The sequence below is a fragment of the Parasteatoda tepidariorum genome, chromosome 9 (assembly GCF_982258835.1).
Source record: "Parasteatoda tepidariorum strain Cologne lab strain chromosome 9, Ptep-v5.0, whole genome shotgun sequence".
In the NCBI taxonomy this organism is placed as follows: domain Eukaryota; kingdom Metazoa; phylum Arthropoda; class Arachnida; order Araneae; family Theridiidae; genus Parasteatoda; species Parasteatoda tepidariorum.
Window position 1 is genome coordinate 25,499,777 of NC_141763.1, and position 60,948 is coordinate 25,560,724.

Sequence of the window (60,948 nt, forward strand, 5' to 3'; positions counted from 1 at the left end):
CTGCATCAATAAACTTATTGTTCTTGGTCTTAGATTAATTGGAAAAGGTTTCAGTGCTAGACAAAAACTTTTCTTTACACTGGGTTTGCCATGCATATCAAAGTGCTCTTTTCGAATGCAGGAGACTTGGTAAATTGCCTTGAATAGATAGGGTGGCACAAGGTATATCTTTTGATGAAGCCAGGAGTCAATTGGACACGGACATTAAAGAAAGGAGCGAAGAGCCTAGTTAATCGAATCTATAAATCATTAAATAAGACTTTTTCCCTTGAAGAGGAAGTCGTTCTCGATACATTACCTACTCATGCTTCGTAGGATCGATCGGCACCTCATGAACAAATACACTGGTTATCATAAATTAAGGAAAAATCACAAAAATAGCGATAACTCTTTCAAAAGTAAGCCAAACCGTGCAAAATTTGCATATGTTGTCCACTAAGAGTAGCTGAGTAAAATTGCAATATGCAAATTAGTGGCGCTGCACTCGGCTTACGTCATCTGCCTGGAGCATAAAAGTCCAAGTTTGAGAGAAAGCACACAAATTTTACTGTGATTGCGACATTGAAAATCTGAGATAGCCAATTCGTAATAATGACCTCTAGGCATCATTTGCCTGAAGAACTACGATGGAGAGCCATCGGGAGACTAGAGGCAGGGCAGAGTCAATCAGAAGTGGCCAGATGGCTAAATGTGAGTCCATCTGTGGTTCATAGACTTTGGAGGCAATTTCAAACCACAGATTCGGCATCTAGGAGGTTCAGTCAAGGACGGCCAACTGTTACGACCAGTGCCGATGACCGATATTTGACATTAAGTGCACGCAGGAATAGAACCGCTACTCCGACACATCTTAGATCCTCTCTTGCTGCAGCCACCGGAAGGTTGGTGTCAACGTCAACTGTGCGCAGAAGGCTCCACGAAGGTGGTCTGTATGCGAGACGACCAGCCATTTGCGTGCCGCTCACATCACGCCATAGGAGAGACCGTTTGCAGTGGGCCCGACAACATGTCCACTGGACGTCAGATCAATGGAGGCCTGTTCTCTTTACGGATGAGTCCAGGTTTAGTCTAGAAAGTGACAGTAGACGTTATTTGATATGGAGAGAACCTGGGACCCGTTATCATCCATCAAACATCCGTGAAAGAGATGCATACGGAAGAGGCAGTGTCTGTGTTTGGGGAGGCATATCCTTAGGAGGGCGCACATACCTCCATGTCTTTCCAAGGGGAACCGTGAATGCTCAGGTTTATCGAGACAACATCCTTGATGCTTATGTGCGCCCATATGCCGGGGCAATTGGTGATTGCTTCCTGTTACAGGACGATAATGCAAGACCACACAGAGCTCGCATTGTTGATGATTATCTTCAACAGGAAACATTTACTCGCATGGAGTGGCCAGCTCGATCCCCGGACTTGAATCCCATCGAGCACGTTTGGGATGCTCTAGGGAGGCGTGTATCTGCCATCAATCCGCCCCCTCAGACCCTTGCCACGCTTGCAACTGCTTTACAAGAGCAATGGCTCTCACTTCCTATTGAACTGATAGACCGCATAATTGAAAGCATCACACATCGCTGTTTGTGCTGTATTGCTTCTAGAGGCAATCATATTCCATATTAAAGGTACTTTTTCTATTGCAAACCGATACTTCCAATTTGTTTATTTTATACATGTGCTAATTTCTATACTACTATTAATGTCTGATAATTTCTTTTTATGTTGTTTAATACCTTACTATGTGTTGTATATTGTGGGTAAGTTTCATAAAATTCCATGTGTAATTTCTTGAGTTATCGCGATTTTTGTGAATTTTCCTTAATTTATGATAACCAGTGTAATAAACTTGGCCACAAGATTCATAGATAGGGTGGCACAAGGTATATCTTTTGATGAAGCCAGGAGTCAGTTGGACGCAGACATTGAAGAAAGGAGCGAAGAGCCTAGTCCATCGAATCTAGAATCATTAAATAAGACTTTTTCCCATGAAGAGGAAGAAGTCGTTACCTCATGAAGAAATGATAAACTTGGCCACAAGATTCAGATAGGGTGGCACAAGGTATATCTTTTGATGAAGCCAGGAGTCAGTTGGACGCAGACATTGAAGGAGCGAAGAGCCTAGTCCATCGAATCTAGAATCATTAAATAAGACTTTTTCCCATGAAGAGGAAGAAGTCGTTACCTCATGAAGAAATGATAAACTTGGCCACAAGATTCATAGATAGGGTGGCACAAGGTATATCTTTTGATGAAGCCAGCAGTCAGTTGGACACGGACATTGAAGAAAGGAGCGAAGAGCCTAGTCCATTGATCCTAGAATCATTAAAGAGGAAGTCGGTCTTGCCCATTCAGCTACTCATGCCTCCCAGGATCGCTGCCAAACTTCACTGCCACATACGTCAGAGAATGCGCAGTCACTGAACAATATGAAATCTTAGCTGCCATGGAATAGGACATACCCGGACGGGGTGGCAAACATGTGGATAAGAAGTTTCGTGGGTACGAGTTTCTCGTCCCTGCGAATCCTTATCCTACGGACCTCTACAACATGCTGATTTTGCAGGCTTTCTCTTATCATGTCTTCCGCAGAAGTGTTAAGTGATTTATGCGGGGTAACAGTTACCTCAAAAGAGCAGATTTTAGTACATCGTCCGCGAGTCACCCTAAACGAGGTTGACCCTAGCCAACAGATGACAAGCCTAATATTAGCCAGGTTTAAATAATCCACTAACAATGCCAACGATTTGAGAACCCTGACATTTTGAAATTGGAATCTTGCTGAGAACTTCTCAATTTAGAATTTTGTGTCTTTAGCAGTTTTTTAATGTGTTCAGTACCCGTAAAACAATATTTTTAGACATAGTGCACATGTTGCGAATAATTTAACATGTGTGTGCTTAACTAAAAAGACGTTGCAACCAAAAGTTTAGTTTAGTAGTAATATTGGACTACAAGATCAGTGAGAGTAGAGATTTGGTTTTGATCACGTACTAGAACTGGAAAAAATTCTGCCAAATATAATTTAAGCTATGACAACAGTCAAAATGTTTATTTTTAAAATATTTAACTTAAGTAGTTAGGATGTTGAGTTTGAACTTGAAGGCTTCTCAGAAGGAATTATTTTATGTCAATTACAAGCATAATGTTGGTTGGTTGGTGTCGTATCCTCTGTAGAATCATATTTCATGGTGTGCTTGAATAGTTTTTGTTATTTCTATGGCATTAAAAGAATACAAATCCTCTTCTGTGGGGTAGTTTAAGAGGTGAAGGCCTGCAGCGACTGCAGGGCAGTTAAAAACATGATATGGTGTCAGTTCCACATTAAGACAGTTGCCACAGTTTTGATATTTTCTAGTCTTATCTGTAGAAATTTTCATGTTTTTATGATGTTTTGTTCTTAGTCTGATGAGAGTAGTGGCTGTCTTCCTATCGATGTCAAGATTAGTTATTTGATCGTGGGCTTTGATTTTTAAAGGGGTGAATAGTCTTGATTTTGCATAAGCATTTGCATCTGCCAACGTGGTTGGGATTGAGTTTTGATTTAGATCTCTGGCATTTTTAGCCAAGGAATCAGCTATTTCATTAAACTCTAGGTTCACATGGGCGGGAATCCACTGCAAGAAGCAATTTTTCCGGAGGCGCTGAAGTTGTCCAAGTTGTTCTATGATATTCAGGACAAGGCTTGAGGTACCTTTGCTGAGGGCCTGTAAGGCAGACCTGCAGTCGCTGAAGATGGTGATACCACTAAGCTGCTCCGAAGGTTCAAAATTGATGTACGTTTCGATAGCCGTAGAAATGGCTATCAATTCTGCTGTAAAATTAGATGCGATTTTTCCAGCTCCAGTACAAGCATAATGTTATAGACATGTTAAGATATCAAAATTTAAATAACAGTAAGATATGTCTTTGTAACATCAGTCACAAGAATAACTTCTCAGTTTTTTAAATGACACAGTCTTTTCATGAAGTTTTATAAATTATATTAATAACATTATCTTTGTAGTTACGTCAATATGAGACAGCGTTTAGCTCGGGGAACCTCGGGTGCGCCATACCCGTCACACCTAAGTGTGCCCCTGAGGAATACTAGAAATGGTGAAGGACACCACCAATATTTATTGTATAAAAGTATAAGCAAATTTAAGTGGATTTAGCTACTTGCTGATTTCAAAGTAATGCAATAAAAAAATTTAATCAACCTTTCCTAAGAAAATTTTTTCTTTAGCTCTATTTTGAAACACCTTTAATGAAAGTGATTGCCAATGTAACAAATTTTCTGTTAAGTATTTAATAATTTTTATAGTAGAAGTTATTTTGCTTTAAGAAAGATTATACTTTTTTTTTCTTGCACGCTTGAATCCCTCATATACAATACTGTATTCTTTTTACGATGCTAAAACCTTCTTAGTTTATTTAGCTAACAGCTGATGTTCTGTTCACAGTTTAAGTTATAGAAGGTATTAAAAGATTCAATAAATATATAATGCATTACTTATTGATTCAAGTGGTGTATGAATTAATGTTATATTTAATAATGATAATGAGTATTAAAATTCCATTCATTAAAATATATTGTAATATAAAATATTCAAAGTTTCAATAACATATCCATTTTTTATTTGAAGAAATGACTAACTACTGTGCATACGAGCAGGGGTGTCACTCTAAAAAGACTGAACCTATTTATTTTTCCAAATAATACTGTCTAGCATTGTTAACCAAACTTTTAGAAATTTATAGTTCACTGACACCAAAATTTACCTCTCCTTGATAATAGCCTGTAAATCAATCATTTGATTATTTTTCCTAAAATTGTTTTACTTTAGCAAACAAAACGAAAATAACAACCTTGAATATTTTTGTTACAAATATTACTGAACAACCTGAAACCATTCATATCTTCATTTTTCACTTCGTTGTTTAAAAAATAATCTAGATTTAACTTTGGCCAGCATGACAATAGTTTACGGTGGGGGAAGCAAACTAGAGCAGATTTAGATTCAGCAATAGTACAAATTTAATTACACAAGTAGATGAAGTTCAATCAATCCCATTTGTCAAGACTTTAAGAATAAGATTTAGTGAAGCTCAGAAAGAGAAAATAAATAAAAATCCTGACATCTTTACCGTATCATATGTTTTCATTAAGATATATTTTTTTATTTTGACCAAAAATTTTTTTTAAATCCCCAATGAAAAAAAAGGCAGTTTTTACATGCTGCATAGCTTAGGCTTTAAGGTTCCAATAACCAATAACTACTATATTTTCTTATAGTTCAAGAGTACTGTAGCACTAAACATTTTGGATCTAAATTTACGAACCAAATGTAACCTTTTAACACATAACTTGTACAATTTCTAGATATATTTTAGAGTTTTTCCATTGTTGCAATTTTGTACAGATCATTTAGTTAACTAGAAGATTGCAATTTATTTTGTAACATAAATGATACTGAATGACAACAATGTAAATATTTCTATTATTGATGTTAGATTGCTAAAAAAAAATATTGTCATTTTCCCAGTAACCCTAGAAGACAAACCTATAACCCCAAAATAAATAGTCTTGTGTATATAAGGAAACTAAAATACAAGCTAATACTTGTAAATTTATTGTAAATCAAAACAGTGAAAATATACCTATGTATATAAGATAATGGAATTAATAATGTTTAGATTTTTTATGTTTTGTTATTGCGTGTTTTTCTGTTAATGTTATTGCCCTAAAGATTATGATAGATAAAATATTCAAATCGACAGAAGTGTTTCCGCATTTAAAATATATCATTTAAAAGAAAATCACATTCAAAGATAAACCATACAAATAATCTTAGTAGTATTAAGAAACTAAACGATCAGAATAATTAGTATCTTAAGTCTTTGGCAAGAATTTGAATTATAGTCCTGCATTACTTCTTACAGGAATTGAAGTAAAAGACATCAAGGCTCTTCAATTTAATTAATTCTACCAAAAATAAATTTTGTACTTCACTTATTTTCTAGTTTCAGTAAGGCATGCTGAGATGGTATTCAGCAAAAGTAAATATTGAATCCTTCGCTACATAATTCTGTAAAGCAACTTAGGATATTAATATCATGGGTTTTTGCCTGATGTGAGGAACACTTGATATAAAAATGCACAAGTCAGTATAAAATATCCACTTGCGGTAAGTTTGGAAAGAAATAAAATTAAGCCTTAGCAAAATAAACAATCTGCAGTAAAAACTGAAGAGTTGTAATGCAACTGTTCACACATGGTCAAATTTTCTATGACAATACCACAACCAACATGATTATTGAGCTTTGATCCTGATCCGTAAAAAGTTTAAAATCAATATTACGATGCTCATAATTTTTTTTGGATAAAAACACTTAAGCTTGTGTCAGATTTTTGAAATTATTAAAGATATCTAAAATAGGAATTGAAAGATCAACCCAAGGACCACTTGTCTCTGTATAATTATGGTAACACACGACATAGTTGAAATGACTTATCACTAAACTTTCTGGGATAAATTTTTTGCTGAACAGTCTCAGTAATTAACAAGTGTTTCCACTTAAAATTAAGTATGGTAACAGGTAAACCAACTTTTTGATAGTATTTAATCATGTGAAATCATATTTTTAATAATTCATCATTTTCTTTTTAAAGTTGATCACATTTTTAAAAAACTAGGACAATTTGAAATAATTTAAAAGTAATGTAATTTATATTTTTTAGCATCACATATAGGTCGAACATATTAGACTATCATTCTCTGTTTCAAAATTTCAGGGGTACATTTCAAAACTATAAGGTTTTCAAAAAAATATAGAAATACTCTTTAGATTTGGCCCTAATACCTTAAGTGGAACCCTAATAATATATGATTTAAAAAAAATTTATATTTCAATAAAATAATTCTGAAATCTATATTATTAGTTCTTTTAGTATAAATAATGCAATAATATTTTTTTATGTATACTTAGTTTAAAAGAAAACAAATTTAGCGAAAAGCCTTAAATTTTAGTTTAAGTTTATCAACAAAAAAAAAAACTAAGATTTCACCTGATCAACCCTGAATGAAACACATTAATGAATCAATTGTTTTTAAAATTTTACAGTACCTTTGCTCAAATTGATCTAAGATTAATAAAACCTTATATCATATTAATTACATTGAAATTTAACTTCCTTACATGAAATTATCTTTCTGAAGTAACTTTAAAGCAAATAAAATATTTTAATGCTTGATTAATAACAAATAATTGAAAATTACAAAACATAACTCATTTATATTATGGATAACAAAATATACTCTATATTAACATTCAGTTCCTGGCACAATTTTATATTTTACCTATATTGTATATCATTTTGAAAGAGCATGTCAAGAACCAGACACAATGCTGCGAGAAACATTATCTATTTTTGGCTTTATCTTTGCATGCATCATGTAATGTCTAGTTAAAGCACCGGTCTGAGTAAAACCTTTATGGCATATATCACAAATGTGATGCCTTTGTTTAGTGTGAGTTACAAAATGTCGATCAAGTACAGATTTAAATAAAAATCCTTTATCACAGACACTGCAGCGATGAGGACGATCATCCTTATGTATCATAGAATGTTGATAAAGGCGCCACTTGTCTAAAAAGCACTTGCCACACTCCTCACACTTAAATGGCTTTTCTTGTGAGTGAATCAAACTGTGAGTTTTAAGATGAGCTTTCTGAGCAAATGCTCTATCACAAATATTACAAACGTGAGGTTTTTCTTTGGTATGCGTCATTAAATGACGCTGTAAGTTCCTTTTCTCAGGAAAGCTTTTGAAACACTGAGCGCAGACGTACGGATTTTCAGGAAAGGTTGAATCTGGATCATCGACATCTGAACTGTCGCCATTTTGCTTAAACTTTTTCTTTTTATAATGAGTTTGACAGTGTTTCTTGTAATTGGCACTTTGGTTGAATCCCTTGTTACAAATCTGACACACGTAAGGCTTTTCATTCGTGTGAATGCGGTAGTGTCTACGTAAATCACTCTTCACACCAAATGCTTTCTGACATATATCACATACATGACGTTTCTCTTTAGTATGACTCAGCAAATGTCTCCTTAAATTACTTTTGTGACCAAACGTCATACTGCAAAACTGACATTCATAAGGTTTTGTATGTGTTTCGTAATGTCGACGAAGTAATGCAACGTTACCGAAACGACTACCACATTCCTCACACTGGTATATTTGTGGCTCAACATGAGACATAATATGCATCCAAAGGTCTTTAGGAATACACTGTTCACCACAAACATAACACTCATCACGTTCTTCCTTTTTAATAACTTTAGATCGCTCTTCGTAAAACTCATAGCATTCTTCCTGCCCACCTTCCAAACAATTTTCTTCCATAGTTTTTACTTTAAGGTAATATATGATTATTACGGTTTTACAATCGTCCCAAACATTTTTAGCACTTAAAAATTAAGAGTTTTATCTCTTTTTCCGATTTAATCGAAGAAAATTAGAGTGAAATAATAGTAACGAACAAATAACACAAGTCAATAACAAGCAATACGAAGAAGGGGGAAGGAAAAAAAAAAGCTCTAAGCTTCGAGCTTACAATGGAAGTATCAAGGCAAAAAATTACTTATCTCTGCCATGTACGAACAACTAAAGGATCGTTCTTACTGATTGCGATTCACGCACTTCCGTTTTTGTTGAGATGGATTTGCCGCCTGAAAAGTCATGCAAACGAAAACTGATGGCAAATTTTTCACGAAAAAATATTTTCGACATAGTTCTATTTCGCATGCAAAAAAAATCGCATCCATTGTAAATGGTCTAATAGTCGAGGAAAAAAAATAGTACACATTATAAACTGGGATACATCAACTGAGGAATAAATATTAAATTCAGAAAAACATCTTATCTCATTGTAAGTAAAAAATTTCTATACACCATTTCCAATAAATTTTTATTTTAGAATTATGAGTATATTATAGTAGGTCTGTGAGCAACATTTACATTCAGATATGTTCTTGTTTTATCTACAGACACTTGGACAAACCAAGCTCGATGATCATTAAGTCAAGAAGGTACGACTTTCGTTGGATAATAGAGCATAGCTAAGGGGAAAATACATATTACATATGAAACCCACGTACAAATGGCAGCAACAAGGCCTTTCCTCAATTTATCCATCATTACACATGACAACCACTTTAAATTGTGATAAACGAATTATCTTCCTTTTCTATTGAAGAACTTAAAAATTTTCAAGATGGTGATCTATGAAAAAGTTGTATGGGCTATCAAATCATTTAAACCCTACAAGTCACCAGATATGGGTGACATTATGCCAATAATGCTCATTATGATTATCAGGGTAATTTTCCTTCCAAAACCAAGTAAATAAAATTACTTTGAGGCTAAATCATTTAGACCAATAAACCTTACTTCATGTCGGTTGAAAGCTATTGAAAAGTTCATTGACAGATATTTAGACTTTGTACTTATAGATAAGCCACTGTCCTCTACCCAGTATGCTTATCAACCTGGCAAGTCAACGGACTCGGCACTATATAAGTTCTCTTACATGTTTGAGAAAACTACCTCAAAGAGTATGATGGTGGTATTTATTGTTATCTAGGGTGCTTTTGATAAAGTCGTTGTTGAAACTACATTATCAAAGCACTTAATAAAAACAGAGATATAAATTCGATAATCATGAGGTGGTTAGAAAATTTGCTATCCTCCATGTACGTTTGTTCCTCTTTAATGGGTATAAGCATGAAAGTACATGCTACCTAACCTCAGGATGCCCGGATGGAGGGGTTTTCTCCCCTATCCTATGGTATATTATAGACTCTTTGTTAGTTCGGTTAACTGATCAAGGCATCCCCTGTTTTGGGTATGCTGATGACGGAGTAATTGTTGTCAGAAGCAAGCATGGCAAGACAGTCTCTGAACTCATGAATGATCTTGAAGAGACTTCACGACAAATAATGTGATCATGAGGTCTATTCGGCTCAAAGATTTGATCATTTAGGGTAACACTGCATTAAGACCTGGGGACTGATGTTCCTGTAAGATGTCTGGGGAACTTTACTTCAGTCGTAAGGCTTTCTTGCTAATCATGATTTAGGGTTTGGGTACAATAGACCTCTGGTCGGTGTGCCTTGCTCTCTGGAGCCCCAATTTTCTGTTTCAGGCAGCAATGTTAAAAAGCATCTATAATTCTACTTTTACATAAGTTAATGATAATACGTGATTTGAGTCGTGAAAAGTAGAAGCTTATAAATTAGACAAATTTTAATTTATTTTTACTAGTTGTAGCATCAAGTCATAGAGGAGTAAAACCAATTACCAGGGAAAAAAAATCACTGGGGACCTCGGGGTCGTGAAACCCGTGTTTACCTCAGATAAAGGTAAACCCCCTGAGGGCAAAAAAATCTTTAATCATGTTGCATCATTAATTTTACATATTTTGTCTGATATCATTTGGCAATATTGTTTCGAATTGAAATTTTTTATATATTTATTTTAGAACATTTGTGTTAAACTTTCATACTTTAATATAATAGTTTATAATATATAAATATTAAAATAAACCACAATGTATAACTTTAGAGAAATAACCATTATGAGTACCTCATTAGTATATTAAAAAAGTTATATTTTTGAAGTTTATTTTAAGGCTTTTTTTTTCAGAGGTTAATTTTATTAAACATTGTGGTACATACATTCAAATGATTTAAACATTTTAATTAAGTTTATGAAGTTTGTTTAGTCTTAGTTTAAATATGAAAATTCCCTTTTTTTTGTAGTACAAGTATATTTTAAGTATAAGTACATTATTATTAGTATAATAAATATTTATTTTAAAGTTGAATATTAAGAATCCAATAATAAGTGTAGATGATGTAAGAGAAGAATTACTAAATTACATAGAAATACAAATTACATAGAAATTACTAAAGATTAAAATTAACTCCCATGTCAAACACCATGCTATTCGATCTCTTCATGGTTTTTTTCCTTCTTTTTTTTTACATAGAAAAATCAAGGATACAAAATTGTTAGCTCAAAAATTAGGGCCAGGTGGGGCAGAATAAGTTTAATTAAATTTCCGTAAAAAAAACTGTGAAATCACTTCTTAGGATGTCATGTACAAAGCACAAAATAAAATTGATTACCTAAATAATTTTTGTTCTAATAGTCACTTACTTAAAACCAATCTTAATGGTTCAGAAGGTTAACAACAAATAAGCTGATTAATTACTGTTTACTATTAACTGTTACAGAATCAGACATGAGAATGTACTTTTTCTGAATAGATATAACTATTTTCTCAACAGATATGGTTCTTAACACATAAAATAGTAAAGGGTAATCCCAATCTACAAATAGGGTCGAATAATTCTAATTTCCTTTTCTGCACACAATTATAAATTTAGTTGACCCAAAGATAATTCCATGTAAACACAATATTAAATAGTTCATGGCTTAACTGAAACTTTATAACTAAAACTATTCAACAGACATAGCTCAAATTTTGCATTTTATCATTTAACATTACACAGTTTAATACGGTGCAAAAAATTTTATACCTAACAATTCAATATCTTTTGCTAGCTATTAAAGTAGTTTATTGTAATTTAACTTGTTAGACAAAATAATAAAAAAACAGATATTCACATAGACAAATTTTATGATTGTCAAAAATTTCCATATTCGCTTAGAACTTCCCACAACCTGGTTAAATATGCAAAAAAAACAAATTTACATTAAGGTGTCCACCTTTTTGACAGTGCTTCTGGTAAAATTGATACATTTTCCAGATTTTGTTTATCCCCATATTTTTATGGTCAAAAATCTGAATCTATCTAAATAAAGATAAGTTTATTCAGAGACTGTGTGTGCGTACATGTCAGATTTTGTAACTGAATTACTAGTTAACAAAATAACTGAACATAAAATGCATAATTAATTATATTTACAGGTATAATTATGGCTTAAATTTTATTAATTAAGTATAATGGCTAAAACCACTATTTTGTTTAGACTTAAATGTTACTTTTCCCCCTCCATAAAACTGCAAAGGATTTAAAACAAAAAGTTACGTGTATATCTCAGGGAATAAGCAAAAAGAAACAAATTACTTGACGGAATTTTTTTCTTCTTTTTTTTTGAAAATAAAAAACAGCAAAAGCCTAAGCACAAAGAATAACAACATAGACATATTTCATATAACATCTAAATAAGGATAACATATACTTAGTGCTTCATATGAACAAAGCACAATTTAAAAAATTCTATAGTATGTCAATTCCTGTGTTTCATTCAAATCTCATGTAACTTCAGGATAATGTTTCCAATGTTGGTAACTCCAAATACACTTAACATTGTGTAGATTCTTGATCCAATAGAAAGGAAATGACTAATAAGATTAATTATGCTCAATTCTCAGGAAATAAATTTTATACTTAAATCAAGAATGTCAACTGCTCCACTTTCATCAAAAACTCTTCAAGTAGTAGAGTTTAAAAAACTATAAATTGTAGAATTTTGGTTTATTTTGACTTTAAAGAAAGGCTTTTTATACTAGCTTTTAAATTATTCATACACAGAGGTGGGCAAAATAATTTAAATATGATTTACAAAATCATGGAAAGTAATCGTAGACAAAACAGTTTAAAAGCAATGTACCAAATTGCGTAAGCGCTGGGCAAAATCATACATTAAAACATAAACTTTGCTACAACTAGAAAAATTAGTTTATGCACTTTAGTGAGTTTCTTGCATTATACAATCAAAACACCCTTTCAACCACTGCAAAACTGATGCTTTCTTTTTAAGGGATTTAAAACAAGCTTAGCAATCAAATCTGACATGTTACATATGCCTATAGAGTATTTTTAGTATGCTACATAATATCAAACACCCCATTCATACCTTAATGTTCCTGAAATCAATAAGCTAAAATGATTTTCAATATAGAAAAACATTGCCATGCATAATTGAAAGAATGAAAAGTTTCACAATAACTACAACATTTTATTACAATTAAAATTCATATTAATATAATTCATTGCAAACACAAGTTTAACATATAATTCTAATAAAATAACAAAGACTAGACTCAATTATACACCAAACATTCCACATCCTAAAAGTCTCTATACACAATATATATGCTTTTTCCTCATGAAGAAGGCCTACACCCGGAGCCTTGACAGATTTCATAAATAAGGAGTTCTTGATTACTTCAAATAAATTAAATTACAAATTCCACTGAAAAGCTAATTTAAGTAGCTCTCACATATTTAAATGGAATGTTAAATTAAAGAAAATGTTTCTTGAGTATAGTGAGATGAAATAGTTTAACCAACTGCAGCACAATCTTAATCATTGAATTTTCTGTTGGGGTTTGATCCAAATAATGTTTGACGAATTTCTGGCAACAGCTAGAAGAGAAAAGCAGTAACATTAGTTTGTTTATATATAATAATAATAATTTGATGTATAAATTCATAAAAACTTTCTATTAATAAAAAGTATGATTACCTGTTGACTTATCATGTCCAGCCTGCTTTCTAAAGTATTGTTGATTTTAAGCTTCCCATGTTGGGCTGAAATTTCAACTCCGCCAGCACTATAAGACATTACGTAATTAATAAAAATAAAAGCAGAGTAGAGAACAAAATACTGTAATATGATTAAGTAAAAAAATATTTTCACTATGCAAAGGCATTAATTAATATACTTTAATATCACTTGAGAAGATGAGAGCTTTCAAATAAAATAAAACAAAAGAAAATAGGAATATAAAATGAGAATTTGTTTCATCTGCTCAAAATTATAATTTCTACTTTAACCCTCAGAGCAGTAGTCTTGGCCTTTTACAAACAATATGATGCAAAAAATTTCTGTAAATTTTGTTCTCAGGAGCTCCATGCTTTTAAGGTTTAAACAATTATTAATTATACATTGTTGTTGTCGTGTCCAGTGGGGAGAGTTGTTCTCTAACTGCCATTAAAGGAGTAATTATACATTCATATTTATATATTAGTATGCATCATTTAATATTAATTAAAATTAATGTTTTAAATATACCATACAAATTTCACACACAGAACATAGTGACTATCAGTTTAAGTTTTGATTGTTTTAACTTTTTTTAATACTTGCCCTGTCAATAATAACTTTTTGACATATCAAGACATGGCAATTTTCGGCAAAATAGGTCTAGAAAGACTTTTAAAAAAATGAACACCTTTAAGCACTTTTTAAAAACGCTACGTACTTAGTTTATTAAAATAGCACTGGCAAGATAAAATAAATACTGCTTGTTAATGTCTTAATAATATAATGATTGTTCAGATAATAGAGTTTCAATGACTACTAAATAATAGATCCAACGAAACATATTCCAAGTTAAAATTGACTGTTAATTGGTTGCATATTTTTTCCAATTCTCCCTGTTTCTGGAAAGAAAGTGGTAATCCTATTTAAGAAGGAAGGGAAAAAAAACTTACCAATCAGAAGGCAAACAGTTATCTTTATCAATGGTAATTCTTATAGGTTTCTCAACTTGCTGCTGGTAAGCATCTGAAATACTTTTAAGTGAACTTTCAACCACTGGTATATCTTGCTTGCGGCATTTAACGGACACCTCCTTTTCAAGAAGTTGAAAAACAGCCTGGAATTAAAAAAGTTATTTCTCCATGTGAAGAGTATAGACAATTTAAAACATAAATTCCAACCACAGCTGAACTTTACAATGAAGCATTTATAATTCATGAAACAAAATTCACACTAAGCTAATCAAAACTTTTATATATCAGGAATAGATAGAATTTTGCATGCCCAATAGGGTATATAATGTACGTCTTTGTGTAAAATTGAAAAATTAAATGAATAAATAAAAAAATGTATCACAAAATTTTTATTTTAACAAGAAATAATGTGAACTGGATACCCTTTTGAACTGGATACCCTGATACTCTCTGAAATGTTAAAAGAAAAAAAGCTAGAGAAACTCCTTTTTAACCGTAGCTATATAACATTAAGTTACAAACTAATTGAGCCTTTTTCAGAGTACCTTATTACAAGTTTATTCAGATAAATGTGGGAAAAAAAATTCCAAAATAATAAATTATGAGAATAAATTTCTTGGTTTCTATATCCTTGTATGAGTATGTATGTATGTATATATACATATAAATACACACATACACCTATGTCCGTCAAATTTAGAAGATGAAAAATCCAATGTTTGAACACGTTCACGCCAGGTGTTGCGTCTGAAAGCGGAAAGGAAAAGAGAAAATACTGGTAGAAGAAATATTTCAATATTAGATAATATTCGGGAGGAGTTAATCTATTCTCAACAATAACAATTAACTGTAAGGAAATTTATCAAGGCGAAGAAGCAATTCAATATAAAAATTGCATCCGTTAAAAACATTAGTAGTTATGGATTTTTATTATTCCCAGAAAAAACTAAAAAATGAAATTTATTTGTTACCAGTCTTTACTCCGGTGTGCCGCCATATGAGACAATCTAGCGTGACCCACGGGTGGGTCACCACGCCGTGAACGTGTTTAAAAAAAATTCAAACAGCGGTGACAAATACCTCCTTTTTGTTTTGTGGTCAAATATTGTGAACCCACACCTTACATGACTGGCACCAGGAGGAAATAAAATGAGATGGAGCATGCTGATAGGCTGCACCTTGAGCTTGTTTCCACAATTACAAATTAACAAACAGAATTAGCACAATATCTCCTTATATTTTTGATACAACGGCAGCATAACATTAGGTTGTTAAACAGGAAAGAAATATCTACTGCTGAAGTCAAAAACGATTCAGTCAAAACAAAGAAGTCAATTTACTTCACAGAAGGACTAGAAAAACTTATTCAATTTTTTTGGTGGAAGTTTTTGAAAAAAATTTTAATGAATAGTATGAGATAGTATGATTGCACGGTTGGAAACAAATGTTTCTATGCAAAATAAGAAATCCTAAAGGTGTTGCTACATTACCAAGGCTTATTCAAAGCTCTAAATAATTTCTCTGATATCCTCCTCAAAACAAATGTCATTTAAAATAAAAAAATTTCAGAGCCAAAATTACAAAAAAAGAAATCAAAACACATAAATCTATCGTAAGCAATTCTGAGATTTTTTTTTTATTTAAAAAAAGTGACTAAAAATATATTTTAAATAAAATTATGTCTTTTTTAATTAAATAATTTTAAAAAATAAAAGTGAAATTTCCTGACAATAGAAGGTTTTTAGTCCCTTTTTCAACAAATATTGGTGAAAAAAAAAGAGTTAATAAAGACCATAAAACTATGATGGAAAAACCTACAATTTTTCTTTTTAAAATTGCTCTGAAACTAACGACAAATATTTAATAGACGAAAAGAGTTATTTCATAAAATTGTTAAATACATATATTGTTTAACTAATTGTTTTGTTATGAATTTTGTTTCTTTTCATTACAATAATACAATATTTTATTTAAATGCCTGTATCCTAGACTTTAAAATAAACTATAATCTTAACACAGCATGCATATTAATTTATTTATTTAAAAGCACCGTACAAATCAGGCAATACGGAACAATTAATACCGACTTCTGAACTTAATTTTGTGTTAATGTAGGAAGCATTAAAATATATATAAAATAAATTTTTTAAATTTTTTATTATTATTTCCAGTTGAAACGCTTGCACAATTCTTAAAATAGACCCAGTTTCCATCACATGGGTGATCCATCACTGTGCAGAAAACTTCATTTTTAACTATTTATCACCTGACTTAATGACAGTTTTACCTTTAAAATAACTAACAAATGATCAGGCTAAAGAAGATAGTAGAAATATGAAAGGAAAAAAAAAAAAATACAACAACAACAAAAAAACATGAAGATTACCTGAAGAACTAAATTCTTCATAACTTCCTGATAACGAGATTGGTCACGAGTCAATCCATGCAACTGCTTCTTAGCTTCCTCTAACACAGTCTAGAATTTCAAGATTAGTATTATACATTACAATGGAAATATAAAAACATTTTCTTAAAGATATAAGATTACAAGAAAAAATTGAGAAGTTATTAAAAAAGATAAAATATCACTGTAATTTAACTTTTGAAATATATACAGTACATTAACTATGACTATTAGAAAACTAAAAGAGTCATGGAGCATGGGAAAATTGAGCTCCTGTTAAAGTAGAGAAAACTGGTAAGGCTAAGCAAGCCTGTAAGATACGGGGAAACACAGCTAAAGCTCTCTAGTTTCAGTCTTCCAAAACCAATTCAAAAGCAAATCAGTGGATTATCTTTTAAGAATAAAGATAAAATTTTTGTATGTTTGAAAAGTAGCATATCTGAAATTTAGGCACTGATAAAACTACACATGAAAGACCACCAAAGTACATTTTACATAGGGTACCACCTCACCATAAAAACACCTTGACAATTATTTAAATATTTTTAGTTTTCATGCAAATTTCAGTAACTCAACCAAATTATCATTAAAATATTATTAAAAACTCTTAATTTTTTATTAAACTAAAACCTTTCACAAGTGATTAGTTGCTACCAATTAAAAAAGTAAATTTTTTAAAAATACAGGAAAACATTCGCAGTAGTTCAAGGAAAAAAAATCAGGACAACATTATTTAAAAAAAAATTTGGACATAATTTCGGAACACTAAAATTGAAGTATTCCAACCTGATTCACTCGAAAGACCAGTAGAACATTTCAGTGTTTTAATGCAGACTTGTTAATTTAGTAATTTGGACTATTAAAATAATTTTTACGCCTACAAAAGTGTGACTTAACAAACTTTTTTTCCCCATCATTTATACTCTCTATAGTGAAAAAATATTTCAAGTCAAAAACATAGTTAAATATAGGTAAAATTATATTCATTCTAATACAAGTATTAATTTTACTATTCAAATAAAAAAAGCAGTAAAATAAAAATTACGTAACCATGTTTAGGTACCAGAAAAATAAGAAAAAACGGAATGAATAAAGAACAAATACATCTGCTAATAAGTAGGAGATAACACGGTCTTTTGTATTCAATATTGAGTAAACAACAAATTTAAGGTAATAATGCTTATAGACCCATGAATGGTGTTCGCAGACAGGCAGGTGAAAAACAATGCACTAGTGGCTACTTGGCAGAGCGGGCATAGCCGTAACGAGCTCACTTTTTTTCAAAATTTAACATACTTGACCAATAAGTTTTACTTTAAAAGTAAAATAACTTTAAATTGCATCATTTAACCTTCCGTTAGTCGCGCGCACCTCACAGGTGCATCCTTACTGCACTTCCACCTCCTTTGCCGTCAATAGATTTTTCCGGGGGTCGAGCCTAATGTTATGTTCCTAACTTTGGATTACTCAAATGTCCGTGTAAAATCGACCTTAGAACATGTCGATGGAGAGTTGGAACCGCTCAAATCACCCCTCTGGTGCAGCGCGACCATTGGCGCAAGTATTATGGATATAATATTTTTATGAATTAAATATATATATTTTATCTCATTTTCTGTCCTTCTCAACGTAGCAGGTATAAATGGTCAAGTTATATACACAGAAAATGGTTACGGAGTAAAAAACCGCAGAACCTTCTTGCGTCAATTGGTTGAACATCTTGTGATGGAGGAAGAGATCCGACGCGGGACCAAGAAAAATTTATCTTCGGTACTTCGCTAAATAAGTTTTTTGATATTTATCTCTCTAAAGAGTCTTAAATTGGTAACAATTAACTATTTAAACTAGACTAAATTTCATTTGGCTTTCAAAAAATCAGAAACACCTCATAGGTGCAACGCGATTAACCATGTCGGAAACAAGTGCGCGACTAACGGAAGGTTAAAGAAAAACTTCTAAACAATTAAACTTGAAAGCATACTAATGTGCCTTTAATTAGGATAGAAAAGTGATTGAAGTATCTGTTCTTATGAATACATTAGAGATAGGGAAGCCAAAATCTTTTAAATATTTTCAAATTTATATTATATTATCATGTTATCATTAATCAAATTTTCTTATGGCTCCACCTTTTACCTTTTGTAAATTGAGCATTTTTAAATACCTAGGCAGATTTTAGTGATTTAAATTATAATTAGACTTACTTACTTCATTTATGAAAAATTATCAGCGTTAATGCAATAAAATTATTTATGCAACATGAAAAAGTTTAATTTTCTTAATCAAACTCTAAAATATAATTTTTAATATATATTTAAGTGGAACACAAAAAAACTTAATTCATGTTTGCATAAAAATTCAAAGTCTTTCTTTCTATTTTTGGATAGTTAAATGCAGAAATTGAGAATAATGATTTTTTGTTTCATATCAGAATAAAAAATTTAAAAAATGCACAAAGAAGTTTGGGGGGAAGGGAACACTTCAGAAAAACAAATTTTCATATTTCACTGTTAGGTGGAGGCATATATTTGGTTTTGATTTGAGTAAATTAAGTAATTTAAGTATGGTAACATCAACTTAGAATTATTCATTATATATTTTTAAAACTGAGATGAGTTTATTACATACCTGCCAACTCTTCCGGATTTTCCGGAAGGTTTTATTTTCATATTTAAAGTGGTGGCAATACTCAGGTTATTCCAATTAACTTTTTGAATTATAATGATAATTATAAATGAGTTTGACCACCACTACATATAAATAACTACAATAAATATATGAAAACATAATAATCCTTACGTAAGCGAATTTCAACGGGATCAAAATATAAATATATTTTTTAGTCAGATTGTTTTCCGTTTATTGTTTTACAACCACTCTGAAAATCCATTCTCGGAAAGAGTGAAAGTATGCAGGTAATGTTATTATAATTAAGTGATATAAATGAGAAGAAAAAAAAAAAAAAAACTATAATTTGCTTACTCTAATATGATCTTCTCTTGCTTTTAAAACTTTTAGTCTTGCTTGATTTAACATATTCGAACTTTGGCTGAAATGGAAATTTACACATTTTAATGACCAAGCATACAGAGATAATAAAAATGCAAATCAAGAAAATTTTTCTATTTTATACTACAAACACACAATTTCCAAAATCAAAGAACATGAACCAAAGAAGACACATATCTCCCAGTATAGAACTAGTCCTTAGGTAATAGATCAATGCTCGTTTAGTGTAATGAAATAAATTAATTTCCAAATATAATTTAAATATAGAAGAAAAAACTTATAAAACGAGATATTTCAGAAGATTTAACTTCAAATAAAATTATGAAGGAAAAAAAATCTAGAAGTATTTTTAAATTGAACAACTTAAAACAGTTGTATTATGACTTTGCACAGACAATATTTTATGACTGAGGTTTGAGACACTTTTAAATATCGTAAAGGTGCCATAACTAAAAAACAAATGAAAGAGGTCATACAATATAGAAAAACATCAACTACATTTGTAAAATGCATCTTTTAAAGATGGCCTCTAAAAATTTAAATTAACAGTTTATAAAATCCACCGGTAAATGCTAACCGAAAACTAACTATATAAGAGTAAAAGTCACATTTTTTTAATAGATAAATGCCCCATTGGTATACTGAAAAATTATGTGACGAAAAATGATTAAGCATTTCAAAAGTTTCGATAAGTTTTCAAATTTTATTTAAAGCAGCTATACAAAGAAAAATATAATAATAATATTATTATAACAAATTAAATATTATATTATAACAAAATTATATTGTCATTATGTAAAGCTTTTTTCGCATTATGAAAATTAATTATCAAAAAGAAAGATTTAGTAGAAAACGCATCATGAAGATCAATAGCGAGTACTATAAAGATTTCTTACATTTTTCGTTGCAGTTCAACTTGCTTTTCTTTTTTATCATAATATTCCATGATTTTTAGTCGTTGCTCTTGCACCAATCGACCCTTTTCAATATTAAACTCTTCTTCGGCCTAAAGTAATACAAATAATAGTATGTATGTACATATAAATAGAAGGATCAATTGTGATACATATCTCTTTAAAGTCTAACATCACTAATATTAAAATATTACCTTAGCATCAATTTCTTCAACTTTTTCATTGGCTTCTTGCTCAATGAAGGCCATCATGTGGTTGATCTAATAAACATTTAAAATATTATAGAAACTGACTCTTTATAAAATTATTATAAATATCATAAACTTATTATTATACATAATAAACTTATATACAAATACACATATACAATACATACTTTAATAAGTCAAGCTTGAACCAAATAATTTAGTAAATGAGTTATTTCTAATAAAAATAATGAAATTAGCTTTTAGCAACATTGAATCAATTTAAATTAAATGGATTTGAGCATTTACTCACCTGCATTCATATTCTTAACCACATCTGCTTAACTTTGAACAAAAACATTACTTTACCCAACTCTGTCTAATTCCAATAATTTATTGTAGAAGAGTTTTAAAATTAAAGTAAATACTATATCTCTTAGAACTACAAGGCTGTATTTTTTCAGCTGTACTACTTTTAAATTTTTCCTACAAGTCAGACATAGCCAATGATTCTGCTACATACTATAGCACATCAAATATGCCAAAAATCTTAGACAGGACTCCCAATTTCTCACTTTAATTGCAAAATAAATTTTTAAAAAAAATTTAAAAAAACAGAATTAATGAATTTTAATATTGCTGTTGTAGGCTAAATTAAACCAAACTTCTTTTTTTAAAAAATAAATAAAACACTTTTTTTTCCTTTTCCTGTATTAACAGAAGAGAATCAAATTACAGGAACACCTTTTCCAAGTGCAGGTGTTTGATCAATTGCAATTAAGAGCCTTGATTCCTGAAAATTTAACTTCTTTCTTGCTTGAAATATCTTTGTTTTGTCTATCATTAAATAGAAAGTTATATGTGTGCATATTCATAGAAGTCGAAAAATTAATAGCCTGCTCTATATCACAGATCTTTTTCTTCTTCCTTTTTATCTTGGATACTTTTTCTTTTCATCTTTCCTTCTTCTACATTTTAATTTATTTAAAAAAAAAAAACACTTTCAATTTAATAAACATTGTGTGAAGTGAGAGTTATTGGCGATCGAAATGGGCTACAGGTGGCATAGAGGCAACACTTCACATGCTTTCACCATTAGCGTGTGGAGAGTGATAGAAGAAGGGAGTACGCTAGTCTCTGTCCCTATTTTCAAATAGATTAAAATCTTTTATAAGTTAGGATACTATATGCAGGGGTCTATCTAAGTTTTTCGGAGAGGTACCTATTATGTGAAAATTTAGATATAATTTGTGAAAATTAATAAATTAACAAAAAAATATGGATTTATCGTTTATTACGTGATACAAAAATAAAAGTTTAAGAAAAAGTATTTTGTGAAACTACCGTTTCTCCTAAAGTTGAATTTGTGAAGGTACCTAACCGCTAATAAATTTGGCCGGGACAGACCCCTGCTATTTGAAACTGAAAACTACATCAAACATAGTTCTAAAAGAAAGCATCATGAAAATATAAAAAGTTATACATAGTTGATCATTTTTAAATGAACTGATTACATCCAATGTCTCATAAAATATTTCTTTTTATAGTAATAAATTATGTATAATTTATAAGTGAATAAAAATATTTCTAATAAATAATTGATCTAAAAAAATAATTTCACTTTGAATACATGTTGTTGCTGCAATTGAGATTTGAATTTTCTTCTTAAAATATGTTGAAAAGTATTCATATTTTTGTAAAAAATAAATCCTAACAAAAACTTTTATTTTCCAAAACTCTTCATATTTTAGTGATTTGTGCTTGTTAGCAATTGAATTGTTCTTTTCGACCCATTGCTTTTTTACATTTTTTTGTCCAAGAGGAAAATTAAGAAGGAAAAGAAAAAAAGATGTGATATAATGCAGGCAGACTAACAACTTTCCATTCATTGATAAACAAAACAAAGATATTTAAAGCAAGAAGCTATCTTTAGAGAAATCAAACCTTTTAATTACAATTGATTAAACACCTGTACACTACAAAAGGTGCTATTGTAATTTGATTCTCTCCTGCTGTTAATACATGAAAAGGAATTTTTTTTTATTTATTTAAAAAAAAATTTTTTTGGTTTAATTTAGCCTACAACAGCAAAATTAACATACAATTCTCTTTTTATTAGATTATTTACAAAATCATATTAAGATTATTTTTGCATTTGATAGTAACTCTGAACTGTAATAATCTTATTGGAATATATTCGATTAGTTATCTCCAGTTCTCTTTTTCTATTGTATTATTTTAACCTATGTGATATTACATCCATCCCTGTAGTCGCAAATATCTTTAGAGATAAGTTTAAACTATTTTGAGAATAAAATGTACAACATACTTGTTTTTGAACATCGGCATCGCTGAGAGACATCTTTGATCAGTCAATAATTAAACTTAAAATATATAATATTTTAACAATTTAATGTTTGAAAAATTTAGAACAAATTTCTCTACACCCTTCAACTTCGAAGAAAGCTGGAGTCATATGACTATTATTGTGATCATTGCCATACTAAACAACATAAATATAACCTTGAAAACTCAATTTCAAAAATCAACGTAAAAATATTTTTTTGAACATAGCAAGAATGTGAATAAATGTTATTTTGATCCATAAAATATAAAATTTCATTTATTTAATTAAATACTTTATAAAATTGTACAATAAAAGTTCATAAAAGTATTCGGCAACACATTGGAACTTATAGTATAAACAAAAACAAATGGTGACTCATTGTTTATTATTAATTAAATTCTACCGATTCATGTGACTGACTGACTGAAATGGCCACTTGTGATCCTAATAATAAATCAATGGCTAGCAAAAGAGAAGAACGTCGTAAACAGGTGAATATTGCAAATATATGTTCGGTGAGTATGCATAGTTCAAGCCTATGTCATCAATGTGCCTTTTAAATTCTAGGTCTTGCTGGGTGAACTTCCATCGGATTTCTTAAGAGTTACTCCAAATACGATATCATCCCTCACTCAAGAACAGCAAATAGCCTTGGATGAACAAGCAGCAATCGCTCTTCAACATGCATCGACGATATCAGGCCGACTTACTATTAGTGTAATTGAAGTAAGTTGGAATGAGAATTGATGATATTGAAATCATGATATTGTTTATGTTGAGCTATAGAGAAAGGTAGAAGGATAATCGATAAATCAGACATGATGCTAACTTCAGTGTTCTAAAGAATCTTGCCTCATTTCTGTATTGTATTGTCTTTTCAATTTTTATTCTTGTCTTATAAAATTTTGGAATTAAAATTGATGGAATTTCAAATATGATGTTTTTATGTTGAGATATAGAGAAAATGTGTAGGATAATTGATAAATCAGACGTGATGATAACTTCGGTGTTCTATAAAATTGTGCCGTATTGAAAAATAGTATTCCATTTAGTGTCTTTTCATTTTCTATTCTTGTCTAATGTTAAAATGTTGTCTCATTTAAAATTTTCAATTACCTCAGTGTATGTTTTACTTTTTCATGGCAAGCTTTACTGTTTCAATCAGCTAGTAACTAACCATTGACCAAGTGATTTGATATAAGCCATCTTCTAAATTTTAATTGTGAAACTAATTTTTTTTTTTTTTTTCTTAACAAAATGAGGCATTTTTTTTTTTTTTTATAAATTTGAATATGAAAACACTGTGATATGTTATTAATAATTTTTTTTACAGAAGTAGTTTAGAAGATGACTCCATAATTCACTATTTGAAAATTTTATGAAGTGATTGGTGTACTGTTGATTGGAATTGATGATTATTTAACCCTTTCGCGACAGGATGCGCAAACCCGCGCTTATCGCTGAGGCCGACAGTCTCTCTCACGAGTGTTTGTCCAGGGCCGGAGGGTTTTTTGCTGTTAAGCCTAAATCCATGATATTACCGAAATATCAATGCGTTGTTTAATAATGTTCTGTAGAGTATATAAATGACATATGCTTTATATATATTTCTCTAGATACTTTATTTACTTTCGTTATTTCTTGTTTAAATATATATTTTACTAATTTTATTTCCATTGTACTTGCCATTTAATAACTTTTAACATTATATATCTGAAAACTAAATATAGGACTTAAAATTCTTTTTTCATATGAAAAATTTAAAAACTCTAATATTCCACTAAAAACTGGACCGAAAATCGAAATACCCAACGCTGTAGCGGGAAAAAAAAAACCCTGCTTACTGTAGAAGGTCAAATCTACATGTATCTGAAACCATATAGACATACAATGCCATCTTCTGGCAAAAATATAATTTTTTAAAACGTTCCAGGACACTGGCACTAATGGGTGATGGCGGGGGATGAATGAGAAAAAGCTCTTGCATGCCGGCGTGTCGGCTGGGAAGTGAGTTCATTTCTTGCTGGCACGTACAGGTGACAATCAGCGCAAAAGGGTTAAATCAGTTAGAAGATACCAGAAGAAAATTGAGTAACTTAAAAAATTTTAACTTACAAAATCTATTGTAAATAATAAGTAAATGTTTGACCTCTGAATTCATCACCATAAAAATTTCGTAATTTGAAATTATTAAATAAATTTCTTTTTTTTATAAAAAAAGTCTAAAAAATTTTGGAACTATGAATCTTGCCAGTAAGGCTACATATAGCTAAACCATGAATAATCTCTAAATTTGAACTATCAAATTCCAATTTATGACACCTCACAGAGAAAATGTGCCCAATAAATTGAAACGTTATTCAAGATGTCCTCTTCTCTATATGTTTAGATTAAAACTTGTTGATTTAGAAGTATCAATGGAAATTGATTATAATATTTTCACAGTTCTTTATATAATTCAAAAATTAGGTTTTATTATACCTATTTACGTAAAATATTGTAGAACTGCAGATGGTTTAATTCAAAATGTTCTTTAATTAAAAAAATTTTCCAATTATCGCTATTTAGTATTTTAATTAAAAATGATTTATTAAAATAGCTTAGATATTAATACAATCATTTAAAATAGTTTAATAAAGGCTGTTTAAAAAAACTGTTTTAAATTTCTTTTTCAAAAAGTGTTTTTTCCATTTGATTTTGAAGAAACAAATTTCTTCCAATAAATGGATTTTTTCATGTTTTTTCCCACTGCAGAAAAAACTTGCAATCCTTGATTTGTGTATTTCTGATTCTTTCTCTTTTTTATTATTTTTTTTCAGGCTAAGCTAAATAAAAATTATGGCTTGACAAGAATGGATCCATATGTGAGATTAAGGGTCGGGCAAACTATTTATGAAACTAATACTGATTACAATGGTGCCAGAAACCCCCGATGGAATAAGAATTTTAATTGGTAGGTCAATGTATAAAATTAAAGTTCAAGTTCTTATTACTTTGTGCACTGCAGTCTTTTTATATGTAAGAAAAGAATGCTTAACTTTGGTATCTAATTAATAATTTGTATGTAAGTTGACTTTCATATTTTATATTATATTTTATGAATTTGAGTAAGTCACAGTATTAATTCTATTTATTTTTTATTCAATCCACATTAATACATATCCAAAGCAATTGTTTAATTGACATTAGTTACATTTTTCTCAGAAATAAATGCAGTAAAATTAATACAGTCGCACCTGTTTATCTCGAATCTCACAGGAAAGGCAAAAAATTTGAGATAAAGAGGTTTCGAGTTATACAGGTACTTTCAAAAATTAAATTTAACTAAGAAATTGTATTAAAAGTGTGTACTTTTGGTGGATAAACAAGTACATGATACTTGAATAAAAGTGGATACTTGTATTTTTCTACTAATACTTGTGTTTTTAGTAGAAAAATACAAGTATTAATGTAAATTAATTATACCACCTATATCTATTTACATAACATTTTTATAACAAACCTTTAACACTGAAAATTATCTTTTTAAACGTTTTTGACATCTAACCTTCTATGCTTGTTGTGTTGTTTGGGCATTTGCGCTATTGTGTTTGTGTTATTATAGAAACAGGGAATTCGAGAAACAGAGGTTTTGAAAAAAAGTTTCAAGATTTACATCGAAAATACATTGATTTCAGACAGTAAATGTAAGGAATTTTAGAAATTTTGAGATATAGAGGTTTTCAAGATAAAGAGGTTTGAGATAACAGGTTCAACTATTCTATGTTTGCACCACACTTATTTAAAAGTACTCACCTTTTTCTCTTCTCACACTGGTGTGGCATATGATTGTACTGTTCAACAAAAGGAGAAGAAATTATAGTTTTTTTTAATGATTTCCCTATAAGAACAATAAAAGTTTCTTAATTTTGTCTCTTATTGAAATTGTTTTATTTAATTTATTCAGTTTAATAAATTCATTGAGAATTTATTTTTGAATTCAGTCAGTCAGTTTGAGAGTATCTGGCAATACTTATAAGCTTTTAATTATTTTTCTTAGAAGTTTTAGAATCAATTCATAGTGTTTTTTTAATGTCTAAGCTTAAAATTAAGGCAGGGTTCCCACGGTCCTTGAGAGTCCTTGAAAGTCCTTGAATTTTTTTGTTGCTAAATTTAGGTCCTTGAAAGTGCTTGAAAAACGTCTTAGGTCCTTGAAAAACTTGATAGGTCCTTGAATTTGTCCAATACTGCCAACGGCCCTTTTTATAAAACACCCGTTCTTTCTGCTTTGTTCCCGAGCTCTCTCACATGGTTTTTAACGCCACCGTTTCTAACCGGGCCTAGCGTCTTGGTGTCTGCCAAGCGCGCGGAGCACAGCAGACAATACGTTCGGGGCGAGACTCCACTTCATCTTCTGTCGCATACGCTTAGATCTTCTTTTTTCTTATCGAAACTGGAATACTCTCGAATTTCGTAACAATATGTACCTTGTAGTTTTCAATAAATTTGCCGTTTTACCATCCGGACTTGTCCTTACGTTTGCGTCATTTCAAAACTTTATTGTAAAGCGTATTCGCAAAGGCACGGCTTCGTATTTGTGTTATGTAGTTTAGACTAGTTATGCCTGGGAAGTGCTATTTTAATCCCCAATGGATGGATAATCAAGCTTATAAAGAATGGATTTTATCGATGCCCGAAAAGAAGTTCAGAGCCAAGTGCCGATTATGCATGAAGGAGATTGATATCGCGAAAATGGAAGAATCTGCTCTGAAATCACACATGAAAGAAAGGTAAAACAAAAAAGCAGTCTCATGCCCTGAGTTCTCTTTTTCCAAAGACATCAACATCTAATTCATCTGGTGTAAATACTCCTTCAACATCGTGTGCCCCATGTGAAACAGAAGCTTCAGTGACCGAGATAACATTGTCTTCTTATCTGGTCAAAAGGAATGTGCTTGATGCTGAAATTCTCTGAAGTCTGAAGTGCATCACTTGTAATTGTTCATGTAACTCCTGTGAAGGGATTAGTAAATTGTTCTCCAAAATGTTTGCTGATAGCTGTATAGCGAGACAATTTTTTTGTAGTGCCACAAAGTGAGCCTATTTGGGCTCCTTTGGATTGGCACTATACTTCAAAGGGATTCTTATAAATGACCTGAAGAATGTTGATTGCTACACTGTACTCTTTGATGAGACGTTAAATCAGTCTCTACAATCTAAGCAGATGGGCATTATGGTAAGGAATTGATAATAAAGTTTGCACTAAGTATCTTACCTCCCAATTTAAGGGTCATGGAACTGCAGAAAATATTTTGTCCTCTTTTTACAAATGCGTGGATGATGGTTAAAAGCTCTCTAAAATACTTCAATTATCCATGGATGGACCCTATGTCAATTGGAAATTCTATTAGAAGCTTCAGTGTGAATTAAAAGAGAAATATTCCCACCAGGTCATATTCATTGGCAGTTGTGGATTACACATAACGAATAATGCTTTTAAACGTGGTGAAAATGGGATATGTTCCTTCTAATTTTTATTTTCAGAAAGAATTGTTGCTGCATAACATTTAGAGAAGGTTGTGTAAATTATGGATGAATAATTTCAGAAACGATGTTTAATAGAGGAGAGGAGGGGGTTATGGAATAGTCATGGAATATGGAATACCTAAGATTTAGCTCTATCTTTCATGCAGCCTTTACATGGAAATACACAGGATTAAAGGATTTCACCATTAACACCTCATTACCATTAGTTATAGATTGTGCTGAAAATGGTTTTGTGAATTAATATGTAAAACCAGTAGGGTTGTTTTTAAAAAAATATAAATTTTAGTCCATAATACATATACTCTCTTCTTTCTATATAGGCAAAGCATTTAGGTATTATATTTGAAATTAATTATTGCCACAACAAGCATTGTTGCTTCCAGTAAAATAGAAGAGAATAATTTTTAAAATTGGTCTTAGATTAAGGTCCTTGAAAATTTTGTTGAGGTCCTTGGAAAGTCCTTGAATTTCAATCTCATCATAGAGTGGGAACCCTGTAAGGCTGTTGAACTAAAATTGAATTGCTAATTGTTAGATGTAAGTTAAGCAATTTTTGAAGTTTAATTTTATTTGTAATTTTTCAGCAATGCTACATATAAATTAATTTGATTAAATGTGCAGCGTATATTTCAGATATATGCTTTAAAAAGTATTATTTATTCTTAAATTAATTTCTCTTTTTGTACAGTTTTTTCATGTCGCAAGACACCACCATTTACATTGAAATTTTTGATGAGGTAAGAAACTAGCATTTCTTTTGTATTTACTGATTTATTTTCTTAAAACTTTCCTAATTATTGTTACAATTCCAAATTATTTCAATCAGCTGTTATCTATTTTAAGTTTAGTCTGACTGCTATTTAAAATTTAAGCGTAGTAAAGTGAATTAATATAAATCAAAATTAATTATCAAATTATAAATAATTATTGAATTAATATAAGTATCTCTAAAATTTCTGAAAGATCTGAATGTGATAAAAAAACGAGCCTGATATTCAATGATTATTGGCATCATTTAAATCACTTGATTTTTTTTTATGTTCTTGATTTAAATCAAAAATATTTTTCAAAGTTTTATTTCAATTACATGGAAAGTTTTTTTTATGGAAATAATGAAAGGGATTCGTGTTTAAAATATTATTTAATGTTAAAAATTAACTAGTAAATAAAAAAAGACTAAATGTTGGTAAAAGTGACGTGAAACTTCTAAATTATTTTACAAATTAAGTAATTTGTAGTTTAATACTCTTGTTTTAATTATATTTAGTTTTATTTTATATTCAGTTGTATTTTATATTTAGTTTTATTTTAAATTTTTTAACACTTCACTTCAAATTGTTTTAAAATGAATGAAAATTTTTAAATGCACACGTTTTTGAAAGATTATGTGTAGAAATCGTGATAAATTTTTATTTTAAGGCTTGAAAAAAAATTTTTAGTTACCATTGGTATTTGAACATGATATGTTGCATGTTGCTTTTAAATATTTTATTAATAAATCCCCATTTTTTTAAGCAATTAACCTTAAAGCTATTTTTGTTTTTATTTCAGTGTGCATTTTCTTTGGATGAGAGAATAGCTTGGGCTAATTATCAAATCCCCCAGTCTGTTCTTCAAGGTCAAACAGTCAATGAGTGGATTGAGCTGTCTGGCAAATTAGGTGAAGATAAAGAAGGTTTAATTAACCTTATTATTACATACCAGGTAAGAACATTTCAATATGCAATAAAATGCTCTATATATGAACAATTTAAATGGGCACATACAATTATTGTTTAGTTTTAAATGAGATTTTCTATCATTTTTATTAGTAGATTGAATTATTTAGTTGTTTTTTTTTTTCAAATCACATTTTATTTCTCGCATGTTTTTTTTTCTTCCTGCGCTTCTTTTTTTTCCCAATATTTCTTCACTGGTTTATAATGGATTCAACCAAAAATATGTAGCTTAATTTATGCAAATACAATGTATCACATATTTCTGGCAGGAATCACATATCTTAAAAATATGCTTTTGTAGTTCATTGAATGCACATAATGGATTTTAGCAGATTTTCTAATGGATTTCAACAGACTTTCTTATTAATTTTTACTCTTGTCATTTTGAGATATTAAGACACCTTTTAATAAAAACTATTTTCAAAATCATAGATTGCCCTTATCTTTTAACTACACTAACAAGAAACCACTGCATAATATGGGTCAATAAAAAAAATAGAGTAGAACACCCAACAAAAGGCTCCTTAGTAAGCATTGTGGGTACATCAGCTTATATTTATAACACTATAAAGAGACAAAAAGTAATTTTAAAAAATTTACACAGAAAATTAAAAAGTTTTGTTAACTCTACGTAAGCTGCAACTACATTGACCTATATAACATTAAAAAAACTATCTAAAATCACAAATTTATTTTAAAAGCACTTTTAGAAATTAAAAATCCAGTAAATAATTAAAAGATATAACCTCGTTGTCAGCAAAACGATTATACCCGCAAAGAGGAGTGCTTTTTTAATATTATAATAGTATAGTGAAAACAAAAATTATCAATACAATAGTTATTAACAAATAACAAGTAAATATTATAACAAATATAGCAATACAATGCAATAGTTATTGTAAATTTTACTGTAATTAATACAAGAGTTGTTTTAATTTTTAAATACATAAATTTTTTAAAGAAAAGAAAAAAATGTATTATATATATAAATACATATAAAAACCCTCTTTCCCATGGCCCTTACTCTTTAATAAAATTATATTTTTATCTATGTACCTGTATCGATTTATAATAATCATAAAAAAATTCGTAGTAAATAATGAAAAAATATAACCTCGTTGTCAGCAAAACAATTATACCCGCAAAAATGAGTGCTTTTTTAATATTATAATAGTATAGTGAAAACAAAAATTATCAATACAATAGTTATTAACAAATAACAAGTAAATATTATAACAAATATAGCAATACAATGCAATAGTTATTGTAAATTTTACTGTAATTAATACAATAGTTGTTTTAATTTTTAAATACATAAATTTTTTAAAGGAAAGAAAAAATTTTATTACATATAAATAGATATAAAAACCCTCTTTCCCATGGCCCTTACTCTTTAATGAAATTATATTTTTATCTATGTACCTGTATCGATTTTTAATAATCATGAAAAAATTCAAATAGACTTATTTTTTTCACCCATATATATATGCCAAATGTTTATGTTTGTTTAATTGCTTCTTTGAAGGTTATACCGTCAGGCACGCTAATTTATCATCCCCAGTCAAGAGTGAGTGTTGTTCCTTATGGACCTTTTCAAGGCAAAGATGGAACTACAAGTATGCCTTAATTAAGGGATCAAAATTTATTGTTTTTAAATTTTACATTCACTTTTTATGATTGATTTTAATGAAGGCTTTACTAATTTTTTTCAATATAAATTTAATTTTCTTATATATTAAGAAATTTTATAAAAATGGTAAATCTGTTTATTAAAGTATTTGTAATCTACAAAAGTATCTGTTTAGTCAAATTTTACTTATAAATTTAATTTTAAAGATTGTTTTGTAGGTGAATTATTATTATTATTAAAAAATGTAAAAAGGCAACAACATTTTGTTGTTGTTAGAAGTATACTTTTAAAACAAATTCTATGAAGTAAACATATTCTACCATAACATTTAAAAAACTAAATGTTATTGTAAAACAAATTATTATTTTATTTGTACTTAATCTTTTGTAATCTTAGCCTTTGGTAGTTTTGAATCAGCATTTTGATAATAATTTGATTATCTACTGTTGCCAATTATTAATGTCAGCTGAAATATTGTCTGATAATTATGATTATTATAACTAATTATATTTTTAAATTTTGTTTAAGAATCTTGAAATATTTGCACAAACTTACGTAAATATTTCAAATTCATTAAATATCTCAAAATTTCCAAGTGCGTCAAAAACCCTTAAAAAATTTTCCTTACAAGCTTTTTATTTCTTTAACATAATGTTCAAGCAGCACTGATTACATTTCTATGCAGTTTTAAAGAATTTATTTAGAAAAGGTTAACTTAGATATTGTTGAGAATTGTTTCTTATATGTAATTATTTTTTACAACGTTAACAAATTTGAACTAACTTTATTTTAAAATTTAAATTATGTGAAATATTTTTGTTTAAGTTTTCTGTCAAGGTAATTTTGTAAAACTGTATTATGATTGATTCTAATGTGTATTTCTATTTAGTAGACTCTACTGTGCCAAATAGGGATGATGCTGCAGTCTTTGGTCCGTATCCTGATGTACAGTCAGATTGTCCTATCCCAGAAGAGGATTATAAACAAGTAATATGATAACTATTTATGTGTCTAATCTAAAAAAAAAAATAACTACTAATTTCTGTTAGTCTGTCTAATTGGAACTTTAAAAATTTTCAGTAAAGTTTTTTGAGAAAATAAAATTATCATTTTAAAATTCAAAAGAAATTTCTTAAGATATGAGCATTTAAAGTAAATATGAAAACATTTAATACAATTTTTTCATAACTTTGTAGTGAATTGTATTTGGCAACTAATGCAAAAGCTCTAAATGGTAAGGGGTTTCCCACAAATTTATTTTTTCATAAGACAAATTTTATAACAAAAGATAATACCTTAATATTCGCCTTTATACCAAAATTTGATGGTATAAAGAAAGTGAGTGAGGGAACAAAAAAGAAAAACATGCTTTTATAGGGCATGCCAGTGTTATTTTCAATAAATCTTGTTTAATAATACGAAATGAGAAACATAGAAAAACACTTATCACTCAGAGCTTTCTTTTAAAAAGTACTTAAACTACTAAAATTCATGTAGCCTTTTTAAATTTTCACAATATTAGACAAATTTTTTTTATTAGTTACTAAATCCAATTCACTATATAATTATGTAAAAAAATTTACAATGTTTCATGCGCATGTAATGTGTGAAAAAGCTACTTTATATACACAATTTTGTAATGATATTTTTTTCTAACTATAAAATTATATTTTTTTAATTAATTAATTATTGCTTCAAAACCTTTGCTAAATTTTATTAAAATTTCTTAAAGTTGTAATAGTAATGAAGTATTACTATTGATTTTTCTGAAAAAAATTACATCAAGCAATTGTGCACCAATTGTAATTTAATATGTATTATAGATTTGTCTGCTTTTTTTTTTTTTTTTTGATAAGCATCTTTGTTTTTGTATAATCTACATCAAGACAGTTTTTATTATAATCCACGTCAGTTTTTATAGCTTAAAACAATAATAAAAGTACATTTTAAAAAATTTTATAAATCAATAATTGTTTAGTATTAAATTACTTAGCAAAAGTGACTATCCTCATGATTTTATTACATTCTTGTTTTTTTTTTTTTTTATTGAAATCAATTCAAGTTCTAAAGGCTATCAAGCATTATCTATCTGAATCTAATAAAACGAATCTAATTTCTCTGAATCTAATTTTTAAAAAAAGCACAAAAACATTTAAAACAAAAATCAGAAACTTTACCAAATATCTAAAATGGCAGAAAGGATGTTTTTCTAATGGTTTGTCAATTGTTTTAATGATCCAAATTTAGTTTCCTTTATTTTTATGTTTCTCTATATATATTCTCTATTTTTAGGTTATGGACATGTTTCCAAACATAGAGGAATCTGTTGTACGAGATATCATGGAAAGTAACAGGGGGAACAAAGATCTAACCATTAATGTTCTGCTAGAGATGAGTGATGTGACATGATCGTTGCTTCTGAAGCTATGAGTTCTGCTTATCTGGTCATGTATTATAGTTTGTTAGATTAGTTTATTTTTTTGAAGTTTTGTTAATTTAGACTGTGCATCTACTGCGATTTTTTTTGCTACACAAATCATTAAATGCTTTGTTTTAACATTTAAATTTTTTTTTTGCTGCGTTTCTTTTATGTTAGGAAAATTTTTAAAAATGCCTCAAGTTGTGTGTATTTATGTATATATATATATATATATATATATATATTTGCTAATCGCTTTATAGATTATGTTTTAAGTTTTATTCTGTTTTTTCTTTATAGTTTATTTTCTGTTTTTATGTGTTATTTTTACTTATTGTGTTCTATTTTGTTTGTTGTAATTTTTGTAAAAAATTTTTGAGTGCTCCTCACACTATTGTATTGATATATTTTGCTTTGGCTATATTGATACAATATTAGAAAGCACTCATTTTTGCGGATATAATCATGTGGGCTGATAAAAAAGATCATATCTTTTATTTTCCAGATTTTTTAAAAAAATTTCATCCTTTTTTCTTTTTTTTTTTCGGATTTTTAAAAAAAAAAAATTCTCCCAGTTTTTTGTTTTTTTTATTATTATTTCCCCCTTTTTTTTCATTGTCTGTAATTTTCCTTTGTTTTATCTTCATTATATATATATAAAATGAATCTTTTGCATTTTTAGAATGAATGGGAAACAAATAAAAGTCATACATAAAAATATTAAAATTATTAACAAAACCAAAAAATCAATGACCCATTAGTGCTAGAAAAAGCTTAAACATAAGACCCTTGAATAAATTTAATCACACTTTTCGCCAATATTAATCCAAAAAATAGTTAGATTGCCATGGACTTTACTAGAATATTTACTACTCTGTGTTTAAAATCTATAATATATGCATAATATAATATCTGTAATCTAAAGAAATAATTGTATATAACATATATTATATTTGTTATAATATATTAATAATATGACTTTACTATGGTATATAAAAGTCTATGTGAAAAGAATTATATATAAATAGAGTCTATATACAAAGAATTCCATTTCATGCTCTAATTAAAAGTAATTTTTTGCTTCAAAAGTTGTAGATGCACAGTATATTATTTGTGTGATTTTTGCTGTTAATTTTCTTTTGTTTTTAATGTATGAGATTACTTTTTATTGTGCATGCTGCATTTTCTCATATTTGATACCAGTGGCATTTGATGCAAGTGTTCTTCTGACGCATTTTATTTGTGAAACTGGAGTTTTTTTAAGCTTTTTTAACCCAGTGTTTTAGATTTGTTTAAAAATTTTATTAGCATTTATATGACTTTCTTTGTACCAATGATTATTGTGATATATTAATTACCTAGCTAATATTTGATAAAATACTGCAGTTATTGAGATTGCTAATTACCCAGATTGATGTTAGAAACAAGTAATATTTAAAAAAAAATTGAAAGTCGATTTCTACGTAGGTCAATAAAGAAAATTTTTATTTTAATTATATTTATATATAACTAAATCTAGAAAATCACATGGTACGTAATCGATTTCTACGTAGGTCAATAAAGAAAATTTTTATTTTAATTATATTTATATATAACTAAATCTAGAAAATCACTTGGTAGGATCAAGTTTTCCCTCATTAATTTTCTTAATGATTTGGTTGTCATTGGCATAAAATTGATATAAGTCATAAAGTTATTTAATTATATCCTGCTAAATATCTTATATAAGTGAAATTTTTTACTCCCATATAAAACTAAAATTAATTACATAATTAAATTTGTAAACCTAATTACAAAATTAATTGCATAATTAATATTTTAAAAACCTGTATTAACATCAAGTGTCATTCACTAGAAGTTTGAAAAAAATTTACTCGAGTGGATGAATAAAAAGTATATTAATGATTGAAAATTTGAGCAAGATATATAAATATATATAGGGAGAATGTGAACTAATAGTAGGAATTGAAAAATAAATCACACAATAGTTATTCAAGAAGAAAAATTGTTTTAGGAAGAGTATTTGTGAATGAGATTTAAGTGATTGTGTGTGTGCAAATTATCAGCAATCTAAAAAAAAAAACGATTAAAATAAAACCTGATTGCAAAAAAATATGTTAACTTATTCTTCCTGATAACTTTTCTCATTAATTTTGATCTAGGTCCTATCAATCTGGATAATTAGACTCTTATTATATAACATTTTGTTTAAAAATAAAGGTTAAAGTTTTCTTTTTACTTTATATTTTAGTTTTATAACTCCATTTTGTAATACCCTCGCTTTTAATGCTTTTATTTTATCGACAGTTTTACTGATTTTTATCAGTAATTTTTTTAATTTTATTCAAAACTGTTCAACCTAGAAGTAATTTAGCCCAACAGTATTATAGTTTTCTTATTCTTTAAATTTGTTTTTGTATCATACATGTAATATAATTAAATAACTTAAAAACAAAAAATGAGTTATTGTTATAATATTTATTATTAAAAATATTGAAATGAAGGACGATGTTTTATAGTACTTAACTAGAATAGTTAGAAGGTTGTGAAATATTTATAATTATGTTGTGCACCAATCTGTGATTAATTTGTAATGATCTATCCTGTGAAATGTAGATAAATATTTTTTGATTGTATATTTTGTACTAAAATTTTTTTACTTTGTGTGATTTAATATCTATTGCAGAATGAATGTTCTTCATTATAGTGTCTTTTTTTTTTAGTGCTATTGGTTTCATATTTTATATTTCTTTTTTTCTTTTAATTCTTTGTTTACTGTCCTATATTTATTTATTTTTAAGTATTTTAGGATTAATGGTTCAAAATTATACGTTTAGCCATTGTTTTATTTTTTGAAAAATAATTTTAAGGAAACTCCACTTTAGAGATTTATAAATGTTGGCCAAGTTCAGTGATAATGGATGTCAAGAAAATCTTCCCTAACAACATCCCTTACCCCCTTTACATCTGGAGAGTCTTGTAAATGTTCACCTATTTTTGAGCACTTGAAACATGTCGACTGTTCCAATCAGTATTTTTTTTTATGCAGATGAAGTTTTTAGTCAATTAATATCTTACATATTTAACTAATCTCAACTTTAAGAAATGAACAAAGGGAGAATATTTAAATGAACTTTTAATCATTATTTAATTTTCACAGATTAATGATTGTTATTTACTTTACTTAGCAATATTATAAGTTACATTTTAACTTAATATGATAAGTTAAAAAAATGTGAACTTCCCCATGTTTGCAATACCGTTAAATTGTGATAAAAGGAGTATGGATTATTACGAGTAATCCACTAATATGAACATTTTTTAAATCATCGTCAAAAGTTTAATATTAAAGAATCGGAAGTTGTATGTTTATAAAGAGTTAAAAAATACAACTGTTGTAATGTAATAGCCTTCTGCTATTACTACAGTTTTTTTTCTAGGTAAACATGTTTCTTTTATTTAAGTGAGTAATATTGTCTGAAAGTGGTTTAAGTAGAAATTATTTTTTTTATTTCCAGTTTCCATAAAAAAAAACAAGCACTGTTTCCTTTTCACTATTTCAACCACCTCTTATTTAATGCAATGCGTAGGCGACTAAGTAATCTTCCTGACAAAAAAAAAAAAAAAGACCTTTCGCTATATCAAGATATCAAGTTGAGAACTTAAATGCGCTTTATGTTGACTGCATAGCTAATCAAGTCCCCTTACTTTTCCTTTTTGATAACAAACTATTAAAATCTACATTAGCTGTTATAATTAATGTCAAAAGTTATTGCACTTCATGTTATTTTCTTCTTGCAAAAACCTGTTATGATTTTAAAATTTGTTGTTTAAATAGATGTTTTTGTTGTAATGTTTATGCCTTTCTTAAAGTAGGGAGCAACCAAATAGAGTCTACAATCTTTAGGATAAAGCTGTCTACTCTCTATATATATATATTAAAAATCAAAATAGTTGTTCAAAAAAGCGAATGAATTAAGTCTATTTCAATTTTTAGTTGTTCGATTGCTATTTTAACATTGGATATGTGTATTTTTATTACAACGAGCTCGTTATAAAGACTATTTCATCAGCTACTCTGAATTGTTATTACAGATTTTACTGTATTTAGATTACTGAATGAAATCTTTATGTTAATTTTAATTCCAAAAGTACGTTATCTTTTATCCTATATTTGGACACATATGGGCCAGCTGTGGACATATCAATATCAATCTAATAGCGGTTATAAATCTGTGTTAATACCAGCAGAAGCTTACTTTTTTTTAAAAATACCACTAATAATTTTTTTTCTAACAACTATAGGAGCCCTGATATAATATTTATATAGTTACCGATGAAGAAGTCGTAATTTTCTTCACTATTTAAAGTGCTAGTATAATTACAATTAAAGTTAACAAAATTTATTTAATTTAACCATCACTTTAAAGCATCATTGTGCTTATCAGGCCTTGTTTATTTGTTGAAATTGTTTATATGTCGTGGAACTCAATCATTTTAAATCAAATTTATTGTATCAAAAATGAGATAGTGAAATATAACATTTGCCATCATTATATTCAAGAAAAATCTTTTTAAATGGAAGACGTTGGAATTTCGTAGACCATAGCATTAATTATTATAAATATTATTTACTTATGACTGTATTTTTAGGCTAAAATTAGTTCCATTTTAAATTTTGCTTGATTTTTTTTATTAGTAGCAGCAGATTAATTAGTTATAAAGTGTGTAATTATAAGATCGCAGTAGCCCCATGAAATGGGGCAAGTTTGATCGCAATTAGCAATTTAAAAACAATGTTAGAAAAATGATTATTAAAACAGTATACACCCAAATCAGCTTATATACCCTAAGGTAAACGCTCAAGTTTTAATGAAAAAATAGTAGATATTTTCAAAATAATGGTGAGTAAGCATTTTTGGCGAATTTTAAACAGTTTCCACTCAAGCCCTACATTTTACTTTACTTAACTATTTGATTTATTTATAAATCTATTGAGGAAACATAATATATTGAAGCTTCCAAAAGTGATTTTTTGCTTGTTATTAATACTTGCTGTTTTATGCAAAAGGGAAAATAAAAATATCTTGAAGAAAAAAACTATTCTAAACTATCTTTTACGGCAAAAAAATTATAAAAGTTCAAAATGAAATTAAAAGGAATGCTTTACAGTAATAATTTCTTTTTAAAAATATGAAAATAAAATATTAACTGTGTTGTAAAAAAAAACTTTTCCTCATAATATTTTCTCTAAAATCAAATATGTTTTTTTTTTTAATTGTTACAATTGATTACGCTTATAACTATTTCTATATACCAAATTTTTATCTTAAATTTTTACATGACTATTTTTTTGACTGTATATCTAATAAAAATGTGTGATATTTCATATATTATTTGTATGCATTCTTTTAATTGAGTTTTTGTTACATTGTAGCAAATAACTTTAATGTTTAGAAAATTTTGTTTTTAAAACATATGAGTAGATCAGATGTAAAACTGCACTTATTATGTCTGTATTTAAAGTTTTTGGATAGTTCCTATATGAAAATGCTTTCTTCTTTTATCCAAATTTTTATTCGACATATTTTTCCCTTTTCATCTGAAAAGAATTTAGTACTTTTTGTATCATGGCTACTCGAACAAATATATACTTTTTGATTTGCTGCAATGAATTAATAAATTTTACTCCTTACCATGCAGGTATTAAATTTCTAAGAAAAAGATTGTTTGAATCTTTGAAGAGCATTCTTATACTCACTGTATAACTGTAGTATCGAGAAATACTAAACTATGTGCAAGAAAATTTAACTTAATATATTAGAATACCCAGAATTGGTAGCAAAAACATCAAACATCAAGAAATAAATTATTCCAGACAACCAATACTTATTGTTAGTTTAAATGTATATATTTACGTGTGAAAGTTCACTAAAAGTATATTTGTTAAAACTAAGGCTCAGATTTTAATGACATTTCAATTTTTGGATTTTTTTTTCGAATTTTTTGTTTTTTTTATATATATTTTTTTTAATTTTGGAGCATTTTTTAAGTTTTCGGGCATTCATTTTTAAATTTTTTTTTTATTATTATTTCTTTAAATTTAGGTAACTATGCATTTTCATAATTACTACATTAAATGCAGGACAAAATAAAATTACCAGGTGTCAATGTTTATTTTCCTTTAAAAAAAAAAAAATTTTTTTTTAGCATTTTTTATGTTTTGGGGTATTCTTTTTTACATATATTTTTATTATTGCTTTGGAATTGGGTAATTATACATTTGTATAATTACTACATTAAATGCTAGATAAAAAGAAAATGATCAAATGTCAATGTATATTTTCCTTTTTCTTTTTTTTTTTTTTTTGTTATTTTAGCATATAACATTTATTTCAAACTTTAAATAACGTAGAATGTGTATTGCATTGCCTTATATATTTTGACATAAATGAAAGTAATTTTAAATCGAGAAACATTGCTTCAGTTTAATATTTTTACTTAAATAATAGGGCGTTTTTAGATCATTAGACTGTCAATAAATAATGGTAGTGACTAATAGTTTATGCCCTTTTTGCCCCAAAGAGGGTTAGAGAAAATGTTTTTGTCATCAGTATTTTCTTTTCCAAAAATCAGCATTTCTGAGTATATCTTGTAAATATTTTTGTTGTTATTGTTAAATGTGTTCATTTTATACTAAATGATTTTAAAAAAAACTATATAAATACCCCAAATTCAGCGTACTTTCATTTAAAGTTATATAATAAAAATTTGTGATAGGGTAAAAAAATAATATTTAATAAGGGCCCTAATAATTTTAAGGTAACCATGAATTAGGAGTGTGATGACTGGTTGTGAATTACAGTTACCATAGCATATGTTTATAGTATTTCTAGTTTCTTGTTTGGTCTTTTCTATGAAAGGTGATTGAAATTTCCAATTTGGTAGTTCAAAAACAAATTTTGGTTCATGTAAGTGAAAATATGAATTAAATGTGATGCATATTCAATTGCCTGTAGTCATTGCAGTGTCAAATAAATTATCTATTGTCTTTTACTGTTTATTTACTATTGCAATTAAAAATAAAAACGTTTTCAATATTGTTCTGTTATTAGAAGTTACAATCAATTAGAAATTTTACTTTTTTTTTTTTAAATGTGTATAGTTGGAAACTCACTCAGAACTGAAAGTTCCGCAGTGCAAATTTGTGACATAAATTTTTAAGTGTTCTTTATTACAATTTATGACATTTTTTCATCAAAATACAAATTTAATTTTTGATTTCTCACCTATGTCGTTTTAAACATAATGAGTTTAATATACAAAAATTAGTTTTTCAAATGTTTTTAAAATCTTTTTTGGCATTTTTGAAAAACATGATGCTCATTTTTTCATAAAAAAACCAGTTTCAAGTGACTCTTGTGGTACAAAATTTTTTTTAAAAAAATTAATAAAGGTTTGTTGTAAGGTTGTTACAACAACATGATTATATATATGTATAAGTCAAAAAACAGCAATTTTGTGGTTATGTCAATAAAAAATGAAGTGCCTCATGAAGCTCAAGAAGTATCATATCTCTAACTCGAAATTTCTCCAGCTGCAAGCAGTTGTGTCAGTTTTGTGTCTAATTCAGAATAATTTTAAAAGTATTCTTTAAGTTGATTTTTCTCAAATGCTGCATTTTAGATTTATGGCACTTTTCTTGCTGAGGTGCGATATATGCAGCAAAATTTGCGAATATATAGTTCTTAAACCTAAAAACTTTATGTTGTTATAAAGTGAGTTGAGTTAGTAAAAAAAATTAATATAAATCCCTATGCAGTTAAGTGTGTAATCAAGTAACAGTTTATTTTATTATTGATCTTAGACGTGTTCTCTCTATTCAGCTTCTTAATTTTTTAAAGAGTTTTTAAAAAACGAGCCGCAGCCATCATTACCATTTGTTTGCTTGCTTTTAAATAAGTAAAAAAAAAGTAAATTAGGTTAATTGAACTAAACTTTTTTTTAAGTAAATTAGACTTTTCGCTAAGTAAATTAAGATGAAAAAGAATCTGCGGACACTGTAATAATCTGCAGTTACCGATGCCCTGCTAGGTGGTTTCCGCTACTGAGGTCTGCATTTATATTAATCATGTTGTAAAAGATTGTATAAAAAAATATTATAAAATGTCTGCCATATATGATATTTTGCACCTATTGCATTACATATAGCGCATTGTTTCTCAACAGGGGCGATACCGCCTGGTGGCGTTGGGAGCATGGTGAGAGGCGGTGGGTATGTTTTGTCATTCAAATTTAATTTTAAAACTTACAAATAAAATTACTAAATTAAATTTATTTAATGAATAAAATTAACATTAAAGAAAAAATAGATTTAAATTAATTTAATAAATTAAGATTATCCGATACACCTTTTGTACCACCGATAAGTCCCGCAGTGGACTGATCGTTAAGACACGGCTCCCAGCAGATCACCGAAATCAAGCATCACTGGCTCCGGTCAGTGTGCGGGTGGGTGACCACTTGGATCAGTCTGCAAGGGTGTGTGGTATGGGTCCTCGTTAAACTGTGCAACCGTAAAGTGCTCGACTTCGCATGCAGGTCGTCGGGCTACCGAAGCGGAGGTGCCATCCCCTCTGCAGAGGATCAAAATTGTGATGGCATGTCTTCGGATCATCCTCAGGGATGTTTCCCAAACAGTCGCCAATAGCCCATTGTGCAGCTCTAGTGTGACGTAAATGAGCTACAACAACAACAGTACCACCGATAAAACGAATTTATAAGACACCTATTCTCCGATCCGAACCAACACAGCGCAGAGCATGAGTCAGTAGTTTTTGCCTCTGATTCATTCAAGCTATTTCACGAATGGTCCTGTCCAGGGCTCGAAAAACCGCCCGTCCTCGGCGGTCAACGAATTTCTCGAATCAAAGGAGGGCGGGTACATTGTTGGACAAGCCGTCCTCGGGGACGTGTATTATGCATAACAAGCACTATGCATGTTCCACAAGCATATTATGATGCAGACCGAAAAATAAACGGTGATATTTTACACTGATTTAGCCAAATAAGAGATAACACATTTTATTTAGGTTATGATATTAATTTATTTTTGTAAGTTTGTTTCAGGATCACGACTTAAATTACAGAAAACTCTCATGAATGATAAAATTGCGCTTAAATCTGATTAAAAATCATAATAATTAAAACTTTCTTCAATAGTAAGCCTTGTAAACATAATATACCGGATGTTTTCTAAAGTTCGTCCGTTTTTAGGAAGCTTGTTACTGTTAACAATCAGTCGAACACTTAAACTGAGAATTTTTTAAAAAAATTTGTGTTTTTCTGGTGCACACAAGTTCGAAAGTGGTGGCAAGAAGTTCTATGTCCGGCAAGTAATAATATTAAATATCCAATTCCTTCAGACAAACATGATAAAGGCAATGGCATGGTTTTGGAGTGTCTTCCGTATCATGGACCCTCGTCATTACTAGAAATTGATGTCATTTTTTTTTTATCGCTTTATGTATCTTACAAAACGTTCTTTTAGCGTATGTAAACCAAATGATGTCACAAACTTGATACTTCTACATATGTTTCAACCATCCGAGTTACACCTCAAAGATTGTGAAGGAATGGTTTGCACGCAAAAATATTGATCTGTTACAGAAGCTAAGCCAATATCCAGACCCATAATCCAATACATTATTTATGGCAAGAAATAAACGTCGTATAAGCAGGTATCAATATTTAAATGAAATCTATTATTCTGTGGTTGGCAAACAGAATGGGATCAAATTCTTTCCGCGTATATCTGTAACCTTATTAAGTCAATAGTACTGCTATTATTACTGAAAAAGGCATGGTTACAAAGTATTGACAATATTATTACACCATTTTTTTATTTGTTATATTAATTTTTAAACTTAATTTTTTGAAAGAATTTTAATGAAGTTAAAATTTTAATCTGGCCAAATACCCAAAAATGTTACAGTTCATTTTAGTTTTTATGTTTGGAAATTCTTATATTTATATCAATAAATAAGTTATCATGTGATATCATTTGAATTTGGTTGTAAATTAAAAATAAATCAAGGATATTTGTTTTCACTCATTTAAACAGCTGAGAGCTGTAAAATGTTATTAAAAACGTACTGGTCTGAGACTTCAGCACTCCACTGCATATTAAATATTATTTAGATGGCTCAGTGGTTCAGGCACTGAACTCTCATTGTGAAGAACTGGGGTTCGATCCCCCTAAGCTCGCCTAGTTTCAGATCGATGGGTACTAGCTTGTCTGGGAAGTAAAGGTAGCTTGTGCGCAGTGCTGATCACATTGCCGCAATCATGTCATTGCTCACTAAATTTTCCGGAGCCTTAACTTCCATGAGCCCCCTGGTACACAACGGGCATTTGCAGGAATGCTTTACTTCACTCAGTTATGGAGTTTTTCTTTTTTCATAAAACAGGTCTTGTTTCATGTTGTCTTGTTACGTGCTGATGATACCTAATGATATCATTATCTTCTTTGTTTATTTATAACTATATATAATTTTTCTGCGCAATGAGAATGTACGAAGTAGTAAGATAACAATAATATGCTTATTTTTTGAAATTATTCTTTAGGGCATCCAGAGTTTCTTCAAAATTGTTATAGTGGTAGTTAACTTATCATCAAAGCAGCGGAAATTCATCTGGTTTAGCAACCACTTAAACACTATGTACTTTTATTCCATTCATAACGTAACTTTTTATACGTTTTTGAGTTATCGAATTATTGTAGCGATCATGAATATTTCATGATAACTTTTTAAAAATATGAAATACCTCACTATGTATACCACTATAATGATTTTGAGGGACCATTGCACAGTGGGCCAGCATCCAAGGTTTCGTGGCTAAAATTAGTATTTTGATAAGATTTGTTTCAAAATTTGGGTTTTTTTATTTAGGGGTTTTTATGTGCAGGTAAATTGAATTCATAGTTGAAATTTTGAAATACTCTAAAAATGCCAAGGGAAAAAAAGGTCGGCTGAAATATGGTGAGCAAAAATAAAAAAAAAATATTATAATACGTTTAAATAATTAAATATAGCAATGAAAATATAATAATTTTCGTAATTTTATATTAAAAATTAAAAACAAATTATATTTCCAAAGTAATATTACAAAATAACGCGAAAACATGAAGAAAAAAAACATAATTTTTGTTTTTCGGTATATTTAGTCCACCTTTGCAATATGGTTCAAAATGGGGCAGCTTTTTTCGAAAGAAAAAACATCAAAGAAGACAACAAAAAAAAGTTTAGCTAATTACCTCGTGGAACTTTTTGGAGATAAGTTTCAAAAGTGATTCCAACATTGTAAAATGTCAAATGATAACTATAAGTTTGTCAAGAGTGTTAACTAATCCAACAAATTGAAAAATTGCACTATAATTTCAGACTAATTACTCTGATAAAAATGTAACAGCAAGGTGAAATTCCTATATATATTTCTGAAATATAAATTTAAAAGTTGCATTAAAAAAATTTATTTTCAACATATTTTTCACTTCATTGTACTCTCGTCGGTCCAAAAAGTAAATTATAATGTTTGGAATGATTATGAATACTTAATTTGGGCGATATTAAAACTGCCTAAACATATTTTAGTTGAAAATGTAATTTTGACTTTTGGCCAAAGATCATGGTCTTCTGGCCCACAGTGCATTGGTGGAAACTTAACGTAACGGTTTTTATTCGAATTCAGTATAGGATTAATTTTTTTTTACTATTTTATTTCAATCGAAAGTCATCTAATTTTTTCAAAACTTTAAACGTACTCTAATTTGTATTTTTGAGCGGTTCTCTATTACTTTGTACAAACTGATTTTGATTCAATTATATCAATGAAGTCACGTATCACCTTTATCTAACAACATCCATAATCAGCATTGTCAAAAAAATTTTCTTGTTATTTTTCATCGCTCCAAAAAACATAGCCTTCACCCGCAATGACCGCTTCACAAATTCCTTCTGAAACAAAACTGTTGGCCATAAATTATGGATACTTGGCCACGAATCGTATCGATTCCACCTCCAAGAGAGAATGGAACAAAATGGAACCTTCATCGTCCGGCTGAGTTCCTTCATTCAATTAGCAGTTCTTTTTTTGGAGTCAATCCGGCCTTGAGCTAAACTAAAGAGCGAACGCCCCGCGATTTTCATTTAGTAGGATTTCTCACTTTGTGCCGGACAGCGATCATAGAGCCGGACTTCCATTGATTGCTCTTTTTCCCCCACAGAAAACTTGATTTGGTGAATGTAATGTGTCATTAGTTAAATTGAAATTTTGAGACTTGAGTCAATATCTGTCAGAAACATGTAAGGAATCTCAATTAAGAGGTAAGGCTTTTACCCACATTTTTATGAAAGTTCTTTAGTTTAAATTACTGGAGTTACTAATTATGCAAAGGGAAAAAAAAATGTCTTACCTATTTAACCCTTTGACGCAGAATTTTTATTGAACATAGTTTTCACATTTTTTACATTATTTTGCATTAATTTTAATCAAAATAAGTGAAAAATATTATGTTTAGCATTTTAGTAATTTATGGTTATGAAATACAGCATGCAACACTGTCTTTCTCTGTGTTAAAAGTAAAACATTCCAAACACGGCTCACTTCCAAAAAATAATCTTTTTAAATTTGCAGTTATTTAGATCCGAGAAAAACAGTTATTCATCAGTGATATTTCTTTAATTTACAAAATCAATTATTCTTAAATTTTTGAACAAGAATGAAAAAAAAAAAAATTCCAACTACTTTTTTTTAAATTTTGTATTTTAGTATCAAATATAATATAGATAATCTAACATATCTTAGTAGCAACTATTAGAAAGTTTTTTATAATTAAAAAAAGTCCAAAGTAAAAAATCAAAGGGTAGGATATATTTTATAATTTTGGGATGTATCCTATTTCGTATTACTAAGTATAGAAAATTCGGGTAAGTATAGAATTTTTTCTCAATCGTCCATTTTTTTTTAATGATTATCAATATATATTGTCTTAGATTTTTATGAGTCTAAGCCCAATCGCCCCCTGCTCGCTAACGCTCGCCAACCCCCGAGAATTGCTACGCAATCCTATGCGGTTCACGCCGTGAACCATGGCTCGCTGCGCTCGCTCGCCAGTGAACACAATGTTCTAGCACAAAGACATAGTATATTATCATCAAAGACATAGTATTTTATCATCAAAGACATAGTATTTTATCATCAAAGACATAGTATTTTATCATCAAAGACATAGTATTGTCCTTATGTAGAAGAATTCTATCAATGTTCTTATTGGCTGTTAAAAAAGTAAATTAGCTATTTAGATTGTACATGGTGCAAAAATCAAAACATTAGCTAAATGAGAAACATATTAGCAAAATAAATTATCAAATATTGCAGTTACTCACCTAAATTCAACTAAATGTGTATAATAAATTCATTCATGAATCAAAAAATTCAATGCATTCAATACAAACACTTAGACGTTTTTTGGACGTTTAGGTAGCTCCCAGTAGAAAAATATCAATTCAACAGCGGCCTTTTAAAGCATTCTCACTTCAATTAATTAATTAATTCCTAATTGAGTTTAAATTAAATATTATCATGTTTTTAGGGCATGAATCTGAATTGAACAACCTGATAATGCTCATTCTGGTTATTGTTTCCGTTTTTAAAAGCGCTACATGTTGAGCCACCTCGTATAGATTTGCCATGTGACATTTTCAGCAGCAATCATTGGTCGATTTTCTAACGTTGCCATTCGGGGAGTTGTAATGAGGCTTTTTTTTTGGTGTCGTGTAAGAGAAATATATATATAGATTAGTCGGAAAGTAATTTTTAAATGCTTTCTTATTTCACAGTTCATGTTTCTTTTCTTTAATAATATTAAACGGGAAAATAACCTAGCAAGGATTGGTTATTGCCCGATATATACTTGTCTGATGTTTTCGAAACTGATACATAGATTTTTTTTTTATTAGAACATTTTAGTGGATGCGAATGTCTGGCTTATCCAAAATAAATGCAGAATCAAGATAAAATTCCTTTTAGTAAACAAAATAGGAAATTTAAATATTCGGTTCTGCTACGTGATTTTGCTGATCCGCTCTGTAGCATGTAGGTTGAGGGTTCGAATCAGACCACAAGTGTGGATACATTTTTAATGATATCCAACAAAATATTATCAATATTTTATAATAAAATTTGATGCTTAATTTAATCCTTTGCAATTCGATTGCTTTAAAATGTTATTTGAACTAATGCAAGCTAATGTATTTGAACTAATATATTAAATATAAAGGTACAAAAATTTCAAATTTTACGGGGATGACTTTTAGTGTCTCATTCGTGAGGAGATCGGAGGGTTAATATTATAGAGCTGTATTAGAGATGGAGCAAACCCGCTGTTATATTTCCTCTTCATCTCGAACATTAGGGTACCCTCTGTCACGTGACCCCTCTCATTTGGCGATTTTGGCAGAGAAAGAATGGCGTCGTGTGACAGTTGAGATGAAATCCTCTATTCTGGTAGATACCTATTTTGTTCTTGTTTAAGCTATGGAGAAAGGTTAAAAGCGTCAGAAGCGCTAAGATTAGCGGAATAGTAAAATAGAGGATAATTTTTAGGCAAGACTTTGCTAGATTAAGAATTTTAGAATTACTATTACTTAAATTGTATTTAATTTGTGATATTTTATAAGCCTCACCACAAAAGAGCTGTAATAAGTTCGTTTCATACGAAGGTTTTATCATTTGCAAGTACTGGTGTGTAAAATTACTTTAAAATCAAATTTACATAACGTAGAATTATCTATACAACTTAGCTGTCGCAAGAAAATTTTTCCCAAAAAGCTTAGAAAGTCGGCAGCCATACTTTAAAAAATCCAACAAGATCACAAAGCATTTATCACCATACTTAAATTTTTCCCGGTTGTGGTCACCCTGTTTTACGACTATATTTGTGCGTTTGACGTAGAAATTATATAATTTGCAGAGTTGGCCATTGATTACAGTAATCGATTACAACTGTAATTGATTACAGATAAATTACAGCTATGTAATCAATTACTTGTAATCATGATTACAAGTAATCAATTACTTGTAATCGTGATTACAACTTTCAAAAAATTTTGATTACAGCTGTAATCATGATTACAATTTTGATTACAGTAATCAATTGCTTGTAATCACGATTACAAGTAATCAATTACTTGTAATCGTGATTACAACTTTCAAAAAATTTTGATTACAGCTGTAATCATGATTACAATTTTGATTACAGTAATCAATTACTTGTAATCATGATTACAAGTAATTGCGATTACAAGTAATCACAACAAAAACGATTACAAGTAATTATGATTACAAGTAATCAAAATATATGATTACATGTAATCATGATTGCATGTAATTTGATTACATGTAATTGTGATTACTTGTAATCAAACTATACGATTACAAGTTATTACGATTGTATACTATATTCAAATTTTTTATGTAAGTATTCATGTGTTTACATATTTTTATGTACATAGAATGTACGCACGCATGAACGTACAATTTGCGACAATGTATGCACAAACGTTGTTTGTACGTACAATATTCATAATTATATTGTAATATACTTAATGCAATGCGCATATGCTTAGTACATATAATTATGCATTTATGATACATGTACGCATGTATGTTAGTTTGTACAAAAAGGCAATGTTTTGCATCTTTGTATACATAGACAATGTATGTATGAACGTATATGAAAATAATGTTTATACGTTTGCATGCTTTTATGTACTTAAGTGTATATATTGTATAAATTTACGATAATAGCACGTATATACAATGTACATTTGTATATAAAATTGTACGTATTTGCGTACAATATGTAAGAATGTTATTTAAAGGTACAATATATGCACATAGTTGCGTAAATAAAATGCGTACATGTATACATGCATATTTATATGTACATCGATATATGTGCACGCAAAGTATGTACTTATGTACAACTTACGTATATACTTGTATAACTACATACTTTGTTAATACTTATGCGCATGTAATGCATGGATGTACAAAAAATAGTTATATGCGCAATGTACGCTTGTGCATACAACGTATGCATGTACATAATTACAAGTAATGTACAAATACATGCGTACATTTAAATATATGTAATCACAATATACACATACATTGTGCATACATTAAAAAATTTATGTGAGTAAAGTTATTAAAATTTGTTTTAAAATTTATTCTAAGGCATATGAAACTCGACCTCATATTTTTTAGAAAGCAAACGATAATTTTATTTGGAATTTCTAAATATTAATTCCGCACATAAAATTTACCGTTTTTCTTACCATTTAAAAAATTTCTATGAATCATGCATTATGTTATAAAAAAATAAATCTGTATTGTCAAACATTTCATGAAAATAAATGAAAATAATTTTTTATTCAGAGAATTTCAAAATGATATAGAACAATTAAAGCTGAAAACTAAATTTAAATATCGTTTGATTTTGTCATTTAACTTGCTTGAGTCATTAAAAGTTAACTTACATGCATTTTATTGCACTGTACACATATTTAGGCATAAATGTAATATACATATGTATACGTGTAATGTATGTACGCATGTACAATGTATGTACATACATTCATGTATTGTACATGCATATATAGTACATATGGATATGCATACATGGAACATACGTGTATTGTACATGTGTGGATACATTCATTGGACATATATACATTGCACCATATGCATAGATAGGGATATTTAATTTTATTAGGATCTATGCATATGGTATGTCTAAATATTAATTCCACACATAAAATTTACCGTTTTTCTTACCATTTAAAAAATTTCTATGAATCATGCATTATGTTATAAAAAAATAAATCTGTATTGTCAAACATTTCATGAAAATACTTGAAAATAATTTTTTATTCAGAGAATTTCAAAATGATATAGAACAATTAAAGCTGAAAACTAAATTTAAGTATCGTTTGATTTTGTCATTTAACTTGCTTGAGTCATTAAAAGTTAACTTACATGCATTTTATTTATTGCATTGTACACATATTTAGACATAAATGTAATGTACATATGTATACGTGTAATGTATGTACGCATGTACAATGTATGTACATACATTCATGTATTGTACATGCATATATAGTACATATGGATATGCATACATGGAACATACGTGTATTGTACATGTGTGGATACATTCATTGGACATATATACATTGCACCATATGCATAGATAGGGATAGCAATCATGTACACATGTAAAATTTGTACGAAAGAATTATGCCCAATATATTTATGCACATATGTACTGTATATGTACTCACATATGTACATTATCTGAACATTATATGTTCATTTCATCATATGTACATTATATGAATATACATCTGTACGCTATATGTATATACATCTGTACGCTATATGTATATACATCTGTACAATATATGCATCTCAAATGCGTGTATGTACGTACGTTATGCATGTCGAATGCATGTATGAATATATGTGAAATATAAATACGCCCAATGTACGTACAATCGTACACAAATGTATTATGCATATTTGGATACTTACATTGAACATGAACATATTATGTACATGTACATAAATACACTGGACATGCATATCATGTACATGTATACATACATATATTGTATATCCTACAGATATACCTATATTGTACTGTTCATAAATAAATTGCACATACATGCATGGGACATACATTGTACAGACAATGTATGTATGTTCGTACAAGCACAAGTACTTGTATATACATGCGTACATGAACATAGATATACATTTTACATACACAAATATTTGCATAAAATGCATATATTCATTGTGTATAAATGTACATGTCTACATTGTTTGCACATACATACGTAATTATTATCTATATACATACGTACATATATTTTATACCTACAATATAAGTGTATGTACATGTGTGTGAAACTAAAATGTCTGAACATATGCACTAGATAAAATCATATGTACATACATTTTAGTTACATTCATTTGTACGTATACAAATACGTACAAAATGCAGTACATGTTAATACGTGCAAAATGTATCATTATAAAATACATTCTACTATCTACTGTAAAATATAATCATTTATAAGAATACAATAGTTTTGTAATCGTGTAATTAGATTACATGTAATCATAATTACATGTAATCAAATTACATGCAATCAAATTACATGTAATCATATATTTTGATTACTTGTAATCATAATTACTCGTAATCGTTTTTGTTGTGATTACTTGTAATCGCAATTACTTGGAATCATGATTACAAGTAATTGATAACTGTAATCAAAATTGTAATCATGATTACAGCTGTAATCAAAATTTTTTGAAAATTGTAATCATGATTACAAGTAATTGATTACTGTAATCGACTATGTAATCATGATTACAGCTGTAATCAAACTTTGTAATCACGATTACAAGTAATTGATTACTGTAATCAATATTGTAATCATGATTACAGCTGTAATCAAAATTTTCGAAAATTGTAATCATGATTACAAGTAATTGATTACTGTAATAAAAAAATGTAATCGATTACATTTTTGGCCAACTCTGATAATTTGTATACTTTTGCTTAAAAACTATCAGAAAAAAGTACATATACACTGTCGTACTAAATAAAAAGTCACTATTCCTCTTTTTGGCAATTTTTGGTATTTGTCCTTATTTCTATTAATAAGTTATGACGTAATTTGTACCCTTTTTCTGTGTATTAAGACTTCTTCGTCTTAATATTTTGTAACCACTTTATCTGCTGTCTTCCAGGTATTATACGGTAAGTGTGAATTTATCCACTAAACGATTATTAATTGCAATTTTCTTTAACGGTGCAAAGAACTCCGAGTGTGATCGGTTAAGTATTGTTTTTTATTCTACTAGGACAACCGGAAAATTCTGTTCACGAAAAAATTATTATTTATTTTTTAGAAAGTGGTACAGCATTTACCCTTATAAGTATCAGATGTATCATTTAGTTCTGTCGGTTACTTTCCTTACAAGTTTCTATCTGTATACACATGATTTGCGCCACACATGCTGTGTCTCTTTAAGCCAGAACAGTGGTTTCCAACTGGCGGCCCGGGGGCCGCATCCAGTCCGCGAAGCCTTTTTTTGTGGCCCGCGAACTAAAATATATTAGTTGTCATTTTCTTAGGACAATTTTCGTAAAAAATCTGTATGGGTTTAAAACACTTTTCTCGCTAATAAAAACCTAATTTCCTCGTTTCTGTGAAATTTAACATGCTAAACGGTGCAAAAGAATTTATTTCTCAGGTTTTGCATCCAAGAAAATATTTATTCAAATACAAAAATAATCGTGTATGTTGCTCTTTTTTATTTCATTTTTTTTTTTTTTTGTATTTTGTGAACATAATTTAGCACGTGTGTATCAGAAATTTTCTCCAAGAAATTCTCCTATTTAACTTTTTGAAACCACTCATTTTGAACAAAAATATTTACACAAGCATTTGTAAATTTTAAATTCTAATTGTAAATATTTATTTTCTGGTGGTTGCAGCAGACAAACCTCAATTTTCTCATTGAACATTTTGTGTGCTAATATGCAAGTTTTAATGCCAACCTTCTTAAAGTTTTATATCTTAACAATTAGATATTAGTTGCACATTAATTGCTTAATACATAAGTGCACATTAAAGGTATTGTAGCCCGAATTTTATAATATGCAATTAAATATTTTTAAATATCTACTTCTTATTTTTATCTGTAATTCAATACTTTTGTTTTGTACAGCTTGGTAAAATCTGACAGTAATATTTAATGTTCCTTCAAATATGTAAGAGTCCATACATAAAATTTTGATAAAGTTGCGTCCCGCCATTTGATTTGTGTTTTTAATTGTGGCCCCCGGCCTCATTAAGTTGGAAACCCCTGAGCTAGAACATCACCATTGAGTTAAAAAGGGTAAACTTCCTACCATTTTCTTTTATAAAAGAACCCTTTGCAATACTGTAGAAGGAGGCGTGTACTTTCGCTGTCAGAGCTTTCTGGTATACCCAATACTAACTTATAAATATTGAGAATCTAATAAAGGCGAAAACCGAAAATGGTAAAAATAAGAGATACTGTTTTCTTGTTTAGAACGATAGTATTTATCCATCTATATCAGGAGTTTCCAATTTACATGTGGCCGGGGGCCACACACCAGTCTAATGGCGAACCGCAACTTTATCAAAATTTTATATAGGACTCTTTTATGTTTGAAAGAACATTAAATATTACTGTCAGATTTTCATCTAAGTTTTTTAAATATTAAAAAGCAAAATAACAAGTATTACAAATCATGCTTGTTACGTATCATTTTGAATCTTCTCTTAATCAGAAACTTTGTGACAAGATTTTTTTTCTTTTAAATTTAATTCAGTGATAAATTAAGATTTTTTTCGACTTGAACAAAAAAAAAATTCTCGAGCATCTGAAATAATTTTTTTTCTTTTCCGCTCGATATTTAGGAATTTAAATAAAACATAGTATTCATTCCCTCTTTTATGCGTTTTAAAATTTACAAATGTAAATAATTTCATCCAAAATGAGTAGTTTCAAAAAGTTAAATGGAAGAATTTCTTCGAGAAAATTTCTGATAAGCACATGCTAAATTATATTCACAAAATACAAAAAAACGAAATAAAAAAGAGCAACATACACGATTATTTTTGTAATTTAATAAATATTTTCTTGGATACAAAACCTGAGAAATAAACTTTTTGCACCGTAAGTATGTTAAATTTCACAGAAACGGAGAAATTAGGTTTTTTTAAACGAAAGAAAAGTTTTTTTAAACCCATATAGACTTTTCATGAAAATTGTCCACAAAAAAAGAAAAAAAAAACGATAACTAATATATTTCAGTTCGCGGGCCACAAAAAAAAAAAAAAAAGGCTTCGCGGGCCTGCTGCGACCCGCATGCTGCCAGTTGGTAACCACTAATCTATATCTAAGACAACAATGTTCTTCTATCGATATTTAATCCTTTGTGATCGACATTGTTCAACAGTTGCTGCTGAGTCCAGTTTCAAATTTGAGGTTATTTATTTTTTGTTGCAATCGCGTAGTTCAAGGTTTGAAGAAGGCAATGCCTCGACCTCAAACTTTTTGAGGGTCGCCATGGGTCGTGGGTGTCGGGACTCCTCTGGAAATTTTGGGCGTTTACCTGCAAATCTGGAAGGAATTGTGGGGGCGATGTGATACTAAATTATTATTCAACGACACATGATTTCTGAATCACAATCTTCTCCCACGCTACTGAACAAGTTGCAGATGATAGGACTGTTTAGGGTAAAGCAGTTGATCTAGTTTTACTCATCTTGTTATTTATTTATTTATTGCTTTGTGGTGATTGCGCCTTCTATTAAAGAAATTTTATTTTTTAATTTTCTAAAACTGAATATCCATTTGGTTCACAAAAATATAAGATATGTTTTCCATAAGATATCCATTCCATTTCTATAAGGATGTTTAATATACTTTCCATCTGGTATTTAAGAATAAAGGATTTACTTTCTATCGTGACTCTGTGAGACCAACAAAATATTCTGCTTGAAGTAATAGAATTGCGAACTCTTTTTTAACATTTAAACTATTTAAAGGTTTATAGACATACAGGGCTGCCAACTTTCTACGCTTCTTGTAAAAATTTATTCTAGTGGCAACAAAGTTAATGTTTTAATATATATTTTTTTTATTCATTTTAACTTCTTTTACACACAACCTCATATAAATGATTTAAAAGTTCATATGCAACGACAGTTAGTTCCTGCTCTTTCGTATTGAGGCTTTTAAAATATTGGCAAAATTGCCACAAATTCTGAAAGCTTTGGTTTTAAAATGCCTACCACTGTATAATATATTTTACAAAAAGCCTAGTAGTTGGCAAGCCTGGACACAGAAAATTAAGTCTCTATGTTGTGTCAATTTACTAAACTCTTAACAACTTAATAGATCCTTATGATATTCATCGGAGATTCTGGCATTATAAAGCGGTTCAGTCTGGTTTTTGGAATATTTCTCTGGTTCAAAAAGATAAAGGCTGACTACTTAATTATTTCATTGAAATAATTGACATTGAAAAATTAGTGATTGTAAATATTACTTTTATAAAAAAGAACTCAGATCAGGTTCCACCGAGATTTGAACTCGGATCGCTGGATTCAAAGTCCAGAGTGCTAACCATTACACCATGGAACCGTGTCAGAAAGGTATTTATACAAACTGAATTATAAATAAAGTTCGAAAGGTATAAATTGAATTGAATTTTAAAGTAGCGAAATTACTCCGTTGTAAAAAAAAAAAGTACTTAATCGCAACATTTTTATCTTAATAATTTGTTTATCAAAATACAACACAATCAACGAAACATGCTCTTCTTTAATATTGTAAAAATAAATATAATAATAATAAATGTTATTTAAATTAAATGAAAATATATCATTATAAAGTAATTGTAAAAAAAAAAGTAATGAAGATATAATTTAAAAAAATTTTTGATTGAAAATATTACTTTTATAAAAAAAAAAAATTCAAATCAGGTTCCACCGAGATTTGAACTCGGATCGCTGGATTCAAAGTCCAGAGTGCTAACCATTACACCATGGAACCCACATCTAGCAAAACGCTTTCTCTGATTTTATCTTACAATTAACAAGCAGAAGTCTGTGTCCTTGCGTAATATCTCAGAATGCTGAGCAAACAGTGGAGAATATCAGTTACATCTTTCTTATAAGTATAATTTTCAAAGAGGATACAAAGCTATTTTTTATGTTTATATTGATAACCACGAAAAAGAATCAAATAACTAAACCTTTAACGTAGTAATTTTATTTGCCAACATTTGAGTTCTCAGTTTGTTAATTAAATGCAATGCGTTGGGAAGGCTTTTTAAGCAATAAATAGTCCTCTACAGTGGCTTGTTAATTGTTATTGCTTTCGATTTTCCTTTTCCATTTAACATAATGCTACTGAAAGAACATTTTAAAACAACAATCAAAATATGCAAAGTTCTAGATTAAATTTATTCAAACCGTTTCTTTTATAAAAATTTATTTTCAATAATTCCTTATAATCATTTTCTATTTATAACCTAACCTCTTTAATTTTCAATAACTAAAGTGAATATATAAAAGAGCAAACATTAAATCTGTAAGACAGCACTTCTTCAGGGGACACACTGTCTAATAACACACAGGAGCCTTTCTGTTGTCAGTGGAAAAACCAAAACTGACAGTGCCCCTAAATTTTTAATTTTTTTATATTATTATCGCTATTAAAATGATTTGAAGAAATTAATGCAATGTAGAACACACAAAAATAGTTTTATTTATATACACAGCGATGCCAACTCGCTCCAGACAGAGAATAAATATTTTCAAGAGGTAGTTTATTAATTGTGATTCTTGGTTTAATAAATTCAGTTTAGTAGATTTTTATCCACCACTATTTCTAAACAATTCGGAGGCTTATATAATTCACCACTTTTTAGCAACCGCAGATACAGTGTTGCCAGATTGGGCTACAAGTAGCGGATTGGGCTACTTTTAAAAGTCCCCGCTACTGAAAATTGAATTTTCGCTACTTGTTACTTTTTGGGCTACTTATTATTTTTCGAACGCTACAAATCTTAAATATGCGCTACTTTTTTTCCTTACTGAAATATATAAATATTTTTTAATTTTTTCCCTTCCCATTATAAAATGATTCTGAAAGTTTGCAGCTTCTTTACCATTTTTAAAAAGGACATTTTTGTTGTTGTTGAAAACGTTCTCGCTTCAGTTTTGTATTCTTGATATGTTTTACTGATGGAGTCTATAATCTTTCCATGTTTATGTTTCAAATCGTAGACTCGGGAAATCGCAAAGATATATGGAAAAATGCACGGAGAGTATGATGGGGAAAATGTTTTTTAACTCCAACTATTATCTGCTGGACATATCGTTTATCTGCTGGAGAAAAAATATCACGTTACTCGCTTTGAAACTCAGAAAAATTAAATCCAAAGTCATTAAACCTGATGAATGAAAATAGTTGTTGTGAATGACAATGAGTTTCCAAAAAATATCGTACTGTCAAATGCTTTTTAGTGAATTCATTTCACTTTTGTAAATCACCATCTATTCACAGTTTCACAAAAAATAGGAAAATTTTTATATCTCTCTAGAGCTTAGATTTGCCCGTTGTAAACGATGAAATTATTTTTTTTAAAAGGAAGCTATAATATGTATTGCTATGGTTACAGTTTTTATTTTTCACCTCATTTTGCCAAATATGTAATAAATAAATTAAACAAATAAAAATGAAGTTTTGGATAGTTATCATATTAAAATAAAATTCGTATTACCAAACGCAAATGATAATCAGAATTGGCATCAAGGAGAACGACATGAAGAAATATTTCATAGCAGGCCAAGGCCCACCCAATGATGACGAAGAAACGCAAAAGATGGATTTTGTTTTTAAAACAAAAATTACATACTATGAAATTTCAAATAATAATTAACTACAACAATAAAAATGACTAAGTTAATTGAAACATAATGCACTTAGGGATCAGAAAAATTGAATAATGACAATTTTTTTAATTCGAAAATGTCAACATTTTAAACCTTTTTCGAAACATTTATAGTAATTGCAAAATAACTAGGAACGATAATTACTTTAAATGATAAACACGGTAATGTATATGCTGTGTGCTATAAAAGGAGTTTAGAAAATTATTAAAGCTACTACAGTGAAACTAGCGTAAACTGATCAGAAGTGGAACTACAATTTGATGGTTTTATAAGAGAAGTCATTTTATAAAAATGATAATAAATTGTTTTTACCAGTTTTGCACTTGATCATCAAAATCTTAGATAGGTGATTAACTTATAGATATGGTCAACTTAACAGGTTTCACTGTGCAAGTAAATTTAGCACAGCAACTAAGCGAGCTGCGAGAAAAGAAAATATTTACGAGCATTTTGTGCAAATCTATCTTTTTATCATTGTTTTTTTTTAACTTTACAACAGATGTTACGGCTACTATAAATGAAAAAAAATTAGTTAAAAATATTTGTTGCTTCGTATACGCTTTAAAATACTGTTTTATACGTGGCCCAAATCAAAATATTCATTTGTTCACTAAATTACTATCAAAATTATTCTCAATCGAGTTTGAAACAATTATTGATGCTGTTACAAAGAAAAGCAAAGTCATATTTCTCATCTGCGAGCTGAATGTTTGAACTTAGTATTGTTTCGAACTTCAAAGCAGAAATGATGAAATAAATTATCGCTTATCAAAAAAAGATTTTTTGCCTTTTATTTTTAAATACACACAGATGTAGACCCATGAAGTTGAACTTTTCTGAATTTCTTGTTGGAGATTGGGTCCTAGTTAGGTCTTAGTTTTAATTTCCTCGAAACGCGAGATAATTTTTATTTAAAAAAAATTAGCTAGTGAGAACATTTTTATGTGCGAGTAATTAAGGTTCTTGAGGTTGGGGAACGAAGCGGGGCTGAGGTCGAAACCTCTTAGTATTCTTATGCAGCTCAAAGACTGCACCAACATTTATAATGTCGAAGACAGTTCCGACTGATTTTTACACATAAAAAAGCTTAAAAAAAACGAGCTATCCAATGTTATTATAATTTTAGTGTTTTCTGGCAAACGGCGCGCTGTTTTACAGAAATATAGCCAAATAAATTAGAGCACTCAAAACATGGCAAACTTTACACTTTATTTATGCTGTGATATTAATTTTGTTAATATATATATATATATATATATATATATATATATATATATATATATATATATATATATATATATATATATATATATATATATATATATATATATATATATATATGATTTATTTTTGGGCTACAAAATGTTAGAATCCGCTACTTTTGGAGCTCCCATTCGCTACTTTTTAATCTTAAGTCCTGGCAACACTGCGCAGATATGCCAACTGCTCCGGACACGCCAAATTAATTAAAAAAACGGTAAGTATTTACAAAGTAAATTTTGCAAATATTTGACTATTTTTGCTTGATTTTAAAAGGTGTAACATTACATAAGTACAATAAAGTGGCGAATTATATAAGCCTATGAAAAATTTAGAAATAGTGGTGGATA

At 29.1% G+C, this 60,948-nt stretch overlaps 2 protein-coding genes and 2 non-coding genes across 5 annotated transcripts; 1 reads left to right on the forward strand and 3 right to left on the reverse strand.

Moving 5' to 3' along the window:
• Window positions 1-13,019: 13,019 nt before the first annotated feature.
• Vha26 (V-type proton ATPase subunit Vha26) lies at window positions 13,020-23,544 on the reverse strand. The gene is made up of 8 exons (XM_016052940.3): window positions 23,384-23,544; window positions 21,064-21,129; window positions 20,852-20,961; window positions 19,929-19,995; window positions 16,929-17,018; window positions 14,522-14,685; window positions 13,551-13,638; window positions 13,020-13,450 (listed from the first exon to the last, which is right to left on the reverse strand). Exons 1-8 carry the CDS (start codon window positions 23,414-23,416, stop codon window positions 13,388-13,390), a joined length of 681 nt encoding a protein of 226 aa, XP_015908426.1. The 5' UTR covers window positions 23,417-23,544; the 3' UTR covers window positions 13,020-13,387.
• Window positions 23,545-23,723: 179 nt separating this feature from the next.
• Window positions 23,724-41,788, forward strand: LOC107440118 (toll-interacting protein). 2 transcript variants are annotated; one of them, XM_016052942.5, is made up of 8 exons: window positions 23,724-23,892; window positions 23,969-24,127; window positions 26,221-26,354; window positions 29,616-29,664; window positions 30,479-30,631; window positions 32,171-32,261; window positions 33,165-33,262; window positions 34,568-41,788. In XM_016052942.5, exons 1-8 carry the CDS (start codon window positions 23,830-23,832, stop codon window positions 34,682-34,684), a joined length of 864 nt encoding a protein of 287 aa, XP_015908428.1. In that variant the 5' UTR covers window positions 23,724-23,829; the 3' UTR covers window positions 34,685-41,788. The 2 variants fall into 2 exon arrangements, with proteins under 2 accessions (XP_015908428.1, XP_015908429.1); XM_016052943.5 differs by having other exon boundaries at window positions 33,168-33,262.
• Window positions 41,789-56,948: 15,160 nt separating this feature from the next.
• TRNAQ-UUG (transfer RNA glutamine (anticodon UUG)) lies at window positions 56,949-57,020 on the reverse strand. The gene has a single exon. It is a non-coding gene; the product is annotated as a tRNA-Gln (tRNA).
• A 339-nt stretch (window positions 57,021-57,359) lies between these two features.
• On the reverse strand, window positions 57,360-57,431 carry TRNAQ-UUG (transfer RNA glutamine (anticodon UUG)). Its single transcript has one exon. It is a non-coding gene; the product is annotated as a tRNA-Gln (tRNA).
• Window positions 57,432-60,948: the final 3,517 nt, after the last annotated feature.

Bases quoted from the DNA above. Each gene is read 5' to 3' on its own strand.
- Vha26 (XM_016052940.3), bottom strand. From the start codon at position 23,416: ATGTCTCTCAGCGATGCCGATGTTCAAAAACAA. The intron at 17,019-19,928 runs GTAAGCAAATTA...TTGAAATTCTAG, and splicing joins CAAGAGAAGATCATATTAGA to ACTGTGTTAGAGGAAGCTAA. The intron at 13,451-13,550 runs GTAATCATACTT...TTTCTCTTCTAG, and splicing joins TGGACATGATAAGTCAACAG to CTGTTGCCAGAAATTCGTCA.
- LOC107440118 (XM_016052942.5), top strand. From the start codon at position 23,830: ATGGCCACTTGTGATCCTAATAATAAATCAATGGCTAGCAAAAGAGAA. The intron at 26,355-29,615 runs GTAGGTCAATGT...CTTTTTGTACAG, and splicing joins TGGAATAAGAATTTTAATTG to TTTTTTCATGTCGCAAGACA. The intron at 32,262-33,164 runs GTATGCCTTAAT...ATTTCTATTTAG, and splicing joins AGGCAAAGATGGAACTACAA to TAGACTCTACTGTGCCAAAT.